This window comes from Alosa alosa, chromosome 10, assembly GCF_017589495.1.
Source record: "Alosa alosa isolate M-15738 ecotype Scorff River chromosome 10, AALO_Geno_1.1, whole genome shotgun sequence".
Taxonomy (NCBI): Eukaryota; Metazoa; Chordata; class Actinopteri; order Clupeiformes; family Clupeidae; genus Alosa; species Alosa alosa.
Genome location: NC_063198.1, coordinates 12,815,330 through 12,887,418, shown reverse-complemented (window position 1 = coordinate 12,887,418; position 72,089 = coordinate 12,815,330). Strand labels below are relative to the sequence as shown.

The window sequence follows — 72,089 nt, the reverse complement described above, 5'->3', positions numbered from 1 at the left end:
AATTATTTTTGGAATCTGATACGTTTCTCTTCGTCATACAGTCTGGAACAATGAAATAAGAATCTGTCTCCGTAATGGGCGGATGCTTATTTTGAGGTTTAAAATCATTGGGGTTCCCTTAACCAATCAGCAACGTTTGGTAATGACATTTGCTGTGCGTCGGAGTTCAGGCTCTTACGCTTACCACTTCCGCTTCCAGTTCAGGCTCTCAGTAGTAAACAGACCGCTGGCTAGTTTGTAGGCTACCTGACCGCCAGGGCAGTCTCTTCGTAGTGGATATATCTCTGTTGCGCCAGCCACAGACCGAGAGTTGTATACCAAAAGCGTCACATCACCGAGATTATATCAGCTCTTGTCACACGCCAGTTTTCCTCTTATCTCTTCTCGCCGCTTATCAGGCGATTGTTGTTCTCATAACCCGGTCACCGTCGAGACTTACTTCGTCCTTCAAGGGCTGTTCAGACTTCACTCTCGGATAAGTTGGATTGTACTGACGACCTACGTGTTATTTAACCTGGAGCTTGCTCGGTTAAACTAACAGTTGTTCGGCATAAAACAACGCAGCTCGGTAGGCTAGCTAGTAGCTAAAATTCCATTCCTTAAGTAGGCCTAACTTTGCTGCATTGATTTTGTAAAGGTAATTTGAGAGGGGGAGAATAACGAGCAGCAAACGTTTATTTGAAAACATGATAAGTACTGATGCATATAGTACACTTGTGCATTTAGGTTTAGTTATCACCATCTGATAAATCAAACTTTTCCCAAAGCCATTTGGAAGGAGAGTTATAGCCTACGACATCCTTGCCATTTATAAAATTGACAAGACAAGCCTCTTGTTCCTGTTTTAATTGCGTTATGCCTTCTTCCTCCGTCGCCATTGTTGCTATGCTGTTGAACTACAAGCTTCGCTGGACTACAAGCAACTCGGCAGGCAAGTTCCGCGTGGGGTCATCCCTATGTTCCCCGAGTCCTATGTTCCCTGCTCGGGGTTAGGGTTAGGATTATGGTTATGGTTAGGGTTTTAAAAAAGGGTCCTATGTTCCCCGGTCCCATACAAAGCGGGGAACATAGGTACGCTCCCTTCCGCGTCATCACTCAACTGTTCGCTGAATGGCTCGGCTACACGCGAGCCGTTCCAGACTACTGTACGTGCGAGACCTAAATCAAATTTAGGGCGGAAGTACGTAGGATGGTAACGACCAGGCTACCTTATCTGATAAGTTATCATACCTGTTCATTCGTACTCATCGCCCGACTTATCGTAACTAAATTCAAGGACACAGATAAAGTCAAGTCAAGTTTATTTATATAGCGCATTTCATACAGAGGTCATTCAATGTGCTTTACATAAACAAAACCAAACAATAATAACAAATAAAAGCATAGAAGGGCAATATAGTCAAAGAATAGTTCAAAAGGTAAAGATCATAATAAAAAGAAAACATAAAACACAAGGTAAAATCATTTAAAAATAAAGAATAATTACAGCAAAAAACAAAGGCAAAAGTAGTATGGTAGAATGATTATCAAGGCAGATTCAGAATTTGTAACTCGGCACAGTTAGCAGAAAGCATCTTTAGGAGAGCTGTAACCTTTCTGGATTCTGCTATCAAGCATTAGTAGACATACACTAGGCCTAGATACATTTCACATTAAATGTCGCTGTTCTCCCACTCAGTTTTATGTTGCCTTGTTTTTCGTTTTTGATAGGCCTATCCCAAGTTCTTCCGTGACTGACTGGCTCAAACTGACATTCACCACCTGTTCTGCACGCACGGAATTCAATTCTAGCTCATTTTTGAAGTGCAAGGTTATGAGCTAGACTGAGAGGGGCGAAATATAAATGCTGCATCATCTTGCCTAGTATCATTCATTGAAAATGCGATGGCGCAAATGTTTACTTTTCTGGATGGCAATGACAACTGGTAGCGTAGACATACAGTACTAGTGATAGCTTTGATTAAGCCTGAGTGACGTATATTTATGTGGAGAGCTACAGTAGACAGTCGCCCTACTTGACCAATGAGGCACTGAGCCAGGCAGTCGACGGCAGACGTATGGACGGTTCTGGACTTTTCCAGAAGGCACAGATTGTCAGTCCGCCCCTGGCCATAAAAGACATAATTTGTCTTCCAAAAGAGTCTTCCATTAATAGAAGATGGATAGTCCTCAGAGGTCGAGACAGAGCCAAGTCTTTCAATTGATAGGAAAAATACATATTAATTTGACATGGTCCCCAGAGGTCAGAGCTGATATAAGTACCTAACTACAGTACATAAGATTACTGACATAACTAACATTGCATTCTTTGTTGAACTGAGGCTACTAGTACAATATCCACTCTTGCTTGGTTTGTGGATGTCAGATGTACAATGACTGTGTGAGTGGTGTGTTCACCATCTGGTTGGTGTTGATGTAGCTCCTGCAGATGTAGGTTTGTGTGATAGAGCTACAGCGGTGTGTAATGCCGTTCAGTGGACACGCTGTAGCTATTGTGTGAAGAGTGCAGACTGATGCTCATCCTGTTCACCAGGTCAAGGTAGACCCAGTGGAGACAAAAACGATTGGCTTAATTCAAAGGGTTCAGTAGCCCTTCAGCTTCAAGAGAGAAGAATTGTTCCCTAAACTGTGATGTTACAACTCTGTTGATATCTCATACCTCTCAATTCTTTCATTGGCAACGCTATCAGAGTGGTGGTGCTTTATCATTGCCCTCCAAATACCAGTGTTCTCCCCACCCAGATCAGGCCTGATATTTAAAGGCTATACAAACAATTGCACCTCCTCCTGAAACTGTTTCAGGAAGCTCTGTTGTCTAGTGAACAATTTAAAAAAGTTATCAATCAGCTAAAGCCACCCACAGAGCCATGTACAGTATGACACATTTCCACCTTATGAGTTTGTGAAGCCCATCAATGTGCCATACATAATTAGGGCATGGGCTCCAGTACTGCCGGCGTGTTATTGTATGCGTTATTGTTTTGGAAATGCCTTCCCTATCAACAGCATGCAAAAGGGCTCAAACACGCCGTGTCCCATGACAAACACTTCTCCTGCTGATGGGTCTCTGGTTTTCATATCCACGAGAACTTCTCTCAGCTCCTCTTCTGAGAGATTTGGGAATGACACAGAGTACTGGGCAATTTTGCAGTACAGTGCATCTGACGTGTCATGAATGCACTATTATACAATCACTAAAATACAGATATAGTATAAATATGACCTCCGCTAGTGTATCTAGCGTAGCGGTCATGTAGGAGTTGTCTTTTTTTTTTGTTCCGTCATCAATTTTTGGTCAACAATTCCTGGGTCACTGAAACAGAAACACCAGGTTACATAAAACATGTCGCCCCATGAGAATTTTACGGAAAAGAAGTGTGACAAAAGTTGCTAGGTAATAAGGTAAACGGTATTTCTGTTGCCAATCAACAAAAAGCATGCATTTTATGTATGTGCATGTAGGCTACACAGGATTTGATGTCCGATAAACACAACTAAGAAGAAAACCGAATAGCCGTTTCATTTGAAACTCTCAGAAATTATAATCAGAAGCTCATTTTCACCAAAAACCGGGACAATTCTAGCCTGACGAGCCAGACCCACATTAAAATGTAGGGTCTGGGCACTCACGGTTCGCAGTGCTCAGTCCGAGGGGCAGGATAATCGGTTGTCTTTCAAATTCCCTCTGCACAATGGGACAGCTATGAGTCCCATCGTTTCCCACCAGAGGAGCTGGTTGGCTAGTTCAAACTTTGCCAACTTAATAAAAGCTTAACTCGTGTCGCACTGTTCGCCAACAGCAACATCCATCTTATTTGTTTTCAAGTAGCAGGGAATTCAAGCCAAACCGTTGCAACTCTGCCGTCAATCATTATGTTAAGCCCGCCTAACGACTCTACACGATTTGATTGGCCTGATAGAAGTTTAATTTTTCGAGCTCACAAGCCAACGGAGAGTTGCAATTTGCTGCCGCTAGGGTGCGTCTATATTTCTAGGCTAGGACAGTTCATGTCCCAGAAAATAAAGAGAACAATCCTGGAAAATTTTGTATGTGGCAACACTAATAATGGGTGATAACGTTCAGGAGACAAACAACGGACTATGCACGCGTGTTTTAGGCATAGTGCAGGCCCTATTCTCTGACTGAAAGTGTGCACCCTTTAATATCTTTTATGGGGGTTACACTCCTGAACCCCCTCTAAGTTTTGGGCTAAGCGCAACATGTCTGTGTTCAGTGCTTCCCCTAGAATCTTTTCCAGCAGCGGGCAGGTATCACAGTCTCATGACCTCACCACAGGTGTGCCTCAGGGATCAGTATTAGGGCCCCTACTTTTCTCTATTTACACCACTTCCTTGGGTGAGACCATTCCTTCCCATGGATTTTCTGGTAAAAATCTTCACTTTAGCCGCAGAACAACAAAGCCAAGCCCGTGCTACTGTAAATATAGCACACACATTGCCACAGCAATGAAATTGAAACTGAAATCACGCTGTGAGAATATAAAGCTTGCATCTCTTTGGTCGGCTGAATAAGTCGATACTGAAGTTCAAAACAGCACCCAATTCATTACATCCTTATTTATTAGAGGTTGTTGGACAACAATAATTTGTAGATTTTCTGTTTCTGTTTTTTTTTTTTTTTTTTTGTAGGGATTATATGGGCTGAAGTGCCAGTAGAGAAAGTGTAGCCTACAAAATAACTATACTTACATTACCCAGATAGCAAACATACACTGGGACGGAACTGGGCCACACCTACCACAACGTCCGGCACGGATCTGCATAATGGACCTGATCCGGCGTCCAAACGCACATCGGTCCAAAATTGGTCTGGATCCATTTGACGGATCTGGTACCAATAAGGGCTAAGACTGGCCCAGTTCCGTATGGTAGTCTGTGTTACTGACGTGTTCTAGATCTGTTTATCATATGCAATACGGGTCCGCTTATTGTGTGTGGTACGGACCCGTTTATCAGACATCAGCCGGCTTTATTTGACATGTGAAATGTGATTGGTAATTAGGGCTAATTATCCTGAAAAATCTGTTTGCTACACATTTGCTAACAGGTTCGTTATAGGTTCACCCAGGCTAAAGTTCGTAATGTTTTCCCAACAGCTCAACTGATAAACATAAGCTAGGCTACAAACACAAGGGGGGTAAAAAAACTTTACACATAAGTGTCTTATTATTTTTTTTATTCAACAACCTGGCAGTAGAAGTGCAATCCCAGACAAAGTTTAAGTCGTGTTAATTCCACTGTTCCCATCGATATTCAGGCTGTCTTCCTCAGTCATCTCCATGGTCAATCTGAAACAACAAAAAATAAACATGAGCCATTTATTCCTTTTTGAAAATAGGTTAAGTTACAATTACACTCGTTTTTTTATCATCAGTGATCCTGTTGGCGTTAGCTGTTACCAAAATAGGCTAGTTATTGGGATGGCTGTTTTGCTCAAGCTAAGCTAGTAGCCTAGCCTATATTGCTGGAAAATAATAGTATAACCTTACAGTAAAGTTATCAATCGCTCGTTTGCTTATTGTTGTCTCTGAATAAACCAACAGAGATAAAAAGCAGAAAAGCAGAGCCTACCTTGAAAAGTTGGGCTGTCCTAGTCCAGGCTGGCAAATCATGTCAAAAGATTGACAGTGAGCAAACCAAAGATCCTTGATTAACGTTACTGCTTGGACTTCTGCATGCGTGGCAAGAATATGGGGTTGTCTCATAGCACTGTTTGATCTGACACAAACAACAATTGACTACTTTTACCACTGCTAGGTAATAATACAAATAATGAAACGAGCATATGATCAATATTGAGCCAACTATATCTTCTTTTCCAGCCTTACTGTAGAAATGAAGTGGCCATGGGAACATAGTGCACCCCCATGGTTTCTAAATTTGTGCCATTCCAAAATACCTTTTTTTTTCTTTAGCAGCCAGTTGACAATGAAGTAGGGAAAGGTCAATTTAGCAGAATCAGCACCTTAATTAATATCATTACCACCTGGGTCTGCTGTGAACAAATGGTCCTTCGGCTCATATCCGTATCACAGGTTTGGGCCAAATCGGTGTTTTGTATTTTAAACGCATCTCCTGACTTCCAGTTGAGTTGCGGAAATTGGACCTGGGACAAATCTGTAAACCGTTGATAAAACAGCATTGCCAGCAGAGCTGAAACCTGTATCAGGAGCAGACCTGGCCCACAGTCAGATACCGTATGTCCGCTACAGGCGGATCTAATGGCTTTTATGCGGATCCGGCCCAAAGGAAATTGCTATCTGGGCAGTCATCTCCATGGTCAATCTGAAACAACAAAAAATAAACATTAGCCATTTATTCCTTTTCGAAAATAGGTTAGGTCACAATTACACTCGTACAATCATCAGTGATCCTGTTAGCGTTAGCTGTTACCAAAATAGGCTAGTTATTGCGATGGCTGTTTTGCTCAAGCTAAGCTAGTAGCCTATCCTATATTGCTGGAAAATAATAGTATAAACTTACAGTAAAGTTATCAATCGCTCGGCTGCTTGTTGTTGTCTCTGAATAAACCAACAGAGATAAAAAGCAGATAGCCTACCTTGAAAAGTTGGGCTGTGTCCTAGTCCAACCCCAGGCTGGCAAATCATGTCAAAAGATTGATAGTGAGCAAACCAAAGATCCTTGATTAACGTTACTTCTTGGACATCTGCATGCGTGGCAAGAATATGGGGTTGTCTCATAGCACTGTTTGATCTGACACAAACAACAATTGACTACTTTTACCACTGCTAGGTAATGATAAAAATAATGAAACGAGCATATGATCAATATTGAGCCAACTATATTCTTTTCCAGCCTTACTGTAGAAATTAAGTGGCCATGGGAACAGAGTGCACCCCCATAGTTTCTAAATTTGTGCCATTCCAAAATACCTTTTATTTTCTTTAGCAGCCAGTTGACAATGAAGTAGGGACAGGTCAATTTAGCAGAATCAGCACCTTAATTAATATCATTACCACCTGGGTCTGCTGTGATAAAATGGTCCTTTGGCTCATATCCGTAATCCAGGTTTGGGCCAAATCAGTGTTTTGTATTTTAAACGCATTTCGTGACTTCCAGTTGAGTTGCAGAAATCGGACCTGGGACAAATCTGTAAACCGGTGATAAAACAGCATTACTAGCAGAGCTGAAACCTCTATCAGGAGCAGATCTGGCCCACAGTCAGATACCATATGTCCGCTACAGGCGGATCTAAAGGCTTTTATGCGGATCCGGCCCAAAGGAAATTGCTATCTGGGTACTGTCTTACACTATACACAGTCAGAAACATTTAGCCAATCTTTGAGGAATTGGTTCTTCATCAGTATCTGATTCCTTCTCCAATTCTGGCTCAATCATGCAGGACTCTGTGTATTTCCATGAGGCTATTGCTACAGTAGGCTAAACTGGCTTTGGAGCATAATTGTAAGCTAAAAGTTTAAGTAAGTAGGCCTAGTCATGGGCAAGATAATTAATTATTTATGTGAATGTCCAGAAAACCATGAGTTGGTGTTAAATCTGCCAAAACGGACCGTTTTATTCTCCAGCCTAATTATAGGGTTGTAACTGGGCTTCTGCAATAACATCTGAAAATGTTTTGGACAGACCAAAGTTGCATACCTTCTGTGTTAACATGACAGAAGAAGGTAAAATGCTCCGTTCAACCATTCTATGACTCACTTTTCTGCTTTTTTTGCACTTCTGGTTAGACGCAAACTGCATTTGATGTACTTGTACTCTGCACAATGACAATAAAGTTGAATCTAATCTAATCTAAAGATGAATGAATGTAAACATTATGATAAGTGAAATACTCAGTTGGAGGGCATTCAGGTATGAATAGAGACAGTCAATTTTGTCAAATTAAATTCAAATCTTGACAACCGCAAATATTCATGAACGATACCTTAATGACCCCTCTTGAGCTGTCGTTCCAACCACCATTTTTTGTAATTGATTGAACTACACTTTCTGGAAACACCAAATACATGAATGATTGTTCTAACCACCAAGATTGCATCAAAACTTAGCCAACAATCCTTTATGATTCTGATTCACTACTCTTTCACTTCCCAAAGACCTCTTTTTAGCAGGATTTTGCCTTTCGCTAATCTAAGCCGTAATACATAAACGCAGTGACCAAATGCCACTAATTCTAGTACTGTTAAGCCAGTGAATATGATCACACCACAGGATTATTCTTACCATGTTTGGCTTGCCGTGCAACTCCACATAAGTGCAGCTCACTGATGAACAAAAGAAAAATGTTAATGAAAGAAATTGCACTGAAATTGTGTGTGTGACTTTCGTTAAGGAAGAGAGAGTGGACGCACACACACACACACACACACACACACACAAACACACAGAGAGAGAGATAAAAGCAAACAGCTTGAACTATTCCTTCTGAGGATGCATTTGGCAATGTCTCCCAGGAACAATTACATGATGTTCGTTTAACGTCCATTTGTCTTTGTGGACAAAGAGTTATCCTAAGAAGCCAGACTAAATAATGTTCTGTACTGTAGGTCAATTCAACGTTCACATAAAAACTAACTGTAACCGGAGAGTTGCCGGTTTGAACCCCGACCAGTAGGAACAGCTGAAGTGCCCTTGAGCAAGGCACCTAACCCCTCACTGCTCCCCGCTCACTGCGCCGGGACTAGTGTGTGCTTCACCTCACTGTGTGTTCACTGTGTGCTGAGTGTGTTTCACTAATTCACGGATTGGGATAAATGCAGAGACCAAATTTCCCTCACAGGATCAAAAGAGTTACTTAACATTTTCAATTTTAGGTTCCTTTCTTTCTCTCCTACACTGACCCTTTTGTTGTGCGTGTTGTTTGTTGAGGGTGTTAACAATAGAAAAGAAGATGAGAAAAGTGACAGTTTCAAAGACCACCACTAATGTGTTGAATGACAATTCTTTTGCCCTTTTTATTTGTTTAAAAGACGTGTTTTTATCCTGTCAATTTTAGTTAAAACTAGCTTTTGCTAGTCTTTTTGTGCTTTGTGAGCTCATTGAGAGTACAATGTAACATGTTTACAGAACTTGTTAAATAAACATTGTCAGTGCTGTCACTTTTCTCATCTTCTTTTCTATTGTTAACACCCTCCCAGCCTCTACTTTAGAACAGGGACCATATTTTGAATGATCAATGTATGCACTAGCAATGTATTAAGGGTAAAGAATGTCTGTATTGACCAGGAGTTATAGTCTAGACTGTTCCCATCATATAATTCTTAATAATAATAATGCCTGACTTTAGAATATGGAACCAATTCATGACTAATAAGTACATGCAGAGGTATTACTGATGATAATGTGCTTGCTGCCAAGGAACCAGTTTCCACTTTAGAATGGGAGCCAATCTCCCAGTTATTAAGTGCTATTTCACACAGCAACCTGGGCAGTGAAATGCAGCAATGAGGTTGAGCCATACACTTGCTTATTCTACAACTGTTCTCCTACTATTTGGGATTTATTCAGACAGTATACAAGTAGGTTATGCATATTCTATTTTGGTACTTACTACGAATTAGTATGTAGAGATCAAGGCTTACAAGGTCATTATTAAGATTATATCAATAATAAAGGCCTAATTCGTCATGAACAAGAAATTTGTGAATACACACCTAACAAATGGTTAATGTTGCCTAACACATGCCTTACAAGTCACTAATACAGGTATTAATTAGGTATGTATTGGTGGCTAACATGTGAACCTTAAAATAAAGTGTTACCTTTCTTTTTAGTTGGTCAATTAGGTGGTACATTTAATCTGATCATTTTATGATCAATTATGACTCATATTTGACGAGTTACAATACGTCAGCATATGCAATTTTAACTATTTGAAATATACTTTGAAGTTGTATTTCAGGATAAACTCCTTTATGTTTTCTGATTCAGTGAACAAAACAGTAGATGGCACAGTGAAGTTGCTGTCTGATGCAAGTACATGCATTTCTTTCTGTAAAATGCATTGGATCACAAATGGATACATGGTGTTCAAAAGGGATTTGCTTGGGCTTTCCTCATGTGGCAAAACTTTATTTTAAGATGTGTTAATAAACCATTAACAAGTTATTACAACATGGTTAAATATTTCAACGAGTATATAACATGATTGCCCTCAAATACTTTGACACTTAAAACATATTGTTAATGTTTAATAAACAATTTACAAGTTATAACAAAATAATTCATTTGATATTTACTATTCAATATAACATGTTTGTAGATTACTTACAAATAGTTTATAAGACATTTAAAATAATGTGAATGCTTTATAAAGCACTTTGATGATTTGATGATAAACTTGCAAAATGTTATTTTGGAACTGTTATTGTTATTAAGTGTCTAATAAATTATTGTAATATATCTACTAATGTTATGTAATGCTAATACATTTAACTAACCATTTAGTGATACTTTGTAAATGGTTTATTAAAGCCGTATTATAAAGTGCTACCCCCATGCTAATCATTCTACGCTTTGGACTGAGTAGTATCCAGAGTAGTATTTTTTGCATTAAAGGATAATCTGACTGTAATGCCATGTAAAATAATTGTACACAGAATTGTAACATGCCTCAATGAAAAATACTCTTGTCACTGGGAGACCGCAAAAAAACATCCCTCTTACCCTTCCTCCTCTTCTTCTTCTTCTTCTTCTTCTTCTTCTTCTTCTTCTTCTTCTTCTTCTTCTCCTAATACTACTACTGTAATACCACTCGGCTACCACTGGGTAAAATGTGAGCCTGAGGCAATTTGACATTGCGACCATTGGAATGCTGAGCTATCCATGCCTAATGTTTGATTAAAGGAACAGACTGCCCAAATTTAGACCTATTGTTTACACTACCCAGAAGGCAAGCAATGTTTCATCACCTCCTTCTGAAGTAGGTTATTCCTGGCTCTACGTCAGGGGCAAGGCCGAGGCTCTGCATTACTTAACTAAGAAAAGAGGCTAAGGTAATATGCCCTGTGGTGCAGTGTTAACATTAACATTAATCATTTGTGACAACTTAATGTCAACGCTAAACAAGCGATGCATGTCGTCCAATCAAAACTGACATCATCTTTATTGAATGCCTTTTTGTGACATCCCACCTTTGTTACATGATTCAGTAGATGGATGGCTCTGTTACTAAAGCTAAGCAAGACTTTACTTTAGGAGGGCTTAGTCCATAGGCTCCTGTGATCCTAGTAAATATGATTTCATATTATACAGCCACTAGGGGGCAACAAACACTTGAGTGACAGACTTAAGGACGTTCTGAAACTGTTTTGGAGAATGGACAGAAATCTCAAAGGAGAACAATTTCCTTGACATTATCAGTCATGCAAACACATGGTAATTCAAGAGCAGGTCCGACTCAGCAAGATTCCAAATGTTTTTTATTTATTTATTTATGCTACATTGCAGCATATACAATCAAGTTAAAGAGTTATTTGCCCATCAGGCATTCACCGAGTTAATATATTTTGTCCACATAATTCAACTTTTAATGGACACCAACTGGATTGAATGCATAGTGGACTGAATTTTGGATTGGGTTGGCTTTTTCAGGCAGTGGCATCTGGCATCTTTTGAAAACACCAAACTGATGACTCAGCAACAGCTGGCAAGAGTCTGTCAGTCCCAGAAAAAAAAAAAAAAAAAAAAAACAGAAGTTGAGAGAAGACTCTTTGAAAAGTGCTCATGAATAAGCTACTCCTCAGCATATGAATGTGGGCCTGCTTGGTCTGTGTAGCAATCACGATAAAAAAAATGTGGAGCAATATCGATAAAAAATCCTCACGTCAAAATACTCCCTGCCTCAGATGTGGACACTCTCAAGGACATCTGCTGACGGCACATGTCAGGGACTGGAGGAGAAAGAAAGGGGGATGATAAGAAGAAAAAGTAGAGAGGTATTGGAAGAGGAAGAGGCGATGCCCTCTCAAGGACATCAACGCTGTGTGGCCCTCGCGCTCAAAGCGGAGCTCTGCTGGCCTTATCCATCATTAGCCTTGTCTCTGACATGAGACGCAGAGTGAGGTGAGGATAGCTTAGGGGGTAGACCTCGCTCGAGCTAATTAGCCCAGAGCTTCATTAAAGACGGGGAGCTGACGTGAACTAACCCGCCCTAGTGGCAGCTCATGGGGCGTGGGGACAAGGATGAGGAACAGAAGGGGTGGGTGGGGTGGGCTGGAGTGGGTGGATGATGGAGGTGTGGGTGGTTACAGGGGACTTATCTGTGTCTGCGTCTCGGAAGTATTGAGCAGCACACTGCCCTTCATCCATCAGCTCAGGGAAGGGACAGAGGTGTGAGATAGAGAAAGATAGATAGAGAGGGGGGAGAGAGAGAGAGAGAGGGAGGACAAGAATGACGTGACAGGACAGGCGGAGAGTGACTGAGGACAAAGTGTATGGGAGGAGGAGGGGAGGACGAGAGCGAGAGGCATGGACCGAATGACATGGATAGAGGTGATGGATGAAGAAAGACACGGAGAGATACAGAGACGGACAGAGGTGGAGAGAGGTGAGGGACAGCAAGAGAAAGGCAGAGATAAGGGGACGGTGAGAAATACCCATAAAAACGGCCACATCACTGCTTTGACTGATGTGCTCGAAGGAATCTTTCTATGGGTCACATTCCTCGTTCTCATCCTTTAAATCATCATGTGTATGCTGTTAGAATGTCCATCTCTTTCTCTCTCTCTCTCACCCTCTCTGAGGGAGGAGAGTCATGATAAGGGTGACATTAGTCTGGCAGACGGATGTGCATGAGCTGCTTCAGAGGACACTTGAGTGATGGACCAGAGAGCATGCCTCTGAGAGAGAGAGAGAGAGAGAGAGAGACAGAGAGAGAGAGAGACAGCCTTGGATAGCCACTGTAAGAGAGAGGCTCATAGATTACCATGGTGTAGGGGGATTTATGATTGCTCTTCCTTCAACGTGTGGAGGTTCTGTGTCTCCTGCCTGCCTGCAACTCCATGATGTGCATGGCAAATACTGCTGTTGTAATAAAAATTGATCAGAATCAATATTCTCTGTCGGAGTGTCTTGTCTATACAAAGGGTGAAAGATAAATAGATGTGTGTGGCATTGATTCAAATCCAACTACATCAACTAGCTTTGTCTGTGACTAAAATGTCAAAGATCAATTTGCAGCTTGCGCGAGTGCTAAATATATAGGGAAATAATGGTGAACTATAGATGACATAGCATCTGAAGGTCTGTTTTTAAGTTTGTCAGCTAGAGATAGATTAAATGGACACATGATGAAAGGTTTCAAGGTTATCAGCTGATCAGAAGTCAAGGGGATGTGTGAATGGGGGAGTTCACATTGTATGCAGAATGTGCTGCACTCGCCGCTAGGTTGCTCTTGGTTGAGGTAATGTCCTGAAGATTTTCGATGTGGTTGCTGCCGGGCTCGGCGCAAACAAACAATGATTAACAGTGTGCTGTGGTCAAAGCTGTGGTCAACACATGCAAGAGCGGCTAAGTGGCAAAATGCTGCTGCTTAGCAAAGCGCAGCGGCAGGCCAGTTCTTGCGTGCGCAAGCCATTGACAACAATGAGTTTCATAGCGCAGCGCTGCCGCTTGCGTGTACACTGTGAACCCCCCCTAAAGAGTCTCACTGACATAATATCACCGTATGTGTGTGTGTCTCTCTGAGCATTTGTGTGTGTGTAGCATGTGCGTGTTTGTCTGTGAGCGTTTGTGTGTGTGTGTGTCTGTGTGTGAGCATGTGTGTTTGTGTGCGTGTGTGTGGTGTGTGTGTGTGTGTGTGTGTGCGTGTGTAGCATGTGAGAGTATATGTGTGTGAAAGTCACCCTGGACTGGTTTCATCCCCACCTGCTGGGCTAATGCTGGCTGGTTCAGTTTGTGGAGGTTTGCCGTGCCAGAGACTGCTCAGATGTCACCGTATTCATCTCTCTGTCTCAGCGAGTGGGCCACTGTCACCCTCAAACAGCCTGACAGAACGCACCCACACACTCTGACTAGCTGTGAACAGACTGGGGGGTGGTGTGTGTGTGTGTGTGTGTGTGTGTGTGTGTGTGTGTGTGTGTGTGTGTGTGTGTGTGTGTGCGTGTGTGTGCATGTGTGTGGGCATGTGTGTGTTTGTGTGTGTGTTTGTGTGTGTGTGTGCCTGTGTATTTGTGTGTGTGTGTGCGTGCATGTGTTTATGCATGTGTGTGGAGGGGTTCATGGCTCCAAAATAACTCTGCCACACACTGGACGAGGCGAGGAGGATGTCTTTGACCTGCGATGAAAGACTCCTCACATCCTCAGTGAAAAGGAATGATTGACTATTAGTCTGTCTTCAGGCACAAGTCTCCCTGTATGATAAAAGGAGGATTCAAGGGGACATAAAAGGAAGACAGACAGATAGACAGAGAGAGAGAGAGACAGAGAGAGGTGGGGAGAGAGACAGCACGGAATACTAAATTGGTTCTGCTCACGTCACACCTCTCGTCTCCGGGGTTTATCTCCGTGGCAACTAGCCCCCCCAACCTCACCCCTAACAGCTTGCACTTGCCATAGTCGGGAGCAATTTGCCAGCTTCAAAGTTAATGTGTCTTTCAGGGAAGGGGGCATGATTGTATTCAGTCAGGGCAAAAACCCTTATTTGGCCTTTCATGTGTGGAAAGAACAAACGGATGCCTATGAATGGATGGGAGCACTTTGATGGCCTCAGTCAATAAAAAAGAGAGTGCCAGGGGGGCTGAGGGTGACCTGCTGCCCAGCTAGTGGTCAGCTCTGATGTAACAGGCAAGACTCCCTGTTTTACACAGACTGGACTGGACTTGTTTCACCCTGCTGATGTTTTTAAGGGATTAAATGCGAGGCAAAGAATGGCTTCTGAGGTGTGAGAAATTGTCTCGCAGGAGATACCTGACAGACAGACTGTGTCTTTTCTGGGCTCATAGGCACATACTCTTTTCTTTCCCTGTGCTCTAAATAAAAAGAATGGAATGAAAGAGTGAATAAATAGAGAAATGGAGTGATAATAAGAGAGTGAAAACGAGAGGAAGAGAGAGAAAGACAGAAACAGAATAAACGGGAGGTTAAGAGAGAGATAGAGAGAGAGAGAGAGAGAGGAGGAGGAGGAGGTGGTTTCCAGACTTGTGTGTGTTATTTTCAGTCTCTTGCCCCCAGCTCCCACCTGACCTGCCCTCTGCTCGCTTCACTGGTAGCGCACAGCTAATGATGTCATCCTCTCATGTCAGCTGTGCCACACTGCGTACTAAACCATTAATGCCAGCGTGTGTGCCTGAGCATACTCATGTGAATGTGTCATATATATATATATATATATATATATATATATATATATATATATATATATATTAGTGCTGTTAAAACGCAAGTATTGTGGGCGTTAACGTAAACCCTATTTTAACGCCCGTCAATTTTTTTTATCGCCAAGATTAACGTTGCTGTTGCAACAACTAGTAACGTTAGAACAACTACAACACCACACTGGATCTAGCTAGACCGTGCTGCATGTACACGCCCCCTTTTAGGGGAAAGGGAGCTGTTTGGATAATGGAAACCTATGCATCAAAGTGAGGAGCGAAAATGGTTTATACTTACTAAATCTGGAAACAAACGTGAATAAAAGGCACAAAATAAGGTTGGTGTAAGAGTTATCTGTGTGTTTATGGGATTAATGTGACCATTATGTTCCTATTTTTTGCTCTTTCCAGTTTATAGCCTACTAACAGGAGTGTCACGAATCACACAGTCAAACGGCCTGTGGCTGACTATAAGTTCGGCAAGCTTAACTTTACATGTCATAACATCAACTAAACATAAGTCACACATTCATTCTATCACTTGTAATATGAACGTAGCCTTTTTCCTACAACTAGGTGAGATAATTGGCTATGCCTGTTATACTGAAGTTCCACAGTTAGCTAGCTAGCAAGCTAACCGTTTTACATGGGATATGGTAGCTACGTGCTGAATAAACACCAACGCAGTTCTGAACTTCCGGTCAGCTGAATGGTGTTTTAAATTGCTGTGGACACCGATGCACTCGATCTGCTTTCAACATTCATTTACTGTACATAAGATTCCATTCTTTTCAATACAACTCTGCACAACAGCATAGCACTTTGCCGCCGTGTAAATCACGATTCAGTTATATTTGGTCGACGCCGCTCCATAAAATCCATTGTTCATCTAGTGTTTGTGTGTTAAAAACTTCGGCGCTGATGTGTGTGGCAAGTGACAGTGCACCATAGACTGTAAGCCTATAAAATGGCAGTGCACTCATGTCGAAAAGTTCCTTATTTTCAACTGAACTCAAAGATAATGAATATAGTATTTTATGTTTGTTATGCCCTTTATTAGCTATATTTCTGAAGAAAATATTGTGTTGCCTCAGGTTTGCTGCACATTTTTGAAATTTGATTTGTAATAATCAAATAGACCTACGTCTTAAAGTTAAGTTAATGAAGTAACTTGCTTTGCTTTCATTTGAATCCTAATCAAGATACACAATAATTGCTTTATATTGTTAATATGGACTCCTGGAAAGTTCAGCAATGCAAAATAATAGAATTTTAATAATGCGATAAAATATGTGATTAATCGTGATTAACTATAGGAATTCAGCGATTAATCGTGATTAAAAATTTTAATCGTTTGACAGCACTAATATATATATATATATATATATATATATATATGTTTGTGTGTGGGTGTCTGTGTACTGAGTCTGATGTCAGAAAGTCCATTATCCATTATCGCCTCTTAGTGTGAGTCTGTCTTTATGGGGCCCATTAGAATAGATGGATAAACAGGGCTTGTGTGCCAGCGCCTTGCACAGCTGGGGGCCTTTGCTGTGGGTGAGCACGACTTGTTTATGTCTCTGCTCGGCTCGGCTCTGCTCCTGCTCTGGGGGTCCGTGGAGAATGCTGTGTGCACAGCACACACAAATGAGAGCCACCGACTTGAGTAAACAGACAGCAGACAATAAAATTGATGGATGGAATTGGAAATGAACAAGGGAGTGCTGTTTTTGTGTGTGTTTGTGGTACTTCAGGTACAAATTGCACACATAAAGCAGCAGTTTGTGCCAAGGAGGTTGGCGTTTGATCACCACTAAATGAACCAATCGAAATCCAAGGAAGAAATCATTCTGGTTTGTTTTGATCTACATGTTTGTTTATTGTTTATTTGCTGTCGTGTCTTGTCTTGTTTGTGTCTGGACTTTAGTCTCATGCACTTCCTGGTCATTTGTAGAATTCCCTCTAGCAGAGACCCTCTTAGGGACACCAGAGACCGACGGCTCTGTAGGCCCCCAGAGCAGATGGTCCGTTAGAAGCCGGTCTCCGCAGGTCACACTGGGTCCCGTCTGTGAGCTGCTGACTGCTGCCATCAGCTGCTCTCACATGGCCCTGCCTGCAGTCTGCTGTCAATATGTGTGTTGTTCTCTCTCTCCTCTCTCTCCCTCTCTCTGTAACTTCCTCTTTTTCTCTCCTCTAATTCCTTCCTCTGCCTCTATCATCCTCTCCCTCTCTCCTCTTTCTTCCATTCCCTCTCTTTATTTCTATACCTCTATCGCTACCCTTTTTTCACACACACACACACACACACACACACACATAGCCTTAAGGCCCCATGAGACCCCTCTAAGAGCCAGGGCAGAATGGCCTCCTCGAAAGCTCCATGTGACATCTCCCACTGTGTTGCTCTGGTTAGGGAGATGAAAACAACTTCCTTCATGGTTTCTAGAGACAAGGATGTCTGCCTGGAAAAGGCAAATATTCTTTGGGCTGCAATAAGAGCATCATAGGGTATGCCAGTGGTGTTAAATTGAATCTGAATTAAGTCAAATATATATTAGATATAATATAAGGCCTTTTTAGGAAGCTAAAGACAGTTCAATAAAGTGAAATAAATGTTACCCTATGTGTGTGTGTGTGTGTGTATGTTTGTGTGGCTATGTGTCTTGTGTTTACATAAATGTTTGTGGATAAGTGCAATCATGCATATGCATTGAAAGCAATAAAAAATAATCAAACATTGAAAAATCAGAGGAGAGATAATTACCATACAGAAAGGAACCTCTAGCATCTAGCTGTAAACTGACGCAGCAGCGCAGTGAGAAACCCCCCAGAACTAAACGGATTGCACCAGAGACAAATTCGATTAGCCAAGCGAAGCAGCAATGTGTGAGAATGAGTGAGTGTGTGTGTGTGCCCTCATTGTGTAGCACCATGCCTGAATATGGCACAGGCAGCGAGAGGTGGGTGGGTACTGCTCACATGGTCGAAGAGATGGACACATCAACCACCATCATAAACGGCAGCTGCAGCAGGAGTTACTGCCTACCGGGCACTCAATGATGTTCACTAGCTCTTTGAGAGAGAGAGAGAGAGAGAGATGTTACAAAATGAGCGAGGAGGGGAAGGGTTTATTTTTAGGCGTGAGGCAGCAGTGTGGGCGCTGGCTTGGGTGCTGGTGCTGGGCACATCATCCCTCATCTGCAGTATCGGCATCAATGAAACTAGCTGGCCATATTAATATTCACCACCCTCACAGGGTGAAAACGCAGCTCTACCTACAGAGGAAAATGGGATTTTTTATTATTTTTTTTGCAAGTCTTCCAGCAGAGCTTTTCCAATAGGAACTCCAAGTAGATGTGCAGCTTGTGATTGTTCCTGAATCATGAGTGACAGGCCTGCAGAAATAATACAACTTTATAACTCATTTGTAAATGTGTTGCAAGGCATAGAAAGTCCTCACTTTAGATAAGCTCACAAAATATCATAACTACTTGTAACTCCTGAGTTAATCATGAATTATAGAATGGGAAAATGATTTAATTTGGTTGTTTTATTAGGTGTTAAGTATAAATCATGTACTTACAAACATATTTTTGGATAGGCTTATTTACTATGAACAAACCATTTATAACTGTGTGAACAAATGCTTTACTGATGATAAATTATGTATGAACAATAAAATGATGAACAAACCATTAACTAATAAATAACAAAGGCTTAATAAATGATGAATTGTGTGTACTATTTTTTCTGTAATTCCCCTGCCGTTAACACTTTATATTAAGACACACATATTCACTGTTAATTAGCTGCTTACTAACATGTATATTAGTAGCATACTTGCCCTTGTGTTAGTCATTATAAGTCACTAATTAATATCTTATTCTGCAAGACCTTATTCTACCCATACTAGACCCTTAATTAAGAAGTTTCCCTATGTAAGATTACCCCTTATTCATAGTTATTAAATACGTTGTTGTATATGAATTATGACTTAAATATGCATGGCTCAGTATGGGGCTTGTATGGTGGTAGTACCACAAACAGTTATTCACCCCTAGTAATACTTATCAAAGATGCTCTTTACAAATGGAACTAGACACAAAACCACAAGTGCTAATAGTGTACAAATAACTCATAATGAAGTGTTTGTAATGCAGAATATGTTCCCTATTCTAAAGTTGGGTCTAAAATCGTTTTTTGTATTTGTGCTAACATGGCTGTCTGCTTCTTGTGTGCGCTGTAATACACTTAAAAGGTGTGAATAGGAGGCAGCTGTAGTTTAGGGAACACATGGGGGTTAATAACACATGGGGGTTAATAAGTGCCAAATTAATTGTCAATTAAATGTGAACAAAGACCCAACTTTAATATAGGGAACATATTCTGCATTACAAAGACAATTATGAGTTATTTGTACACTATTAGCACTTGTGGTTTTGTGTCTAGTTCCATATAAATAGACCATCTTTGATAAGTATTATTAGGGGTGAATAACTGTTCTTGTGGTACTACCAATTTACAAGCCCCATGCTGACTTACTTAATAATTATGAATAAGGGGTAATTAAGAGCTTACATAGGGGACATTCTTAATTAAGGGTCTAGTAAGGGTAGAATAAGGTCTTGCAGAATAAGGTATTAATTAATGACTTATAATGACTAACAAATGGCTAGTATGCTATACATGTCAGTAAGCAGCTAATTAATGGTGAATATGCGTGTCTTAATATAAAGTGTTACCTCATTATTTATTAAGTATAAATCATGTACTTACAAACAAATTTTTGGATAGACTTATTTACTATGAACAAACCATGTATAACTGTGTGAACAAATGCTTTACTGATGATAAATTATGTATAATCAATAAATTACTAATGATGAACAAACCATTAACTAATAAGTAGCAAAAGCTTAATAAATAATGAATTGTGTGTAATTGTGTTTGGTAATGTGTTACCAAAATGTCTTTCACCATTGACTACTGTTCATCATTTTTTCCGAAGATAGGTCCCATGGTGGCAAACGAAAGGGGCGGGATCTCTCTATTGTCATTGTCACCTCAGACTGGTCAAATTCTAGTAATGATACTCCCACAATGTTCTTTCCTTCCATTGTTTTTTTTGTCCAAGTTAAGTTAAGCAAAACCATGCAACACAACCCACTGCAATTCATAGCAATAAAATAAATATCAATAACTATAATGTATAGTAACCATATACTGTAGCCAGTGTCCTATGAAGACACCTCTTAAATGGACAGTTGTGGTCATTACTGCTATTCTAATCCTCCCACACTCCATGTTGGCTTCCTGTATGAACAGATGCAGGTGGTCACTGAATCAGGCTATGTCTGTCAGCAGTGACCGAGTGGCTCCACATCTGGGCCTAATTTTTGAGCCGGGCCCTGGGTGTCAGCGCCGGGGTCTGTCAGGGGAGCCGGCAACCGTTGACACCACCTGTCTGTGCAGCTGACATCACCTGCCACCATCAGTCGTCCCTGCACCCCAATGCTGTTGTCTCAGGCCTGACACTCGCTCTGAAGCTCTGCCCACCGGTAACAGGAGACAAGACAGAACAGAGCTGACGACGGGTTTGCTGGCTTATTGGGGACAAGTGAGGTACATGTGTGTGGGTCTGTGGATGTGTGTGTGTGTGTGTGTCTGTGCTGCATGTCAGCATGTGTAAAGGAAACTGTGTGTTTGTATCTTAGTGAGTGTATTTATGGCAATGGTGTGTGTGTGTGTGCATGTGTTTTATATGTGTATTTATTTTTTGTATGTATGTTTATGCCTCCATTACACTCTTAGTTTGCCCTCTGTGTGTCCATGCATTTATTGTTGTGTGTGTGTGCGTGCTGTGTGTGTGTGTGTGTGGGTGTGCATGTTCGTCATCCTTAACACACTTTTTCCACTTTGCTGTCATCAGAGATAGTGGCCGCTTCAAATGGGCTTCAAATGAAAGCCGTTTCCATCCCAGGTGTTTTTTGGTTGTCCAGCCAAATGAGAGGCCAGTCAGCGTCCATCAACCTCCGGCGGAAAAAGCCATCAGAGCCAGATTGTTACGACAAGGGCAAACACTGGTTATTACTCTGTTTATATTGCAAGTCTGAGACCAGAATTGCAACAGTTTGATAGAAACAGCCAGCTATTTGGATGAGATACAGCCCTTAGGATATACCTCACAGGAAGGTTACCCTGGCCTCCAATGCTAAAGTCAAGCAGCTGAAAAAAAAGGTCTTGCCACAACTTGTTGGATATATTATCGGCATGATCACGCTTTGGAGACATTGCTGTCACTGGAGAGTGGCTGAATGTGAAGACACCCTTGAGGTGTGCTCTTTATCTCAGACATCTGCCATTACCCGGTGGTGAAAAAAGCAAAGTCTAAAGGCCACTTTCACAGGTGTGTGAGGGTGATGCTTGGCACTGACATGCCCCTATAAACACCTCTACTAATAGAACAGCTGGGAAAGAGTGTGAGGGGTGGGCGAGCTCCTGTGTGTGTGTGTGTGTGTGTGTGTGTGTGTGTGTGTGTGTGTCTGTGTGTGTGTGTGTCTGTGTGTGTGTGTGTGCGTGCATGCGTATGTTGTGTGTGTGTCTGTGTGTGTGTGTGCGTGTGTGTGTGTGTGCGTGTGTGTGTGTGTGTGTCTGTGTGTGTGTGTGTCTGTGTGTGTGTGTGTGTGTGCGTGTGTGTGTGTGTGCGTGTGTGTGTGTGTGTGCGTGTGTGTGTGTGTGTGTCTGTGTGTGTGTGTGTCTGTGTGTGTGTGTGTGTGTGTGTGTGCGTGTGTGTGTGTGTGTCTGTGTGTGTGTGTGTGTCTGTGTGTGTGTGTGCGTGTGTGTGTGTGTGTCTGTGTGTGTGTGTGTCTGTGTGTGTGTGTGTGTCTGTGTGTGTGTGTGTGCGTGTGTGTGTGTGTGTGTGCGTGTGTGTGTGTGTGTCTGTGTGTGTGTGTGTCTGTGTGTGTGTGTGTGTGTGTCTGTGTGTGTGTGTGTGCGTGTGTGTGTGTGTGTCTGTGTGTGTGTGTGTCTGTGTGTGTGTGTGTCTGTGTGTGTGTGTGTGTCTGTGTGTGTGTGTGCGTGTGTGTGTGTGGCCTGTGGCCAGAGGTGTTCGCTACACATAGTGAATAATTACAGTCTGCAGGGTGGAGAACTAAATGTGATCGTCCGCCTCTGTCCTGGTCATCAATAACATTTATTACCACCCACACACACACACACATACACACACACACAAGGTTTGTTTGGGGAGGGCTGGTGGTGATGGCATGGAGGTATTTGTCCTTACTTGGCCTCTGGGAGGCTGACGGCTCTAGTTCACTGGTGAGACGAGCCTGAGAGCCGCTAGATTGTTATCACTCATCTTGATCCATAAGTGCTAGCGCCCTTATTCAGCACTTTGGGCCCATCAAGTTGAGACCGATGGCTGGGATAACTTGCGCAGCGATTTGGTTGTCAGGCAACAACTGATGGTGTAAAGTGAGGGGAATTATAGCGGCCCCACCAGCCGCACCACTCCAATGAATCTGTGTTCAGTGCTGCGGCAAGCATAAATGAATAAACCCTCGAGATGAAAAGCCTGACACCGTTCGACTGAGGACTTCATTAAGCAGTGATGCAGTCGGAATGAGGGGTTGAATCAATTTCTCCCGCATCCTTTTTGTAGTGCTTTATGATAGAGGGACACCTGTGTGTCTTAATCTTGTAAAGAGCTTAGGTGGCGTTCGGTCCTGACTGGCCTTACACAGTAGTTCAGGGGGCTAAGCTGTGTTTGAGAGACAGAAAGTGCACGGTTGTCTCTGAAGGCTGCTGGCCGCCTGTCAAGTCTCCAGTGGGGCTGCCAAGCCAGGCGGAGCGGAGCCCAGCGCCCCCACCTCACTGCAGCCTTGGCCAGGGAGCGGATGACTGATGAAAGCCTGCATTTTACATGGCTGCCCATATACTGTAGATGGAGGCTTGCTTGAAACACACACACACACATTTGTGAGCATGCAAGTACACACAGGCACACGTGCGCGCACTTACACACACACACACACACACACGTGAGCACATGAGTGCACGCATCTACACACAGACTGCACAAACCTAGACATGCTTTTTACATCACACACAAATTCACACACCAATGCACACACGCGCATATACACACCCTCTCTTTCACATTTCACACTCACAAACATATTATAAAGCACATAGTTCTCTGAACATACATTATTCACCACTTTAGTTGAGGAGCCACAGACATGATGAACTCATGAGCAGTTAACCTTAAATTCATGTAATCATGATGATCATGCTTAAGAAATCATACATCATTATGTTGTACCCACCCTACCTAAAGCTTTAGTTGATGTGTTGTTCATGCATGAGTTCATGAATGAGAGACTATGAACTCATGTCAATTCCTGATGATTCATAAGATATAAACAAATTAAGTAATGCATAAATCATGAATTAATACAATTAATTATAATTCATTATAATTCATGTACCCTTACCGTAAAGTGTTAACCATACGGTATCAGAGCTATGTTCATTAGCTATGTTTATATGAAGAACTAATAGTTCATTAGTTCTTCAGTTCATGGCATGTTCAAAAGACACCATGTAGAATCATAACGTAAAGCCACTTCCACCTCAAGCTACCACACAACAGTGATTGACTTTCTTAGTCAGACTTAGTGTCAGACAGTGTTGTCAAGTCAAGTCCGTTTTATTTAGTATAGCACATTTAACATGGACAGAGTGCAACCCAAAGCGCTCCACATACAAGACATTGACAAAAAAAAAAAAAGACAAAAAAGCCAGATGGAGTGGCGTAGTCGCCAGCGTACCTGTGACACCGAGGCATGACAAAAACATTTAAAAAATAACAAACACAAAAGATGCGTAGTCGCCAGCATTCCCGTGACATTAACACATACAAAAGAGACAACACAGCAAATTGAAAATAAATAAATAAAATAAAATAATAATAATCATGTTAAAATTAGTCCAATTTCCAACCGGCTGAAAATGTCCAATGGCAATGATGACCTGCGTGAAACTGCACACAGCCAATGCAAGATCAACTCAGAGAATTTACTGGCAGTCTGGAGAGAAGAGCACCGGAAGAACAACAGTCTGAAGTCATGATGGGCGACCTTCCTGCTGATCAGCAGCTCAGTTGTGTTGAGGAAGGTGAACGGGAAGGTCAGGTGTGTTTCGGAGAGGGATGACCACTCACGGTTCCACAGGGCCCGAACAGCAGGTGCTGGCGTGGCGTCCAGCCGGCCAACAGTCCGTCCAATTGTCAGTGCGGAGGAGGTGGAGTCGGCAATGATGCAGAGAGAGTGTCAAACATGTGTGCATGGATCCACTCGTCTCCCCACACCAGCGCCGCATGCTGTACGCGCCAACCAGATGGCCCATTCCCTCGCCCACTCATCATCTTTGGGCACACACACACACAGACGCATACACACACACACACACACATATATGCACATACAAACAAGTGCACACATATGCTGATGGACTTATATATGCCCAGATGCACAGAAGCACACATTCCAGGTGCACAAATACACACACACACACACACACTAAAAGTAAATTCACACATATACACACCTACACACATAGCCTACACACATACACATACTCAACAGTATTTTAAAATTAGAGTATGTTAAAATGAGAGATTATTCAAAGGTCACTCAGAGATTATAATGTGGTATCACGGAGTACCTCTCGATCTATGTGGAATGGAGATAAGATGGAGTTTATGTGTTTCAAAGCATATTTGTGTACAGTACATCAACAACACTCTTTTGCCCCATGCTATTAGGATGGGTGGTCGTGATTGGTAGCAAGAGGGGACAGAACATTGCTGCGTGGTGGACCGCTCAAGCAAGGCTCTCAGAGAGTCCAAAAGGCTTAAGCCTGCTGTGATCCAACCCTCATCCGTCAGGCACAGATGAGTCACGCACACACACACGCGTGCACACACACACACACACACACACAGACACACACACACTTAACTCAATCTCTCTCAAATGCGATGCGTTTGACCAACGCGTCCAATAACCCACTCGCTAGACTCATAGCAATAAGTTCAGTCTAGTTCTTCCATAAAGACTCAGAGAGAAAATGATTTTCAAGATTTAATTCACAAAGATGGAATGGCATGGAAGTCTAGTCTAAGTTAAATAATTAAAAGTCTTTGGTGTAGGCCCCCACATCGGTCCAGGTCTTGGAACATCTATACACCACAGATCCTGCTTGATAATAACTGGCAGGGACGGAGCCTACCTCCTGGACAGATAGGCGGGGATTAAACTGGTGGTGCTGGGGAGTAAGAAGGGGACATCAAGATGACGAGTCACTATTATGGTGGAGGAGGCTTGTAATTGGTCAGGAGTAATGATGAGTGACATGACATTGGAGCCTTCCTGGAAGAACTTCATCAGGATCAGAGCTATAAGCTGCCATTTCTGTTTACAGTTAGCACTTTGTGTCCTGTGATTCTGGTGCTAGCAAGTCCAGCTAGTCTCTCGCTAGCAAGAGTGGCTAGAAGCTTAAGGCTGGACATGGTGGCCTAGCGTGTTGTTTGGATCTGTGTGCATGTTAGTGTGTGAGTGTGTGTGTATTTTGTTGTCTGATAAACTGCCACTGAGCCCCGCTGTGTGTGTGTGTGTGTGTGTGTGTGTGTGTGTGTGTGAATAGGATATGAGAGCAAGGACGTGAGGGCATGGCTGGGTGGCCCAGAGCAGGATGTAATCTGGAAAGCTGTGAGAGTCCGATGCTCTTTGAAGACGAGTCGGGTGCCACCAGTGCTGGTCTGGTAACACCTGCTCCTCGCCGATAAAATGCCCCTGTCAGATTCACCCCTTTTAACCACTGATACACACACACATACACACAATGCATACCCACCCCCACCCCACACACACACACACACGAACATACTCTTCTCTCCTCTCTCTCACACTCACACATACTGTACACACACACAAACACATGCAAACACACACACACTTTTTGTCTTCCTATCTTTCACACACACACACACAAACACACTTTGCTACCCCCATCTCAGCACTCTCTTCACTTGGCAAGGCATTGAGGTTCCCCTTCGCTGCTCCCAGGGAGGCTTAAGACGGGACAGCTGCTGGACCGTCTTGAATGTCCGCCGCGATCCGAGACCCATTCCGAGGGACTTGACATTTGCAGTCTTTCCATCTTTTCCCTGGACCACCCGTTTCTCTCTCACTCCAATCCCCCTCTATAATAAATACCCCCCACCCCCACCCACCATTGCCCCCCCCAGCCCCTCCAACCCCCCAGACCTTGGCCTACCACAGTGAATGGCCTCAGTGGGGCCTCCAGCCTCCCGCCAAGTCAAACACCACGCTGCTCCTGACATTCATCAGTTATTGATGCGCCAGGCTTTAATTGCATCTGGGGAGTGTTTAGCCCTTCCTGCCACACGCCGGGCTGGCCTGACATCCACAGCCCATATTTATCTGTCAAGCTGTGCACTAAATGGCACACAGATGAACCTTCCCTCTCTTGACACACGCCACCTCCACGGGGATGGGCTTTTAAGGACTTTTCAACAATCATACTGAGCTGGTTCCTGTTTCCCCCACTTATTTCCTCCTTATCTCTCTTGGCCTCTCTCTCTCTCACACACACACACACACACACACTGGTGAGGAAATAAAGTTAAAGCTTTAATGATAAATGACATACTCAATGTACCGTTCTATGATCAACGTAAATAATTACAGTCAGTCAACAAATTCTACTTATGCAGCTATTTACACATTTCTGCATAAAAAAACATGTTTTTATTGAACAGAAGCACTGATTCTGTCCAATAAGTGTTTCTGAGCAATAGTTTGTACATAGTAACAGTTGTGCTGCCACACAATGAACATCTAAGCAAGGCCATATAACAGCAACAACATCCAAAAGTTTTAGATTGTTATGTAATTTGCCACATTGCTAAACTTGTTTATCACAACATAGCCTCCAAACTATTGACTGCTAGCTCACTCCTCTTGTCAAACACAAATGCTTATTATGGCAGACCTCAGTGTGAAATGATGGAATCAAAACAACATGCAGCTACGGTGGCTTTTCTCTGACGTTCCAAAACAACACGCAGCTCCACTGGGTTTTCTCTGACGTTCCCTTGACACTGCTGGATCAGCTTAGTGCTCACAGGAATCAACTCAAAGAGATGGGGTGCCTGTCCTAATACTGAGTGACACATAAAACATCACTCTGTGTGACACACACACACACACACACACACACATACTTTTGTCTTGACAATTTCTCCTGACAGGCAGTAGCACAGATGATCAGATTGCCAAGAGTGAGATGTACTGTAGTGTTTCTCTACCTCCCCTGGAAAATACAAACTTCTCGCAAGAGCACAATTGGAATTGGAACTCTGGCAATGAGTAATGATGCACGTTACTTTTGCCCCTTGTATCACGGGGAGCCAATCACATCGGTGTATCTGATATAGGCGGGCCAGAGGCGAGCTAAACAGATGACAGTCAGTCATAGTGTTATCCAATTGCGTCGAAGTCCGGAATCAGTCAGTAAACATTGGTTGTATTGTGTTATCCAATTGCGTGCAGTGATATTTTCAAATGCAGCTCAGCTGAGATGGCGCCTGAAATAAGCCATGTTTGGCCTTGAATTTTCCAAAGTCCAAAGATTGCTCCAGCCACCAGACGAGAAGTTTCAGCCCCAGCGCACATGCTTACGCCCCTGACTGTTATTTTGCCGAGCTAATTTATTGGGACAGGTGTAGCCCACTATAAAAAAAGCCAGATCAATGTGGACAAGGTCAACACTCAGTGCCGCCTCATTTCTCGCCCAGAATCCCCTTGTTCAGCCTCCCTCACACACAGGTCACTCTTCACCTGGGCAGCCACGAGCCTCTAACTCTGAGGGATCGATGACAGCCAATTGCAAAAATGGCCTCGCAAAGATTTAATCACTGTGCAGTCACACAAAAGGTTTTACCTGAGCAACAATAGAGGTGTTTAATAAGTGGGACTGAGCCACTTACTTTAACAGTTAGAGTTAGAACAGGTTCATGGCATTTATTCAAATGATGCAGTTCTCATTGTAGCTTTAGATGCGTGATTCCTTGTAAATCATTTAAAAAAAAAACTCTAAAATGTATTCTGGCTATTTCTGAACTAGCTTCAAACAGGCATAGCTGAATCCTAATGAAGGTACACAAACGTCCTTCCTTCGTACAGCATACAGTACTGATGCCCGTGTGGATTGCCTTAAAAATGGCATTTCAGTGATTAACAGAAGGAGAAAGTAAGAACTATCTTGCAGTCCTGTGTGCCCACTAAGGTTTCCTTTCTGCTGCTGTTTGTTTCCACCCTGAACTAATTACAGCTGTTTTTTTTTCATACAGCAACTGGCCTCGTTCCAGAACTCATTTCAGGCTTCTCTAGGTCTATATCCCCCTCCGCCACGTCTGGAGAGACTGGAATGGGAGAATGTATATGTGTGTGTGTGTGTCTGTGTGTGTGTGTGTGTGTGTGGGGTATCTCATATTTACGGACTCCTCGTTAGCCTGTCGCTAGCCTGTCAGCATCACTCTCTTTCCCTATGGAAGGGTGGGTGGGCCAGTTACAGTGGAGAGTCCTCCTTCAGATTCTGTGTCCACTACCCTGGCAGCGTTAAATGTGCTCCCTGGCCACCTGCAAGAGTCATTACAGGACAGACCGTATTTGCTCTGAATGCAAAATAAGGAAAGGAAAGAGGTCCGTAGGGGCTTGTTATTGACACAAGCTGTTGGAGTCTGGGCTTTGGCTGAGGTATGGTGGGTACTAGGGGTGTGAATCTCTCATGTAAAAGACGATACGATTCGCATCTAGATACATGGGCATGATTCGATACAAGAAAAGATGTTTATAAAAACGATTCAGTCGATGCGATTCGATGTGTGATTCGATGCAATTCGATGCAGTTCAAGAATGGAAAGCATTCTGAAAGATTTTTTATAATTTGCTCAAGGTGCACATTCATTTTATATTATCAATTATCATGGTCATGGTTGTCAATTAGGCAACAAAATGTGTGAATATGATTATCTAAACTGAGGTTTGTTTCATATACTGTATTGAAATGAAAAAAGAATAGTCTACATTTCAGTCAAACACAGCAGCCAAATACAACATAAAAATACATTTTTATAGACTTTACAGATTTTATAGAGTTATATCTGATTGTTTTCATGGAGCTGTAGCCTTGTTGAGGTAAAGACAATACCGAAATAAAATAAAACAGTGCCCAAGACACTCTTGGCCTTTTCTCATATAGGCCTAGCCTACCCTACAAGAATAAAATATGCCTATAAATCAATGAACTCTCAGGGCTTATTTTGTTCCAACAGTAGACCTAATGCAGAAACCTAAAATGCCACAAGTCTGAGTGAATATGAACAAAATCATTGGCTAATAATTTATGCATCGTTTTAGCAGCAAGGGCCAAATTATTATTTAACATTAAGGAAATCCCTTCATCAAAGGTAAGGCTACTCTATAGAGTGGTGAAGTCCCGCCCCTTCCGTTTGCCTCCATGGGACCTATCTTTCAAAAAAATTTGAACGGCAGTCTATGGCGAAAAATAAATTATTTTCTGGTCCCGGTTGACTTGTGCCTTGAATTACCCATATGATGTTTGTCAATTTTAAAGACAATTTTTCATGTAAAGACATTTGCAGTTTGTTTCGTAACTATTGAATTACAACATTGTGAAAGATCACCCCCATCTTGCCTGCTCATAATTCTGAGAAATTCTTGAATTGTGTGCATGTGTGCGTGTACATGTTTATGTTTATGTGTGTGTGGGTGTGGGTGCGTGCATGTGCATGTGCTTGTGCTTGTGTGTTTGCCTGTTTATGTGCCTGTGTGTGTGCATGTGCATGCATGCGTATATATGTCTACAGTGTGAGTATGTGTCATACGTAGGATAACTGTGAATGTATGTGTGTGCGTGTGTATCTGTTTATGCACATGTGTGCATATGGAATTGGTTTACGTGACCCCTGGAAGCAAACATACGCAAAAAATTGGTCATCCTAGGCCCTACGGTTCTCAAGATATTCACAGAAAACTGTGTCTGCCCTACCCTCCTTTCGGGGGGTCCAGTCCAGTGGGGGGGGCTACAGATCAAAACGAAAACCGATGGTTCCATGCTATCCATGTGGGGTAACATGCCACCGTGTACCCCGGTCTTTCAGTGTCCCGGGAATCCTTGTTGGTGTACGGTCACTAAATGTACACATAAATTATTTTATTGTAACGAAAGTCGGCGAAACTTGGCATGCATTCGGAGGGTTTCATAATGATCCTACACTTTCAATTTCATGCAGTTTTGACCATGTCAGCCAGAGATATTGTGATGAAAACACCTAATGTTTTGCTTTTTTAATTTTTAACTAGGTGGTTTTTATACATTAAATAAGTGGTAATGGGATAGGTTGACATGCCCCTTAAGACCAACATACAAAAAAGGTGGACCTCCTAGGCCCTGGCACGGTTCTCGAGATATTCACAGAAAACTGTCTCCGACCACCTACAGGCCAGTTGGTGTATAGTAACATAATTTATTGTGTGGCCCCCATGAACGGAATTCCACGAAACTTGGCGTGCATTCAGAGGGTGTCATAATGATCCTACACTTCCAATTTCGTGCAGTTTTGATTATGTTAGGTCACAGATACCTGCGATTACTACACCTCATTTTTACTTTTTTGTGTTTAACTAGGTGGCGCTATACATGAAATCAGTGGTTATGGAATGGGTTGACATGGCCCTTTGAGATCAACATACAAAAAAAATGGTCCTCCTAAACCCTACGGTTCTCGAGATATTCACAGAAAACTGACTCTGCCCTACCCTCCTTTCGGGGGTCCAGTCCAGCGGAGGGGCTACAGATCAAAACGAAAAAAGGAGGTTCCATGCTATCCATGTGGGGTTCCATGCCCATCAAGTTTCGTGTACCCCGGTCTTACAGTGTCCCGGGAATCCTTGACGGAAATTTGGACATGCTTTAGTCTTTAGACCATTATTAGACCATTATTATACCTGCGCGGCAGTCATAATAATGGTCTAAAGACTAAAGTATTCATTTTTCATTCTATATTGATCTACTTTTGCACACAGCTTCGCAAGACCTGGTGCTAGGACTCAGTTGTGTTTCTAAAATCATAGCAAATGACCTAGAGGGCTGAAATGTTGTCAGTTCAGAGATGCTTGTTATCTGGCAGAAAGAAAAAACAATATTCTAGGCTCTGTAACTCTGTGCCAGTGCTTCCTAAGAAACTTCAGGATCTTAGCTTTCTACAGATGTCCAGCATTTGATGGTAAGCCAAAAGAACACACTGCCCCCTGAAGTAGGCAGTGCAATGTTGGGGACTGGCACTCTAGTCTCTAGTAACATTTGTGTGGTCCAGGTAACTGTATAAAAAATGGTTGTCATTCACAAGACTACTTTTACTTTTATACTATAAGTAGGCCTAAATATCCAAGCCTGTTTTGTTACTTTTACTTGAGTAAAGAAGTTAAATCAGTACTTCTACTTTTACCAGAGTATTTTTTAACACAATTATTTGTACTTCTATTTGAGTACGGGAAGTGAGTACTTTTGCCATCTCTGTTTAGAACTAGGCCTACTGCCGACATCGAGCAATATGCTGTTTCCCCTTGTAGTGGCGTTCAACCTTAATACAGCCCTAGGGAGCACGTAGCTGGAAAGGTGCTTAAGTCAGTGGCAGAATGCATGCGAGAGTTGTATACATAAGAAACGCCCAGATGTTGGAGCAGCTCCTCCCAAAGCGCATAACTGGCTTCATGGCGTGTAAATGACAAATAAGTGAAGGGGAGAATTTGTGCAGGCTGAAAAGCGCTTAGTTACAGTACATGTCCTTTTTTACGTACGCACCCTTACGCACGTGGGAGAATTCACCCCGTTGTGAGTATTTGTGGATGAGTCGACATCCTCAAAAACCGTGGCACTTTATTGGCCTCTTACAGATTCAAGCTTTGTTTAACATGTGCAATCAACCATGTTTAATATGGGTTAATGAGTCCTTGTGTGGATTAGACGATAGCTGTACGCAGCACGATAGGGTTGGCCTATGAAACTGTGATTCAGACTACAGCCAAGTGGAAAATCCCCTTAAAGCAGCGTTTCTCAAACTGTGGGTCGCGACCCTCTACTGGGTGGGGCGCGAACTTTTTTTTTTTTATCTGTAGCCTAGGCCCAGGTAGCACCCGATGCGCAATGGACACACTGTGTTATTCATAGGGAAGAGCTTGTGCCAAGGCAGCTTAGTTAGTCCCGACCTGAATGAGATTTTGAACGAGGTTGTGAGAGTGGTGAATTTCATCAAGACCCAGCCCTTAAAAGCGTGTCCGCACTTTGCGAGGAGATGGGAGCTGACCAAAAGGGTGTACTGTTTCACAGCGAGGCAAGGTGGCTTTCCCAAGGTAAAGTGCTGTCGCGCGTGTTTGAGCTCCGAGTCGCCTCTTCTTGGAGGAAGAGTGCATGTTTGAATCTGCAAGCACGTTCACTAATGAACATTTCTTGACGAAGCTGGCCTATCTTAGCGATATATTTGGAAAGCTCAATGAGTTAAATCTCCAGTTACAAGACAAAGACAAGCACCTACCTCACCTAGCAGATAAGATTGCATTCACCAAAAAACTTGATGTATGTACAAGAATATAATATAATATATTGTACAATGCTGTAAAATATTGGCCTATGCTTCCTTATATGTTGCTGGAAAACAGAAATGTGTGTTTAATTTACAATGGCACATTATGTATTTATTTATTATTATATCTGCAGCACCAGCTGATTTTAACTCTGCTGAAGAGGATATATTTAGAACTTGTCATTATTTCAATAAATTTGACAATTTTAAGCTTGACCTACCACTTTTTTTAGAGCAATGAGGGACAGGTGGGGCTCGAAAATGCCCCCTTGATCAAAGTGGGGAATGAAAGAAAAAGTTTGAGAACCACTGCCTTAAAGTGTGGGTGTAAATGAGCATGTGGAAGAGATCATTCAAAATGGTCTCCTTGAAACATCCTGTCATATGATAAATATGTGCTGTAAATGTATTCTTATAGTCTTTCCTGTGTTCATCTTACATTTTTGAACGCTGAGAATGTCCTTGACGGAGCAGATTGAGCGTACAGTGGATGATGAAAACTGGAAATGCCATACATTTTATGAGGATTATTTATTGTGGTAGGCCAATTTCAACCTGAACAGTTTCATATGACCTCAAGTCCATTCTGACGAGACCACGTCTGGCCTTGAGGGGAAATGTGCCTGACATTCAACATTTCTGTCTGGCGTGTTGTGTTTCCTGCACCTCGTGAGCTGTTTATCACTCTTATCTATTAGCTTCATGTTTGTGCTGACCACCATCAACAGCTATAGAGCAAATGTGGCCAATTAAGAGTTCATTCCCCTTCAAACACCCTTTGGTTAAAATCCAACAACAATGTCTGTCCAGTGAGTGAGCAGAGCCAAATGTGCATCCTTCTAAACATTTTGTTGTCTTAATTTAATAAAGTTGACATGTTTTGACTTTGTTCTGATGAAAGCCCAGCCTGAAGTTCATTAACTGCCACTAAGCATGTCAAATTGTGTTGATATCGTGTTTGTTGCCTTGAGTTTGTTGCCTCCCATGTTACCCCAACATATATACAGTACATACAGACAACTGTATAACCTATATGACATATACCATACAACATAAAATATATACACACATACATTTGAGTATTATGTGGAGTTATGCATTTTTCCTGCTTATTTTGGGAGCACAATCCCTTCAGCAGCATCGCTCAGACAAAAACACCTTGACATCCAGAGGCAATGAAATAAAACAGAAACTAGTCCGACTAAACTGCCTCTTAAACTCCAGCCAGTAAAGCGCGCTATACGACATGCTTGGCTTGGCAGTGACCGAGAATGTTTGTAGGACAGAGCAATATTTCTTATCAGCTAATGTGATAGATGCTCCTCAGCGCAGGCTCCTGTTTAAATCAGCGGTGGCCGTTATTGGCTCCATCAGGAGCTCAGATAGGCATGGGATTAGCGCCTTGGCGCTTTTTGTGACGAGGGAGCCCTCACAATCCATTACACCAAAATGAGCCTCACACGGTAAATACATTTCTACGAGAATTATGCAGATAGGAAAGGAAATGGCAGCATAAGCCACTGGTCTGGCGGTAATAAGCCATTTCATGAATAAGCAATGTGCTTGGCTTCGGGTTTAAGGATCATTAGAAGTCCCCTTCACAGCACAGAGACATGGGATGGGAATCCTGAATGATACAGAGAAGGATCACGGGACATCGGGCTCATTAGGTTACGGAAAGTCACAGGTGAAGTCGATACTGTCTAATTTACACACACACAAACACACACACACACGTTTCGCTGACCGCAGGGGTCTGTGGACGCTAGGCGTTCTTTGCAGATGGCACATGTTGGATGACTGAGTGGTAATCACAGTAGTGACAGTAATCAGAGTAAAGGAGGCTTTCAAATGCATCTGGGAAGGGTTAGTGTTAGATGAGCTGAATCTATAATACTCGCAGCTCTTGTTTCATTTAAATGTGACAAATTGTTTGTCATTTTAGTGGAATCTGATTAATGCCTCTTTACCAGGAAAGATGATGATCTCATGAAGCCGTCTGCAAATGGAAATTGATGACATTTCCGACAACCTACCAGTGGAAGATAAAATCATTAAATGTTTGAGCACGTCCCTTACCCAGAAAATTAATCTGCATGTGGATGGTGTTATACTGTTTTGGAATGCATGGAAGGGTTTGATTGAATAACAAGATAATTTCACAAGGTCATAATCTGGAACACCTGTTCCCTGACTGCAAAGGCCAAAACGAAGAGATACTTTGTGTGTCTGCAGTGTTACATTGGTGTCCACAGGAGTGTTTGTGTGTGTGTATTTATACTGTGTGGGTTGGAAATGTTTTATGGAAAGTTTACAGGTCAGCGTAGCGATAAGGTTCATAAGCATCCTGTGCTTGGTGTTCTCACAGGCATCTGTTGCAGTGGCAGAGGAGGCAAGAGATAAATAATGTATAGCACTTGCAGTAATGATGGCAAAAAACAATGGCTTACATACAGTATCTTTGATGAGTCTAGTTGAAAAAATGGACATACGCCACACACTCATACACACAACTTAAAAAGATACAAAAAATGATGCATGTTACGATGCAGTAATGCACACATTATGCATTTTCAGTGTGCAATATTTATGATCTGTTGCACATTACTTACCACAGTGTTTCCCTATCTCACTGCCCCTCAAGGTTGTCTCTGTACAATTCAATCACCTCTTCCATACTCCACTTCCTTCTCTCCTTGTGTGTGCTAGCTACCATCGCTCTAATTCCATTTCCCTGGCCCTGAATCCCCTGTGAGACCCTTAATTGAGAATGAGAATTAATGTCTGTGTCAGAAATTCCCTCCTGTGGAGTATGTGTTGCATTCGTCTATCCTACCGTAAGAGACTAAGTGACTGATCAGGATGTTGAGTTGCTACTTAGTTGAATTAAAAGCCTTTCTATGCTTCCTGTATTCGGTGTAATTGACTATGACTCTAGGGCACTTCTTTGTAATTTCATAACAAAAAGAATATCTGATTTGTTAAGGCATCGTGGATATTTTACAATTGAGGCAACCGTTGCAGGTTGCAGAATCGGCGTTTTCTTTGACAGTGATGCCTAAAGGAGCCTTCTGACATGGCCATGTTGTGTAATGCTGTCCCAGTTTTGACAAGATACTCAATGATGATGTAACACTAAGGCTGTCAATCAAGACATTGTGCTTTACTGCCACAGCAGGGATAATGGATAACCAGAGGGGGGATTTGACCTCTGTATCGAGTTAAGAGAGTTAAATTGATAGATCATTTTGTAGTTTGTATTTCTAGTATTTTTTTAATGAATATTTTTCAAGCAAATGAATATTTCATCATTTGGGGGGCTATATTATGCACATTGCTGTGCTTATCTCCACATGGCATAATTAAGCCTTATCAGTCTCTTTGAATAAAACTTTTTATTTTTGGGTCTGCTTGTATTATACACTGCAGCCTATTCCTTCACACAGACACTGAAACCCACTGATAAAACGCCGAGAGCGCAGTGATTGTGAGAAAAATCCAGGGGGACGTCACGTGACAACTGCATGGTTCACACATTCTGGTGGTAATACTGTAATAGAGAGGGATTTCGCAACAGCTCTACCATACACACACACACACACAGAGAGAGAGAGTGAGAGAGAGAGAGAGAGAGGGAGACTCACAAACACGGAACGCTAATGGAGGTAAGCAGCCCTGTGCATGTCTGTCTGCACCAATGTCCGGACGCTAATTTGTATTCAGACAATTTCTTTGTGGACACTGCGATGTGTTTGCCATAGCAACAGAGTGGTGGAGTCCTGCTGTGAAGAGTTTTTTTTCCCCCTGTCTTTTTTATCAGGCTCACTTGCTGCCAGGGCATCGAGCCGCAGATCTACGAGGCAGCCAGAGAGCGAGGGAGAGAGAGAGAAAGAGAGGGAGAGGCAGAGAGAACAAGGGAGGAAAGATGAGAAAGGGAGAACAAAAGCAGCTCTCCGCGCGCTTCAGTGCTTGTCGTCGGGAATCGCTCCTCGTTTAGGATCCCCTCTGTCGCGTGACATCAGCCGACGAGAAGCCCAGAGGAGCTGGAGAGGGGGGGGGGTCGGGGGGGGTAGGGATCATGTTTGCAGCCATCAGACATCTGGAATTCCCGGTCCGACGCGACAGACAAATGGAGGGATGCTGGAATTCCGCTCTTCCCGCGCTGTGCCGGAGCCTCCTCGCCGCTGAGCCCTTTGTGTCTGAGACGCAGGCTGCCTCCGCTGCTCCCTCTGCCTCCATCAGGTGCTCTCCAGCCACCGCGGGTTAACCCCGAGACTCAACCAGCCTCCAACCCCCCCACCCCCACCCCTCCACAACCTAACCCCATCCTCTCTCTCTCTCTCTCTCTCTCTCTCTCTCTCTCTCTTTCTCTCTCTCATGTGTCTGTGTTCTCGTGCTCTGCCATTCTCCCCCTGCTTGGCTAGTTTCTATTTACCTCCACTAGATAATCTCCCCTCCCCTCCCTCTCTCTTTTCTCTTACACACACACACTCACACACTCTCTATCGCTCTCCCACTCTCTCTATCTCTCTCTGTCACTCCCTCCCACCTCTCCTCTCTCTCTCCTCCCCTCGCTCCTTCAAAGCCAGCCGCGTGCCGTTCCGCGCCAGTCTGCCTGCTCCATGATACCTGGGAGGCGAGCAGCAGCAGCAGCAGCAGCAACAGCGGTCAGCGTCTCGCTCCGGCCACTCCGCTCGCCCGCCTCCCGCCTCCCCAGCCCCCTCTGCTTCCTCCGTCTCCCTCCGTCGGTCAGTGGGATGCTCTGGGCACGCAGGCACTGACACTGCCCTCAGCTCCTCGCACTCTCCTCCCCCCCTTCCCCTCCTCCTTCTCCTCCTCCTCCTCCCCTTCTTTCTCCTGCACTTCTACCCTCTGACCTCTCATCCCTCTCTCCATCACCCCTTTTTTCTCCTCCCCCTTTCTCTCTTTCTCCCTCTCCCCTACCCTCTCACTCTCTCTCCACTCGTTTCCCCCCCTCTTGACCATGTTGCCATGTGTCCGCTGGCTCCAGCCCTTCCTTGCCCTGCTGGCCTCTGCACTCTTCACACTGGGGGAAAACTGCCCGACGAGCTGCCTGTGCCCGGACCCGCACACGGTGGACTGCAGCGGCCAGGGCCTGACCCGCCTGCCGGACTCCATCCCTCTGGACGTGCGCCGGCTGCTGCTCTCCGACAACTGGATCCCGCGCATCCCTGCCGACTTCCTGGTGCTCTACAGCGACCTGGTCTACCTGGACCTCCGCAACAACTCGCTCTCGTACATCGAGCCGGGGACCCTCAGCACGTCTTCGCGCCTCGTCTTCCTGGACCTGGGCAGCAACAACCTCACGGAAATTCCTAAGGGCACGTTTGGCGAGTCACGCAGCCTCATCAAGCTTCGTCTGGGCAACAACCCGCACCTGAGTGCAGTCAATGAGGACGCCTTCCTGGGCCTCACCTCGCTGCGCGAACTGGAGCTGGAGCGCAATGCCCTCTCCGGCCTGCAGGTGGGGGCACTGAGCCAGCTGCCCTCTTTGAGGGTGGTCAGGCTAGAGGGCAACCCATGGGTCTGCAACTGCAACTTCGCTAACCTGTTTGCTTGGCTCATGGAGAACCGGCACAAGCTCCCCAATGGTGAGTCAACCGCACCCCCCTAACCAAACAGACAAGCAAAGTCAGTATCACCACAACATTTACTCTTACTGCCTCTCAATTTGTCTACCTCCAAAAGCCTATCAAATGAACATGAGCTTTGTCCAGCTGTAGCAGATCATCGCATGTCCTCCGGCACTGTTCTCGGGTTTATTTTTGTTTGGCTCACACAGAGGAACTCCTTCCTCTGGTCTAATTTGGGCTTATCCTTTACCCACCCCTACACATGAAGCACTGGGGGAGGGCATGTGCTGTATTAAAGGGCAAATAAGCTGTGGATTCAGAGAGGGCTCCTTTGTGTGTGGAGATCGGGGGTGGATGGGGGGGGGGGGGGCCATATTCGCCCACATAACAGGACGAAACCCCCAGCCTCGTCACAGCTCACGTTTAGTATTCCACTCAGGAATGTGCGTCATGATTTCGCACTCATGCAACACGCATGCCAAGCACCTGCCATCTTCCCCTAAGGGGAAGTGTGTGTGTGTGTTTATTTGTGTGTTTGTGTTTATTTGTGTGTTTGTGAACCCTCTATCTCTCAATCCCTCTATGTATCTCTCTATTTGTGCACACGCTATCTTAAATGTGTGTTTGTGTATGTGTATATGTATATGTGTGTGTGTTGTGTTAATGAGCTAAATGTGTGTTTGTGTGTGTGTGTGTGTGTGTGTGTGTGAGAGAGAGAGAGAGAGAGAGAGAGAGAGAGAGTATAAGTGTGTGTGAATGCCATGTGTATTTCTATTTTTTTTCCAGGTGTGACTATATATAGCTCAGTCACATCATTGCTGCTTCAGTGGCTAGAGTAATCAGTGAAACCCCCAAAGAAAGCCCCCTGCCGCCCACCCATGCCCAATGCCCTCAAGCTGGATCCAGGCAGCCCTGGCATTGTGTAGCCTTGCGTTTCCGCTTGGCTTGGCTCTGCTCAACCCGACTGGGGAATGGCACTGACGTGTTGGCATGGCTCAGGCGATCGTCTCAGGAACACTCTCACACACACACACACACACACATACACACAGATACACACACACTACAAATGGTGAGAGAGAAAGAAAGAAACACACAAAAAAAAAGAGGATCACATAGTGCTCCCGAAGGAGAGGAGTCACAATGGGCTCAAATCTGCTTACAAGGAGATCATTCGCTTCGCAGAAGAGCTGCATCCTCTTTTTTTCTGAGAAATGTGCACTGTGCATCCAAAATGCAGTACAGCTCCTCAGATTGCCTTTATTCTCTTAGTCGAGGCTCCCTGTTGAATATATACAAATTGTCTATTATCTTCTCTCATGAGCAGTCAACCATGAATAGGTACTCTTAACCTTCCTTGGTTGTCTGCCCTTGAAATATCAGGGACCTTTACATCTAATTATCGTCTCCAGTATGCAAGCTGTCAAGTCAGTGTTTGAAATGATATGCCTCTTTATGAGAGGAGAAAGTCCACTCTATAAACTGCTTGGAAGATTATAGCTTTTTGGAGGCCAGACATCTGTCTGGGTCTCTTGTTTGGTACCAGAAAAAGGCAAATCCTTGGCACAAGAGGAAATATATAGCAAATGAAAGTCATAACAAACATAAGTTATAAGTACCGTAAATAAATAAATAAGTAAATAACTCAGGGAGAGCAGCTGTCACTGTGTCGGTGCCAAGAATTCAGACTCACACAGGAAGAGAGAGTAATATCAAGAGCCTTGTCTACCACAAACTTACGTTGTGATGGTGGACTGTTTGGAGAGATTACACAAGCTCTGTCCATTTATAAATGCCATGTCCCCGCAGAGATCACGAGAAATGGATTACTAGAGTAACCTCAATTCTAAAACCCGAGCAACCTTGGGAAATCTGTGAGCGTCCCAAGGCCCTCCTCTCCATTTGCTGGCTATGGAAATAAAGATCTCCATCCATGTTTATTTTTGCAGTGGAAGGCATGAATGCTGCGATGGTTGTCGTTCTAAGCCTTTTTTTTCAGTCATTAGTTGACTGTCAGCCGAATAAATTTATGTGAGGATATTGCTGGATAATACTCTCGTCCCACAGCTGCTGATGTTGAGCAGAAACCTGCAGAAACTTCACATTTGTGCCGCCCACAACCTGTCCACCACTTGTCTCTGCTGCCCGCGTAACATATGGCAATGCCATCTTACTGCATCCGCAACTCAAGCACTTTCTTGTCACGGAAGCTGGTGTTGGTGGGGCAGACGGGGGGTATAAGCAGGAAGCGGGCAGGCTGGCACGGGTTGTCAAGCCCCATCCGGGGCGAGCGCGGCACGGAGTGGAGCGCACATTCATCACACAGCCCCTCGATGCCGCGGGGCGCCGGCCATAGTGAATTGACTCAGCGGAGGGAGGCCAAGCTCACGCCAGCAGCAGCAGCAGCGGAGGCAGCAGTGAGGACTCTCTCTCTCTCTCTCTCTCTCTCTCTCTCTCTTGCCAGCCTGGATGGCGTGCCCGGCAATAAGGGGGTGCTCGTAAATTGAGGCGTGGCTGGGGCGCGAAAGGGGCCAGGCCGTCCTGGCCCATCTCACATGTGCCACTTATTTCAAAATCAGCGGGTGCTTAGGAGCCCAGGGCCCCTTCAGCGTGACTCCTCGGGAACGTTGGAACGTCGGGAACGAGGAATTCATCCTCCTATGAATAAACCATTTCTGACCTTTCTGCCTCACGCCTTAAGCTAAGGAGTAAAATAGGTCTTACTGACATGTGGCCTTGCATCCATTACCACAAGCCTGCAATATGCATATGTACTTATGCATATCCTGTCCTGTGTGATACAAGGGGCATGGGGTACGGCCTCAGAACATTACCAAAATATCATATGCGGTTTGCAATATTTAATATGTCAGTTTCCTGGAGCGTTCCCATGCTAAAAAATGATGTAGTGGATAGAATAAAAGATATGGATCCCCTTTCCTGACTTGAATGCAAAGTGTTCAATGCTTCACTCATGAGCTTTATATACAACCCATTGAGTCAACAAGTAGGCTGTCTGTCTTGACTGCTTCCATTAAAACGTCTAGTCAGACATATGTGTTCCGATTTACATTTTATAGCTGTGCAGTTGGGGGGGAATTTCACTGTTAGTCCTAAATGAGATTCTATCATGCAGGCAAATGCCCTCAATTCCCTATGCATGAGTGTGGCAGAGCTGTAACCAGTGAATTGAGAAAAACAACATAACTCTTTTTACTTCCCTATTCCCCCAAGCGAGCTTAGCGAGGTGCACATTGATCATCACAGCGCCAATTCAAAGACCCTATAAACGGGATGCTTCTGTTGTGAGGCTAAGATTACTCAGGAGTAGCAGTAAAGAAATGTTGTTGGGTGTTTGTGGACAGTGTGTAGAATGAAGGAGGATGAACGAAGTGCCTCAGCTTCACCGCTTGCTTCCAGAAGGTATTACAAAATGGATGTAGAGTTGTGTTGACCCATAGTACAAGGCATTACTGTTGTAGTAAACAAACTAAGTCAGTTAACAACATTGTGTAAAATAACCACAAATGTTTAATTGCTTGAAAATAATTAAACTATTTCAGGGCTGAATTAATTAGCTAATGAAAAAAATAAACTATTTTGGCAGGGTGCAAATTACTTTCATCACTATAGTGCTGAAAGAGGGAGAGGCGAGCCTTCATTTTAGAACATAGGACTTTTAACGCACAACTCTTTAGAAAAGCGCCCTCTTAATCAGGAAAATCAACTCTCTGTTCCTCTTCATGGTCTTTCACTCTATCCTGGAGGATCTATGACCAACCAGTGAGGGAGGGGGGGGAGGGGGAGTCTCATCTCAGTGAGCATGGGCGATTACTTACAACAAGAAACGACCACATCTATCTCCGAAAGCCTCCCGAGACGGTGAATTACTCTCAGGGATATTCTCCATAGGATTAGTCTTATGATGGATGTACCCGGTCGGTCACCCGCAGAAATTTAGGCATATGAAGACCTTTGGGCTGCTTTGATTAAATGCTGAAATGGAGAGATGGAAGAACAATAGCTATACAGATGAGTATTGGTAAAGATTAGATCTAGTATATGTGCTTGAGTTTATAGCCATACAGAAGACAAAGAAATACCTTATAGAAATGTGAACTATTAATAAAGCATTGTCTTTCTCCATGTCCTTATCAATATCTATAATTTATTAGTGGGCTTTCCACTGCACTCAAGGCACCATGCTTTCAGTGCAGCCTTCTGACAGACAAGGAGACTTAGTGCATTTATATGCTGTAGCTGTATATTTACATCCTGAATAGATGTACTGTATGTGCGTGTAGGTTGTGTGAGTGGATGCACATATGTAACTATGAGTTTGTGTGCACGCGTGTGTGTGGATGTGCATGTGGGTGTGTGTCTGAGAGTGTGCGTGTGTATGAATGTGTGTGTGTGTATGTGTGGGTCAGTATGAATGCAACTGTGTACTGTTGTGCAGTAGAACAGCGGTTTCATGACCACCACGCACGCAAGCAGTGACAGATGGGCACTCATTTGGAGAATGAGGGTCGCCTGATAATCTCCTGCCTGTGCATCAGGGGGTTTCATGAAAATAAATGAGACTATTACGGTCAACCCTTTATGCCTCTCTGAAGATAACTGCTGCATAATGAGTCAATTCTGCACCCAGCTAATGGATCTGATTCCAATGTACACATATAGCTCTGCTGGCCAGCCTATCAAATTCGCTTTGTGTAATTATGCTCTACGGTTCAGAAGCCTGCTAATGTTCATGTGAACCCAGGGTAGAGACATTCGGGTGGGTCAGTGCTCCAACCCTTCCCGCCTGTGTTGTGCTTGGGTTACGGTTGAGGGCTTGGCCTTGGTGGAGGCTTTGCTTTCTATTAGTGTGGCAGCAGCCTAGACACACACTCTACACACATACACACACACACACACACACACACACACACACACACTCTCTATATATATACATGTGTAAGCATGCAGGCACACACTCATCCTCTGCATATTTCTGACATGTAGATTTGTCAAACAGGAAATCCAAGGATTTGAATATAGCCTGTGCAAATGAAACAGGCTTTGGGTCTTGCAATCTCTTCTGGCTGGCTCGCCAAATGTCATGTCAGAATTTAAGTCCGCATATCAAGTCCACGATGTAATAAAAATATACTTTTGTGCTGAAGTCAAAAACGTATCATGCAAAAAATGGTTTATTGTCCAGTAAAACAATGACAACAAAGCAGAGTGGACCACGGGGTTGTACTCCCGGACAAATGTTTTATACCCTTTCTAAGATGCTTAGACAGCACTTTTAACATTTTACAGTGAATATGAGAGATCTGATGATGAGTGCATGAACAGAGACCAAAACATAAGATGTGGACACAGTTCAAAATGTTGGCTCAGATTATTGTTGTTAGGCAGGTAGGATAATGTACTGACATTCATCTCTTTTAGGGATCTCTGCCAGTGCCCACTGACTGCTATGAATGTTTCAAGGGGGGAATGACTGTAAACATGATCCACCGCTGTCATTGCTGCACCTGGGTTAAGGATGGACAACATGCATCTATAATTCACAGCCCCTGTGTGTGCTGTTTTGGTCAAGTTCAGTTGCTTGGGTAACTGAAGCTCTAAAAAACAGTCAGAGTCGAAAGGATAGGAGGCGTGCCTCACTCCCCCTTCCTCAAGAAGCGTGCCGAGGCCTGGGGTGGCCGCTCTGCCCTCGCTGCCGGTCATCCGTGCGGAGAGCGACCGACTGAGAGAAGGAGAGTTCATGTGACACTAAAACGCTCCCAGCGCAACGCCTCTCATGGACTCTCCAGTTACTTTCCAGCGATCAGTTAACAGCACTAAGTCACTCACCGCCATAACAGATACACAGCAAACAGCAAAGTCCAGGCAGGACTAGTCTAAACCTCATCACAGGGACCCTAATTGTGTTGTGCAGAGGAAGCAGATGCAGCTCATCCTCAGTACAGATTTAAACCACTTTCTACAGGGCCCTGAAATAATCTGCCTCTAACAAATCTACTGAATGGGTGTTTATTTAATTTCCATATCAACCCTAATATTGTTGTGTGGATTCTCAAGCAGAGCCGGGCGTCGTTTTGTAGAGATCTCTCCAAATCTGCACACTCTCTTGAAGCGGATAGATGTTTGACCTGATGTTGCCGCACAGTAGTTTGTTATGGATTTATTATTGCAACCATTGAGTGCTAATTCATCCGTAAAATTACATGGTGCTGAGAAAAACAAAACAAGAAGCATCACATACCCTTGCCAGTGGGAAAATTCATTATAAAATAACAAAAAAAAGAAACGACTCCCTCTCTTCCTTAAGGCAGAATTTAAAGTAAGTAATCATACCACACAAAGCAGGGTTAATGCGTATAGAAAAAGGTCTTAAATGGCATTTTGTGTGTAGGTGTGTTTGTGTGAATGTGTGTTTGTATGTGTGTATGCCAGATAGAGAGAAAAGGCAATATTATATTTGTTTAGTGACAGCATTCTGCCCGTCAGTCTGTTTTCTTTTGTGAAATTCCATTTGGGACTGCATGTGTGTGTATGTATGTTGGTGTGTGCATGACTGCATTTTTTGGTTATAAAATGCGGGTGGCATGTCTTTACGTCACTCTCTCCTCTCTCTCTCTCACTCTCTTCTCTCACTCTCTCCTCTCTCTCTCTCACACTCTCTCTCTCTCTCTTACTCTCTCCTCTCTCTCTTTCTGCGGAGAGCAGAGTATCATCATGTGACTGTGAGATCACTGATTCGTACCCATGGCATGTGGAAACCCCCTCCTGGTTTGAGTGACTCATCCTCCAGCTCTTGCTGTCACACACACACATTCATCACTCCGTGGGCTAACAGACCCCCCGACCTCCATCTGCGAACATGCTTCCATCTCCGCTCACACTGAATGGTGCTTCTCGTACTACGTCTGCGTGCCGTCACAGAATGTTTACACGGCGTACATACAGCAACCATGTCTGTCATTCGAGAAGTACTTTAAGATTATTTGTCATGTTAGAAAGGATGAAAAAAACAATATGTATGCATTCAAACAGTATGCATTTTTGAAGCCTTGGTGTGTTAAAGGTGTATGTTTTATTGTCTGAGGAATGATATGAGGTCAGTGAATGCTTTTTAGCCCTTCTATAATCAATATGTGTCATCACGGGACACACAATCTGTTTCCATGGGATTTAGCCACATGACGATTAACGGACTGACTCAACATGTCAGAACTGCACACCAGTTCTGTACTCTACTGTCTGTCTTCTATCAGAAAAGTTATTCAATATCAGAGACGGTCTGTCTTTTTTTTTTTACAGGGCAGTCATGATTACCAAGACCAAAATGATTTACATAGCCTTAGTCATGTTAATGTGCATTTTAAACCACCTGTTCTAACACAACTGTTGTCCATGCTGACTGGTTCAATACTTTAATCAATCTCAATTGCAGATGGCAGCCTGCTAATAGAAACTAGTGAGAAGTGGGAGGCCATGAGAAGTTGGCAATGGCCGCCTGAGATTGCCTGCTAGATCAATCAATCACACCAGTACTCAGGGGCAGGGAGGGAACATACCCCCGGCAGGCTCGTCCATTCTCCCTGGCTGACACTCTCCCTGATTGTTATCCCCATAGGAGCCGTGCTGATATGCGCTGTTATGCTGGCCTCTGTGCTTAACTGCTCCCCGGCTGGCCATAGCGGCCTGTCTCCTCCCATAAGTCTCCCCCCGTCTCCCCATCCTGACTGAGCGAGGAGGAGTGGGCGGGTGGGTGGGTGGCTTTTCAGCCTTAATGGAGATGGAGATTGGAATGTGAAGTCAGTTGAATTAAGAACGGCCCGACTCGAGACACAATGAGATTGGAACTGAGAGTCACAATGGACTGAGTTGAGGGGAAGTGTTTCCTGATGGAGTTTAGGTGGAGAGGACTTGACCTTGTGCTGAGCACTGGTGAAGCAAGTCATTAAAGTCACTTAGAGGTATACCATCTCATTATCCCACAGAGGGGTTATAGAGAGGTACTATTTTATGAAAGATTTTAAAATGCTCTTGACCTTTTTGCTCAGTTTCAACAACATGTATAACTCCTGTAATTGTAATAACTGTATTAATTAATACAATATAATAAATAATGTAATGAGAACTGCACCCTTTAAATTATGCAAACATCTGTATCTGGGTCATTAGCACACCTTCAGGAAACACACAAATGTTTCACAGGGAAGTAGGGCACTCAAAGAGCACATATTCATATGCAGCCATGGCATTTATCTTGGAGGCTGTGTGTTTATTTTCCATCCATTGTCTCTCACTGTCACTGAGCAATGAAGCTGTTCTCTGCCAGTGAAGTCAGAGGTAAATCCTCACATTTCCTGAGAGGTTGATGACGATGAGAGGAGATGATGAAGGGTTTCCCGCATGGGGCCGACAGGGGGGGATTGGATGTCAGTCAGGGCTGCCACTGACACATGTTAGACAGCCAAATGTCAGCTACTGCGCTACCTGAGCCCCTCAGATCGCTCGCCGGCATCGAGACACCGGAGCAGACACCTCCGATACTGCTTGTGTGTCTCTGTCGGCTTTGGATAGGGAAGCGGTTCTTTCCATCGCTTCTCTCAGATGTCCGTGTTTGCTTGTTTATTTAAACCGCTCTCTTGGTCACAAACTGGTTTTGCTAGACACTGCATACTGTGTGGTGTGAAAACAAGACTTAACAACTCATAACCCACGTGAAACATAAGTGTTTTTTTTTTTTTTTTTAAAAAAGCATAGTAATCTGGAGTGGTTCAGTAAAAACAAGAGAAAAGGTGTTAGAAAAAGCATCATAGGACAGACCTGGAAAGGGTGTTACATAACCAGGGGGATGAGGGTGATTTGTGAGATGGGATGGATGTAGCCACTGTAGATCTATGGCAGGATGCACAGCCGTGCTAATCCAAAGTACACACGCACACATGTGCACGCATACACACAGATACACACTCACTCCCCGTGTCTCCTTTACTTTTCTCTCCTGCTCTCTGTCTCTATCTCTCTCTCTCTCGCTTTCTCTCTCTCTCACACACACACAAACACACATGCAAACACACAGGCACATGCTCCCACCCTGCCTCCTTCTTTCACTCTCTCTATCTCAAACACACACACACACACACATACACACACACATGTGGCTGTTCCATCTAGAGGAGTATAAGTAGTGGTGGGAGGATGGGTAGGGCCAGTTGGATATTGTAAATGCAAAACCCACACGGGGGACTCACTGGCTCGCTCCGGCAGTCTAAAACATGGGCTAATATGTACAGTAGTTTTGATTCAGCAGTACACATACTGTAGCAGAGATCAAAAAGTTTCATCAAATGAGTTGGCAGGTTCAGCACTGCAGTCAGATAATATACATTACATTACATTACATTACATTTGGCTGACGCTTTTTAGCCAAAGCGACTAACAACATAGTAAACAGTTTAAGTTTTAGAGCAGTTCTCAACAATTTTAGGACAATTTAAAAACATTAGAGTACAGTAAGAATAAGTGCATCAGTGAGTGCTGTTTTTAACAGTTACTTGTCAGTTTGAGACGACTGGTGAGTGCTAGGATCAGTAAGACTTGTTGTAAGTGTTGCTATGAGAGGAGATGTTCTCTAAAGAGCTGGGTCTTCAGGAGTTTTCTGAAAATGGAGAAGGATGTCTCTGCCCTTGTAGGAGCTGGCAGTGTGTTCCACCAACGAGGAACAACAGATGAGAAAAGTTTGGATTGGCTTGAGCGTACCGGTGGTAGAGCTAGACGTCGTTCGTCTGAGGAGCGCAGCGGTCTGGAGGTAGCATATGTCTGTATGAGGGCATTCAAGTAGGTGGGAGCAGAACCGGAGACTATTTTGTAGGCAAGCGTTAGAGCCTTGAATTTGATGCGGGCCGCCATAGGTAGCCAGTGTAGCTGGATGAGCAGCAGGGTAACATGTGCCCTTTTTGGGTTGGTTGTAGACCAGGCGCGCCGCCGCATTCTGGATCATCTGAAGTGGTTTCACTTCACATAGTTCCATGTTTACTGCTGGTGAAATAGAACATAGAAATGCACTGTGGAGCAATTGGCACATTGATACAGAGTACAGAGACTCTTAATCTACATGGTGTGTTGGTGTTGAGCCAATGCCTATAAAACTGGTTACTGTCTATACAGGTCTATGTGTAAACATCATAGATTTTTCTATTTAACTCTGAGGACAAGGCACGCGTCATCATTTCAAACATGAGAAAACATTACAAAAATCTCCTCTCCCATGGCTTTGTCTGAATGGTTAGTTAGTGCGTTTGGCAGATTGCGCTGCTCCTGTTACATCCCGATAGAGGTGTTAAAGCGACTCTCGGCTCATCTGTGTGATGATAATGAGAATAACATCAGCTGTTGCTGCTGTCGCTGATGTTTGATCTCGCATTGGTTCCGGCACGGCCTTGTTGGGGGACTAATGATGACCATGACTTAAACTCAGGGAACAGGCTGAACAGCGACCTCAGATAACCCTTTTTTATCTGATCTTTTAATGCATGCAATTAAAACAAAGCATTACATAAATCAACAGGTGGATTTGCATAAGTGCATATCAGCAGACATTTGTGTACACAAAACGCTTCATATAGTATATTATACTTTCTAGGTTTGGCTCTGGAGTGATAGCTCATCCACGACTGGATTTATGTAAGGCTGTGGATGGTTCCCTAGGGACCTTGTTGAAGTGTAGTTGGTGACCTTGGGCCATGTTATTATAACCTACAAGCGTTATTCTTACCGAAGCTAATTGCCCTTTCTTGCCCTTTCAATCAAGAGCGCCTGCTTATCCCACCTCTGACATTGGAAAGGTAACCACAGTAGAAAGTATGAAAATATAACCTGCTTGAAAGAACAAGTACAGTACATAACATCAACAATAAATCACTGAGAAGTCTCTTAAACAGGCCACAGTTCTCAAAGGTCAGATCTATGACTCATGATGTGGGATATTGATTTATTCCATCCCCCAGCAATTTGGGTCGGTCCTTTGCCTTGCCCCTGAACAGATGGAGAAGTTAATGACTCAAACCTAAGCATATGCTAAGCAAGCTAGCTCCGAGATAGGCACGAGACTGTGTTTATCAAGGGAACAGGGCACAGGGATGGTGCAGTGGAGGAACAAAGGCCTTCTCCCCCCTCAGACAGAGGCTACGAATGGAGTCAACAGGGTCCGCGATTTTCCACAGAGACTGCGCCATGTGCATTTAAATAGCAAGCCATTAATCTTGTTTGCTCAGAACCAACAAGTTTGCTGCCGTCTGGCACAGCATGAGAAGGAGATGTGTGATCGTTGCCGCAATGGCCGCAGAAATTGTGAATACACTTCCACACACTGAAACTAATTCTATTTGTTTTTAGCTCTCAATCATTGATCAGCAACACTCCTATGATGAATCCATTGCAAACATGTTCTGCATTAGATATGGCTCACGCGTCCAAAGCACATAGGACTGGCACAGCTCTTCGGTATTCTGTATTCTGTAACAGTCCCTGCTCCTACATGTTCCTATTTACACAGGCCTCTCAACAGGTCCTCTGTGCAGCAACTCAACCGTGTTCAACCCTTCTCTGTCTGTAGCACAAATTTAGCTCTCCTCCATCTCAGCTGAGGTCCTATGACTTTCTGTTAGCATCCGCCCACCTCCCATGAGCCTCCTCTCCAAAGCCCACCTGTGAGTTAACATATTGGGATTTACATCAGCGAGTCACGACCTCATGTTTCTGTATGTGTATGTGGAAGAGCCATATTAAATGCGTGTGAATTTGTGAGGCAGTAATTGGCTCTGTCTCTGACAACTTCACTGAGGAAGCATGCCTTGGTCTGTTGAGATAGTGAGGCCAGGATTATCCAATGGGTGAAGATTCTGTTTGACATTTCTGTCAAGATTTTATGTTATAGATATGCTATTTACTTAATCACATGTGTAAGAAGAATGTTTTCCTCAGACTTAAAAATGACTTTTTAAGAGCTCAGCAGTGAGTGATGTTATTGAAACTCCCTGTGAGTTATGTCACATCTGGAGCCTGCAGCTGTGTCTGACCTGGCCATGTGACACTCTCTGCTTCACCCCTAAAACATCCCATCTGCTCTCCCTCCCTCTCTCTGCTTTCCCTTTCTATCCCCATATCCTCCTCCTACCACATCAACTGAGCCTCCACCTCCCTGTTCAGTGCTATAAGAGCCCTCTCGTCACCTTTCCCACCCCACTCTGTCAGATTCTCCATCACACTCCTCTATAAGGCTACAAGAGTACATGTGACCTTTTTCCACCCTCTGTCTTTCATCCTCTCTTCCCCTCTTTCCACTCTCCCTCCCTCTGCCACTCTCTCTCTCCATGTTTCTCTCCTCTGCTCTCTCTCTTCCTTCCTCCCTCCCTCCCTTGCCTCGAGTGGCCTCTGCGACTCCCACAAACAGGCATGTAAAAGGCGAGCCGAGCAAAGCACTCCAGCGCAGAGGCCTGGCCCTGGCTGTCACTCACAGGCTAGAGAGCATGGCTGTCTGAGCCCCCTCGGGCTGGGAGGTGAGGCTCTGGCACTGCCTGCCTGCGCACTGTCACAGGGATTTGGTGTCGCGTGCTCAGCCGTTTGTGTGATGGATGTCACCGTGTACACAAAAAGGCAAGCTACTGCCATGCTACACGGAACAACCTCCCAGGACGAATAACTGGATCCTTTTACAGGGAATCCACCCTTATCTTTTGCTCTGTCCTTATTTTAACATGACTTATTTTTTTATTCGTAGACATCAAAGACTGAAATTTAAAGAGGATAACCCCTCTGATTTTTTTTTAGTTTGTAGCAGAGGGAAAAATCCACTCTTACATAAGAGGCTATTTCAATGAGGGAGCCTTTCACGTTTGGTTACGCTCTTACACTGAAACGTTGTGACAGAGAGCACCACGGATGTGAGCTGCACTTACTATGGTGTTACAGTAACAAGCAGAAATCCCACTCTCCATGTGCATACCCTGACGGTGTGTCTGAATATAACTACATCCCCCACGCAAGGGCTCACGGTCCGCATAGCGGAGAGCAGCAGCAGTGTGGCTCTGTGTTTCTGTCCATGCCAACAACCACCAATAGCACTGAGAGTGAGACATTGGTTAGCATTCAGTGTTTCTTTGTTTTTTTTTTCTTCCTCTCCTCTATCCATCCCCCTTTCTCTGTGTTCTTCTCTCAGACCCACTGAAAGCAGCCATTGCGTTCACATAACACTGAATAACATTGCCTAAGCACAGATGTGGTGGGTGATTGTTTTCTCGCATGATAACAATGTTTTCCAACAGACTGAAACAGCTCGTATGTATAATATCATAGGCCTATCTACAGCTTGTTTGCTTCGATATGACTCATTGCATACACTTTTTTGGAGAGAAAATGCTTTGTGTTTATGATGCTTTATGATGCAAATGTGGGCATTTGTAAATTGTACTGCTGTAGGCAACTGGCAATGGTACATCTCTTTAAAAAGGGATCCAGAAATCTCTGCAGCATAAGTGCTTTAGTGCTATGTTGTCTCTCGGCAGCTTATGGAGGTGTCTACACCGCCAAATTACTAGCGCCTGTAATCTTGCCAGATCTGTCGCAGGGTTAACCTCGTGTCTTGGATGATGCCATCAGCGTGTAAAATATTTACTGGCTGTTCGCTAATTGCTGTGCGGTGGCAGCAATCTGACTCTCCGGCAACAGCTGCCTCACAAAGGTGGAGGAGAGAGAAAGAGACCTACAGGATATTCAGCCTTCCGGAAAGATTCAAATTTGGCGAAATACAAAAATCAAGACAAAAATTGTGCTGGAAAATGTTTGGAGGGGACAGAAGCTGTGAAGCACACACAGTAAAAGTCTGTTTGTTTTGTTGTTTGTTTTGTTGTTCTCCACCCCCTCAGGTTGTAAAATAGCTGTCCTTGAAAGTCCCCCACCCCTTCCGGCGTAGAGTGATTCACATCCTGTTGAGATGGGGCTAGGTGTGATCTAATTGTGGGGTGGGGGCAATAATAGTGTGTGTGTGAGTGTGAGTGTGTGTGTGTGTGTGTGTGTGTGTGTGAGTGTGTGTGTGTGTGTGTGTGTGTGTGAGTGTGTGTGTGTGTGTGTGTGTGTGTGTGTGTGTGTGTGTGTGTGTGTGTGTGTGTGTGTGTGTGTGTGTGTGTGTTGATCTACCGCATGTCAGTTCTGCCGGAGGGGCTAAAAGGATTTCCCCACTGATTTATCACATGTGTGTCCTGTAACAAGTCTAGTCAAGGTGCTCCCCGATGGACACCGGGACTGTAAATAGATGCCGCGTCTATTTCCGGAAGCCCCTCTCATTAGGAGGTTCTCACGTCCTTCCCTCATCATGTAAACAATTTGGAAATTAATCCAGTGTTCCCACAGCACTACCGGCTGCACAGAGTGAACATGACCTTGGTAGTGGGACATTTCATGTGTTCAAATATTGTTGTCACTTGTACACTGACTTATAGCATAATATGGAGAATGGCATCTCTGTCACTGTCACTGCATGCCTAGAATGCCTGGTATTGCACTCAGAAAATGTGTTGTGCCTGCCTAGCAGGACTCTTCAAGTCAGTTTTCAGCGCACTTTGAAAGCGACACCAAGGGATAGACACAAGTTCTTACCTTGTGCTGCTAAGTTTATTATATGCTGCCCCACCCTATCGGGTTCTGTCTAAGCCTCCATCCACTGTGGAGTTTTTCTTTGCCTTCCTCTTGGGAACTCTGTGTCCTAATTTACTTTGGCAGCTAGGGCCATGCACCGTGTTTAAAACTGAACTAAGCGAATTGATTAAATGACATAGTCAATCAAAGCCACTATCAATTTACCAATGCATTCATAAGCCTTTTATGAACTTAAGCCAACTGTCGTTATATGAAGGATATACTTTAGATGTAGAGTCCAGGTCTCTGTCTGAATATATGACAGCATTTATACAGTATGTGATATCAGCTGCTAGCACAGTGATCAGATGAATGCTCATAATGTGAATTGAACATTATAAGAGATTGAATGCTCTGGACAGAGGTGCCTACTCTAAACATTTTCATCTGTATAGTAATGTGAGAGCACTTATATGACATTGCCTCTTGTCTCTTGTAGGGGTAGACGGCTTGGACTGTTCACTGCCCATGGATGGCCGGCGTGTGCCCCTCAACCAGCTCTCCCAGGACAGTTTCCGCGAGTGCCAGGTGACGCTCACCCTCACCGACCTCCTCATCATCATCTTCTCGGGAATCTCCGTGTCGGTGGTGGCCATCATGGCCAGCTTCTTCCTGGCCTCCACCGTCCACTGCTTCCAGCGCTGGAGCAAGGGCAATAAGACCGAGGAAGAGGAGAGCGAAGAGTGAGGATTGGACAGAGCTGGAGCAAACGGCATGTCCCCAGGCCGTGCCCACGTTTTTTTCGGACTTACCTTCCCTGCTCGTGTCGGACGAGAGCAAAAACGGGAAAAAAAAGGGAAGGGACTTCGAGGTGACTCGAGGTGAAGTCGATGTAGCTGATCGCGTGACTTTTGCAAACGTCAGCAAGCGAGCAAGAAGCCCGGAACTTACGAGATGAACTGTGCTCATCCAGTTATGTCAGAGAAGCCATTTGTCTTTCACATTGCCCTGCAGGGGTGAGTGGCACTTACTAGGAGACAAAGATGGTCTCCCAATCTTTTTAAGGAGCCACAATAGGGTGAAAGAGCTTTGTGTCGTTTGGCAAAAAAAGAACCTTGTCGAGCTTCAAACCAGGCCTTAGCACGCACACTGCCAGGGGTTTACTGGTTCTATTTTATGGGCTATTTCATATGTCCGTGTTTAACGGCCCTCGCCATTGAATATGTCTTGTGATGTGAGTTCCTCCGAGGCCAGTCTTGTAATATGGGCACATGGCTTCTTGTCTGTAGTCAATATTATGCTGTGCTTTAATTGGCGTGAGTGTCCACAGTGGTATGACAGGTAAGCATAGGAACCAAGTAGCTAAACGCTCTTAAATATCCACAATAGTAAACATCATAGTGAATTTTTTTTTTTTTTTTTAAAGTTGGAAGCTACAGGTGTCACACATCAATTGGTAGCTGTTCCTCTACCTTTACAAATTTTCTCCTAAATCAATTTCTCTTAACCATTGTGTCAGGTTTCATAAATTGTACTTAGACTAATTAAAAATGAACATAGATTATCTCCAACAGTTAATAGAATTGCTGTGTGCTGCACTTTAAATGGTGTCCATTTTACTTATGGTATACTCTGCTGGCCCTCAGTCCACTAAGTGGATTGAAATTGCTCAGATCTGCCAAAGACTAGGAGTAGACATGACTAGCCAATAGGGAATTCTGAGATGTCTTCAGTATTTTAAGGGTTTTCAAGGAAAACTATGGTATAAACTGTGCATTTAATTGGTGTAGGTATACTCACATAGCCTATGTATCTTCTGTCAAGACAAAATATGTAAACAAATTATATAAATATATATTACTACATAAAATCATATAAGTATATCAGGCAACATTAATTGAATACTAGAAAAGCCAAACCTGTATGTTAGGCACTGATTGAAAAAATGATTCCGAAAGTATTAGGGCGTCGGCACAGCTTTATCTGTGTAGTTACAAGTTATAGTCTGCGTCTATGCTAAGTCAACATCGTTATTATCCTGGTCCTGCCATAAACGTTGAGAAATTTCAAAACGTTTTCATAAATTACTGTTGTCTTGATTGGTGTGACTCATGACAGATTGTCCATACAGCAGCGGCAAAAGCAATAGTAAAAGTCAAATCATCCTGGCCCAGGTCAGACCACTGAAAGGCATTGTCGATCTCTCCACCACATCATTTGTGGGGATTGAAATGGTTTGTGCAATCATGCTGCAGTTGTATCACAAAAACGCCTGATGAGTTTGTCACGTTGAACTCTGTCTGTTTGTCGTCCTTCATACTCGGAGTCAGTACGGTACTCAGTATATATTTTTTTTATAACAGTGACGTCAGTAATTATTAGACACAATGACACTTTTGGACAGTTGAATGGATGTTGTTTCATGTGAATGAGAGGAGGGTGAAAGCACTGAGCAGCTGCTATCATGTGGAATGTATGTCTAGAGGGATGGCTTCTTCTCCAGAGCTATACTTAATCCCACTGACAGACCTGGACTCTCTTCGTCACACTCTAATGGGTAGCCGAACAGCACGTATTTTTTTTTTGCCTCATGCATTTCAGAGTTGTCATTTGGAAGGTGTTTTAGGACACAACTGTATTTGTAAAGGCAGACAACAATGGCAGTACATATTGTAGCTGAGCATGAATAATTCAGAGACTTTAAGAAATGAAGCATACGCCATGTCAAGCTTCAAAACGTTAACAGCTGAGGGAAAATGCCTCCCACTATGGAAGGAACAGTGATGCATTCACTTATTTGAAAAAAGAACATTTGGTGTTTTTTTTTTTTTTGCATGTTGTATTTTCCCCACAAGACAAACTTTTAGAAGGACCCTCAAAATCCAGATTTGTTTGAGATGCATCACTTAATCATTTCAAATTATTTATATTTTGTAGAACTTCACTTTTGAGTTTTACTATATTTTACTATAGGGTTATGCTGTACAGTGTACAGTCTCCTACACTCTTGAGGTACATGCTAAAACAAACCTAATGCACAGAGACAGAAACTGCATGTCTGCAGAAAAAGCAGTGCTCGAAGTACACAACAGAGCTCAACAGCCATATTCTTGCATGGTTTTCTTAAGGGACTCTCCGCACCCTGTCTCTGCATCTTATACTGTACGGCGTTCACTCCTGCATTATACTCCCCAATGTCTATGTTTAGATCCAAATACAGAGCTATAACAAAAATATATATATATAAAAAATATATAACAAGGTCACAGAGATAGGGCAGCAACCGCCTTCAGGACAAACAAAACTAAACCAGATGGACCCACAGGAAGCCATGGACATCAGCTGTGTGAGAGACAAAAACTAATACAGACTAATTGGATGGATTGGATAGTCTCTGATAATCACTTAATCGTACTCCACATATTCATTTTAATTGGGCTCATTTCAGCAGTCTTTTCCCCTGTATTTGACTAATAGGTTTTCATCAGGCTTAAAGCATTAGAGCTGCTTTTAGCTGCAGACACTGAACACAAAATAGCCTGTTTTTTTTGGATGGTGTCCACGGAGCTGCAATGCATCAGTATCATTCACTCTGTCGAGACTGTTGAAATATGAGCTTACTACTCAACTGTTTTGTTACCAGTGTCTGAATTAAATGTGGATGAGACGTGGTTTCATGGAAGAAGTCCGCTCATGTGTATCCTAGTTAATGAAGTGGTGATGCTTATCATCACCTCTACGGTGCATTGGCATCTGTATACGGTGACAACTCTGTATATGACTTAATGTGTGTAACATGGTCTTTCGACTTGTGTCTCAGTCTTAACAAATGTAAACCATGTATATGAGTAGACCATATTCAACTACTGTGTAGTTGCAGTGAAATTAAAGTATCTGTATTTTTTAGATGTTGTTCTGTGTCTTTCTGCATGATATTCCAAGTCAGATTTCACATACTAAGTCACATATTTGTCAGACATTGTCTTAAAATTATGTATAAAGTATAAAGTGAAATTATAACATTTTCCATTAGTCACCTTCTGGCTCCTCCTTCTGATTTGGACCATTCCTGAATTTAGCCTGGGGTCCAGGTAACTGAGTGCTTTCTGTGTTGCTATGCTACCACAGCACTTATGTGAAGCATGGGACATTTTGAGACATTTTGTGAAGCATGGGAATGCTGTTCAGATGTGATCGTCTGTCTGTTGACATTCTATTGAATGTGACATCATGAGTTGTGCCCTGGACAGTTCTGCTCACAGTTTAACAGTGTTACAACAGTAATTGCAATGCAGTAGAATTCTTAGGAGAGAGCTAAAATATGTACATGTTATTTTTGCGCAGTTACAGTAATGAGGGTCGGGAATGTCTCCTAGATGCAAACAGACCCAGAGTCTGGTGGCCATTTCCATATCAAAGGAGAAGTGATTAGTGAAATCTTTTAAATGGCTTCTTTCATCTGCACCGTAAATGAGCTTCTACAGTAATTAAGCCAGGATTCTTGCAGGGTATCCTTTACATAGGAGTCCAATGGTGAGGTCCATAGAGGGACAGGAAGGGTTATAACTGTATATGATTCCAATTAAAGACACCTCGACCAGGTGGTCTCATCCAAAGCAACCACTGCTCAGCCTTGGTTATGGTTATGTGGCAAGTGGTAGGTTAGCTCTCTATTGTGTGATGTTGACTACGCCATTTGAGGCCCTGCCCCTCAGAATATTCAATCAATAGGACTATAATTTGTTACCTAAAGCCCAACCAGGCAACACAGGTTCGTGGTCATAGAAAACAAGAGGCTTGGTTCCAAAAATAAACTCTTTGTCTTTATTTACATTCATTAAAAACGTACAGGGAGTTGGTTCTCTCCAGACAGTCAGAACCCCTGCCACTAAGGCACTGACCCAAATGGCCTACAAGGCCTGGACACACATGTACAGTAGTCACACATGTACAGATACACACACACACCAGACTGTGTTGCAAAAGACTGATGGCTGATGGAGGACAGGAAGAGCCAGGAACAGGACTGGAGCTTACCCAGGGTTGGAGAGTCTAAAGACACACCACACGAGAACATGGCAACACCAAATACTCACTGTGATACAATGTGATTCACCACAGCAGGAAAAAGTGAAGGGACGCCACCACCAAGATAGCCCGCCACCCAATTGGCCTGTAGCTCCTGTCCAGCAAGAGAGGGAGAGATCACTGAATGAGCCACTAATTGTAATGTACACAATACATAATACACATATGCACTCACACTAGGGAAACAACTTACTCTATCTTATACAGCAAGGCTAATGCTCTTTTCACACGTTGGCATGTCACAGGCTACTAGCTAGCCATGCGTACTCCTCGGATTATTGTCCATTCACAATTTGAAACACACATTCAGTTCAAAACCGGGCGCTCAAGGCCACGTTGTCAGACGGAATAAAGCTGGACGAGAGTGTCCGGTGTACAGTTCTTCTCCCGTATGCACGTTAACGCGTATACAAAAACAACAAACATGTAAGATCGACCAACACAACTTGAGTGCAGACAAAACAGCAGCAATCGGAACTTGGACCAAAGTAGCCTTGATATTGCCGCTCCTTGTGTTACCGCCAAGCTCTGCGATCAGATGAGGTCGGTTATGAGGCCCATGTTCTGCGACCGACAGCAGTCCAGGAATGTCACTGGATGCATGCACAGCTCGTAGGAGGCCAATACCCAGTAAACAAAATAAAGTCCTGGCGACGTCCCCTAAAGGTCCCCTGGCGAACGTCACCTCCTCGACATTGTATAGGGTTCCCTTTCGTCCAGCTGGCCTCTGTTCGAGGAGGTCTAAAAGGCGTCCGCGAGACTTTGAGAGGGCGTCCTGTAATGGTCACTGGCGACGTTATCGCGGCAACGTTTATATTTCGCGATGGTAAAAAAAAAAAAAAAAAAAAAACATGAAGCGCAATTTGGTATGGTATTACATCCTGTAAGTCTCAGCGTTGCTAGGAGAGAGGCAGACGGAACATGAACACACATTAATGACTTGATCTACAATAAACAACAAGTTTCTAAATGAACTTGATTCTAAACAATCAAGTTCAATCACCTCATATTTTCACTAATGATGAAATCCGTCCATTTATGCATTGCACTAATGATGAGTAGACAAAGGACATTTATACGGGCTAGCATGCTTTGCTTTCACATCAACGGTTCTTAATAAACTAATACGTTTTAATGGGCATATCCCGTAGCATATTGTTCAAAACATCATCAGAGTAGGCCTAGGCTAGCCTAAGATAAATTGTTCAAACCATATTATTTCAAAATATTAAAAACTAATAATTGCCAAAAATACTAAAAATACGCAATGCATGCTGGGAAGCAAAACTCAACATGAAATAAAGTACATGACACATAACTAGAATGCATTGACGTTATATCCACTCGTTTTCTTGGACCTGTGATCAAACAGGGACAGCCACAAGGAATCCTGCGGTGAAGGCAGGAGTTAGGTGGATGAATAACGTTATGCCGCTATGACATCGGCTTTCAAATTAAAAGTTAAAATTTATAAAGCCACTTCTCTACACTGATTGGCTTGCCTCCGAATGCCAAGAGCCACTTGCAATGGCACTACCGGGCTAGACAAGGGGTGTGGACCTTCTCCTGTTACATTCATGAAGTTTTTGTTAATCGGAAAATACAACACACCTGCTGGTCAGTACAAGCTATGCATCTCAATGCTCAAAGGCAATCATGGTTATATAATGTCTGACATTAATGTTGTTTTTTATTGGTTAAATGTATATGATAAGTAAAATACATATCTAAACAAACTGTAGATCTGGGTTCAGTCTGAAGAGGGGCCACGGGGATATTCTAGTTTATAACATCTCGCACATTGACATGAAAATGCATGATCTGATAGGTGATAATTAACTATGAGGTCAATTTCCGCTCTTACCCACAAGCAGAGATGACTCTTCTCGACCTGGAACACTGCGCTGTTGACAGATGGCAAGCAGCTCTTGACTTGTGTGTGCGTGTGTCTGTGTGTGTGTGTGTGTGTGTGTCTGTGTGTGTGTGTGTGTGTGTGTGTGTGTGTGTGTGTGTACGTGTGAGTGTGTCTGTGTGTGTGTGTGTTGCTGTGTGGTGTTTGTTATCTAGCAAAATGGTCTTATCTGTCTGTGGGTGTGCCAGCACCAATCTATATTTGGAAGGAAGATGAGAACGCAAATGCATGACTTCATCAACTCACTCTTTCTCAATCTCTCTCTCTCTCTCTCTCTCTCGTTCTCCCCCTACCATGAGCAAGTCAGTATAATAAAGAATATGTTTGCCTTCCTGCTCCTTAGAGATCTGAGCTATAAATATTTCTACCAGCTATCCATGCACACTTAACATACATAACATCACATGTTACTCTATATTTCATCACAACCTTCATTTAAACTGAAAAAAAAATGCATATATTACATCCTAAAAAAATCTTTAATCTTTCTTTTCCTAAAAAAGTTAAAAAATATATTTTTTCCCCTAAAAAAAACATTCTAGTTTTAAAACTCCAAACCAAATTTCAGTCGAGAGACTTAATTACCAGCCAGTCCGTCTGTGAGTGGCCTGTGGGTATTTAACCTCTGGTGGATGTGATTCAGACAGACACGAGACCAGTGAGCAGAAGATTTGGGACTTTTCCCGGCACGCGCGAGCGCCAGGCTAATCATGGGCTGGACGGTGAGGTGAGCCAGCGTGGCCAGGTAGGAGGGCAGGCGTGTCCTCTGGAAGCACATAAACACATGGTGGGGGTGGGACGTGGTGGCACAGTTAAAATGGCAGGACCTTTACCTGCTCTGGGTCTCTCCTGCCTTTCATTTTATAATATTCTTTTTTCTTTGTTTTGGCTCATTACCTCACCAAGAAGTTTGTCTTTCTACATCTCTCTTAGTAATACTCTCACTCATCTCTCTATAGGAGCATTTTTTATATTTGTCTGATTATTTATAGCTGCATATTTTTGTTTTAAAGAGAAAGGGACAGAGACTTGGATAAGTCTTACACAACCTTCACAGCAGTCATTACCTTTGAGGGTATCTAGTTACAAATAGCGGGCTGACTTGGTATCCATGTAACAGTAACTAAGCTGTCGTTCGCTGGCTGTCAAGATTACCAGAGCGCTTTATTGCATTAACCTTTTGAATTTCCAATGTGTTGTACACATACTGTAACTCTCCGTAAACATTTAATACCTCATCCCCTGTTCTGGTGTCTTTTTTGTCCCTCTGTTGGCTGCTCCTTCTGTCCTACCTTCCTTGCCTCTGGTCCTCCCCCTCTCCACCAGTGAAGGTATGACGGAGTGTAGTCCCTGCTTTCTTGGTACGATCTCAAGCCTGCCATCCATCTTGCTCTCCCCAGAGAGTGCTCTGCTCCCCACTCCCTTCTTCCTTTGCTTTCTCATCTCCTCACTTCCAAAAATGACCACCTCCATATCCGCAGTGTTCCCAGCACCAGTCTGGACAATGCCATCAATCTCCTCTTATTTTGATACTACTTTTGTGTCTCCTTTTGTCCTTTTTTCATAGTTCTCCTTTCCTCATGTCTAGGCCTAAGTGTCTATTTCTTCTTCTTTCTCGGCAGTCTAAATGGTAATTCAGAAGACCCATTTAACCCATGAAAATACTGTTTTAGGATGAAAAGTCATGTTCTATGATACTATCTACTATACTACTACACTGTTATTTTTGTTGAGTTCTGATGATTCACACGATACCTATTGTGTCAACATACCATTGCAACTTTACAGTTGTTCTTCAGTATGTCCATCTGCCTCCTTATTTTTTTTTTTTTTTTTTAATTGTTTTTCACGCTCTTCCTCACTCTCTGCCCTTTCGTCTTCAAGTCCAGTCCAGTTCTGTGGCTGCTGGGCCATGTGTTTAGCCTGTCCTGACCTATTCCTCTGGATGCACTCTGCTGCAGTTTATAATGCAGAAACCTCTCTCAAACTCTCTCTTACACTCGCAAACATACAGTACAGCATCCTACAGCAGCCTCCTACATTAGCGTGTCAGGAGAGAGTGAACTGAAATAACTGACCTCTTTTATTACTGTAACATAAGCACAAAATAGTGAGAACAGAAGTGCACAACTGAATCAACAATTTCTGATATTTTGTGCAGTTATGGCTAAAATATGTGATATATTCACAAATTAAGCATTACAAGCATTTGTTTGTTTGTGTTTAACAAAGACATACATAATATGTTATGTCATGGGGTATATGAGAACATTGCAGGTCATACCCATTAAATTCATCAATCAATTTTACTTTTCCACTGTACCAGTATGTGAGAAATCTAAGCAGTTTTCAAAGTGTTCATGTTAGATCAACAGACCTGTTGGTTTGCATGCTACGGGGAGAAAAGACACCGTGTCAACTGAACCAGAATAAGCATTTTCGCTTATCTTGTGTGGATTGGACAAACATGGGCTAGTGCACTTTGTATGCAGAGGCTACAACTGACACTCTCGACCCTCCCCACCCGTTCCCCCAGCCCCCTACCCCATCATTGTCCTTCCCCCATACATCCTGTCACAGAGGAGATTTAGGATGCTGCGCGGTTAGGCGGGATGTACATTAAAAGTCCATTGAGAAGAAGAACGTGCAAAGGGCACAGGAATCAGAGTGGAAGCTGAACAGGATTGAGGATGAGCTGCAAATGACACCCAGGATTCTCCCACCATCCAATTACTTTAGCGCACATGGTTGTCATGGCGACACAACTGGAGGCAGGCTGTCGGGATGCTGAGGCGTGAGGAAGGGCGTTAGCTTTAGCGCTGACGCTAGCGACGCTGATTGCTATGACTGGTGTGTCCTTGTTTTTTTTCCCCACCACCAACACTCAGCTCAACACTAACCGGAGTGGGCAGTCCTGGGTAGCGGGCGCTCCATCAGACCATGGCCTCTCAGCTGGGCCTGCTGACTGGCATCAGTGCCCCAGTCAAGGACTCTGTGGGCGAGCAGGAGAAGGGGAGAGGAGGAGGAGATGGGGGGGGGAGGGGGGGAGTAAAGGCAAGACCAGTGTGAGATCTTCTGTCCTTCCATTTTTGTCATCTTACATTACCAGTCGTCCACGTAATGGAATTAGAGAGCAGTCCCCTTAGATTAAGCCGTCATCAACACTTGACCTCCATTCCTTTAACACACACACACACACACACACACAATCACTTAAGGACACGTGTACAGGTTTGCACACTAACACACATTCATGCTTGCTTGCACATAGAGACATGATGGCAAATAAGCAGGTATTTGGATTTGATGTTTTTACAGTAAGGTCAGCAATATGTAGGTTTATGTACATACATACGTACACACACACACACACACACACATTCATTTGTACATGAAAGTATCAGTGGCATTCTATTCATCCCTCATCTCTCTCTCTTTCATACTATACTAAGATATGTTTCATGTGCAGAAATAACCAAAGACACCAAAGACATAGATTAATTCTGATCTCCTCTGTCGCTTTCCCTCACAGCTGTATTTTGTAATAAGCACCTTGATCCCCAGCACCCCATCCCTTCAAAATGTCACTACTACTGTTACAACCACCAGCCAACATAAACAAACAAACAACTCACATTCCCCAATCCAAACACAGACTCAACTGAAACCCTGAACATCTCTGCTAGAGCTTGCCAGTTGGATGGGACACAACCAGGCGGGGACACGAGAAGTGGAACAATCCGGTTATCTTTGGCCCGGATCAAACCATCCTCTCGGCCCAGTTGGAAGGCGATGGGGTTGAAAGGTTGTTAGTTGGTGGTGGTGGTGGTGGAGGGAATTTCATCCGATCCACAACCTGAAAACCCAGACAGGAAGCTGTAAAGGATGGGCAGGAAGTAAGGTGACACCTGCTGAGTGCTGTGTAGTTGATGGCCCTTTCAGCCCAAGGTGGCCCCAGAGGTGAGGCGAGGGCTCTCTGTGTGTGTGTGTGTGTGTGTGTTTGTGTGTGTGTGTGAGAGAGAGAAAGAGAGAGAGAGAGAGAGAGAAAGAGAGAGAGAGTCTCTCTGGTTACAGTAACATTAGAACTTCTTTCTACTCTGCTGCTGTGCACCAAGACAAACCTGTTTGGGCCGACAGAAAATGGTCTGATTTCAGCCTATGCTGTTAGCTAACAGAGAACAAAGTGACCTAGTGGCATCAGCAGCGTGAGAGTAGGTCATCACTGAGTCAAGGTGCTTACAGTTTCCTCAGATGCCTCTTTCATCCAATTCAAACCTATGGCAAATCTATCAGAAAAAAATCATACCCCATAAATTAAAAGAAAACCTATATACCTTGCACTTATCTATCTTCCCTTGACTATGCCTCCGTGATGCTCCCATGTTATGACATAAAACACAGTGAGTTTATCACAAGGCTTACATAACCTCTGGTTCCTCCCCATATGTCTTGGCTCTCCGGATGTGTAGCATAAAAACGAATGTCTATGAATAGCTCCAACATGAACAATCTCTTTTAAAGTTAGTCATCGTGATGATCTTATCAAATACAGACAAAGGAACCAATGTATGATTTCACACTGAGATCATTTTTTCCCCCACATCAAACAGAGAGACATCAAAGCGTCGCACCTCAGTGTGTGCATACTGCATACAGAATATGTTATGCTCCAGACTAATGAGCTGCAGGTTCTCCACATGCTGTCACTGGTGGGCCACACTTTCTTTCTATTAACATGGTGTTATCATTATGTTTTCATACAGTATACGACTGTTCATTGTAGTGGGGTTCAAAAAAGCATTGCTACACAGAAGAATTCATATTTGTCCAGACTGATGACTGATGGGTTAGCCTTAGAAGCCAGCCTGAATTTAACCTCACCCACAAAAGTTGAGGTCCGGAAATTCAGTCTGGACTTTGAGAAGCCTCTATGCCTGTATGAGAACTGTGTGCACCGAGAGAGAGAGAGAGAGAGAGAGAGAGAGAGAGAAAGAAAGAGATAAGGCAGGGAGTCGTGTGGGAGATGTGTGTGTGACAGAGACAGAGGAGGATGGCCTCAAGGGGAGAGCTGGATTTAGAGTGACAGACAGGTGAGGCCCTGGGTGGCTGGGCACCCTGTTCACACACATGCATTCTCTCTCTCTCTTTCTTTCTATCTCTCAGGCACACACACACACACACACACACACACACACACACACACACACGCACACACACACACACACACACACACATATACACACACACTGAGCATTTTGAACCCATTTCCCTCTGTGTTTCCTCCTCCATCCATTACACACACACTGAGAGCTATGAACATTGCCCCGTCCTGCATAGCGGGATCCACTGTCATTTCCTGTGCAGGTCCAGTGGTGCGTCCAGCCCCTGGATCAGCGCAAGTCAGCTTGCACAGGGGCTCCCCTTCTCTGGGTCAACCACAGGGTTGGGATGGAGTCTGTCTGGATGGAGCAGTCAGCCAGGGGAGGCGTAACTGTGGGCCGCCATGCATGGAAGAGGCCTGTCAGGCTACTCGCCCCTGCATCTGACCAAGCTTACGCAGGGACAGAGGAACAGTGAGTTGCCCCCCCCATGCTCCTGTAAGTTGTTTGAGTAGAACTACTGATCTTCATTATCTCCCTGCTTGTTTACATCTTATCATGTATGGTATTCTTTTTAATGTTGTCATCAGTTAACTTCATTCAACTGCGCTTGTATGTAGGCGCTGCCATTCAGTTGTGGACGTTCGGAAATTGCGTTTATGGGCGGAGAAAGGCAGAGAAAGGCGCAGTTTACACTAAGGAATTAACGATTGATAAATATGACTGAAATTTTGGTCTGACAGCGTTTGCAATCTGCGGTATGTCCATGACGCTGATAACGCTACGTTTGCAAATGTACCTACATCTGGCCCTCTGTGTTATGCAAGGAGAGATGGTCTGTCCCTTTTGTGCGTTGACAATGGTAATGGTAATCCATACACTCTGTGTTGCCCCTATCTGGACACAGAGATGTGTTAAAAAACAACGCAAGTTGTGTTATTTTCTACGGAGCCCTGGAGGTGACATGAAAAAAAAACGAAGGTTAAAAAAAAAAAAACTGAGAAAAGGTATGTACTTGGGACAAACACTGACTAGGTTTGTGAGATCTTGAGTTTGTTTTGCGAGATCTGGAGTTTCTTTTGTGAGATCTTGACTTTCTTTTGTGAGATATTGAGTTTGTTTTGCGAGATCTTGACTTTCTTTTGCGAGATCTCGAGTTTCTTTTGCGAGATATTGACTTTCTTTTGCGAGATCCATCAATGCAAAAAAATATGGAGTTTTGTTTCCTTTTCTTTAACTTGTTTAGCTGTATTCTCCAGTGCAGTGAACAAGCCGCTGCATGCTGCAGTGAGTCAAGACCAGAAGTTAACGTTACCACACACGCACAGTGATATAGTCTTTTGATTTTAGACAGGGCCGGTCTGTTATTCTGGGCCGGGGAGCAACACGACCGCAACAGCCATATGGCCTAGGTAGGCTATACGCACGCAGCACAGGTGAGCACAGGCTACCAGGAGAAACATCAACCAATTCAGATCAATTAGTTAAAATAATATAGATCAACCATACAATTGCAAGCGCCGTGCCACAGCGGGCTACTGTCTTAATGTCATCATTGTCCTACCGTAGCCTATCCTTGAACTCGTCTGTTGCCCGAACGTGAAGCCAAGAACCATAGGCCTACTTTCTTTGCGTTCTCTCCCTCCTTTTTTGTATTTTCTATCCTCTGTTTAAGTTCTTTTTTTCTGGCTACCAAATTTATTTGCAGACATTTTTCCACTAGTTTAGCCTACCAAGCATATGCGTAGCCACGGCCGGGCCTGTCTACTTGTCAGTCTTGCCCGTCCAATTAGAGGGCTTTCCTTCGTTTACGTTCACCATCTAAAAAAGACGCGCAAGTCAACACTGCGCTGAGAGCTCATTAATCAGTCAAATTGCGTACAGCCAACATGTGACATTTTTACACATCAGAATGGCATAACAAATGTTTTGAGTTAAGGATATAGCTTATTGAATAACTTTCCTGATAGTGAAGACAAGCCATTTTGGGATCGTTTGACATTTGCAACTAGGCTATTCCGACCGCAGAGTGAAGGGCGTCCATTTCACTCAACGTAGGCAAAGCCTATGGATGCGCATCACTAATTCGCATGAGTTGGAATGAAACACACTATATGATAAGGCTTTGAAGTTGTCCAATATGGTCAATCTATTGTCTCAATTGTGTTTCATGTCACGCACCGAAGCTTCATTCATGCATTGTTTTGCTCCAGTTGAAAATGTTTCTGCGTAATTTGTCAGTTGTGATCAAATGCCTTCAATAAATTCCACTTTTATTTCATATATATAACATGCCTATGATTAATGTTTGTATGGCCACCCATTTTAACATTTCTGGCTACGCTACTGCTACCGAGAACAGAATCTCTTAATCTCACGTCTTGACACTTGCAGTCAGATGGGCTAACGTAGCCTACTCCCCACGGGGGAGGGGTAACTTTTGATACATTTTTAAAAATAAATCGTTATCAGCCAATAGGGAAACTGCCAGAAACAAGAAGCAACAACGCTTTAAGCTTGTAAGTGAGACACATCAAGTGAGACCCCCCTATGCATAGATGATGGATTTGCGAGATCTCGCAAAATAAACTCAATATCTCGGAAAAAAACTTGAGATCTCGCAAAAGAAAGTCAATATCTCGCAAAATAAAGTCAAGATCTCGCAAAAGAAACTCGAGATCTCGTAAAAGAAACTCGAGATCTTGCAAAAACAAACTCAAGCTCTCGCAAACCTAGTCAGTGTTTGTCCCAAGTACATACCTTTCTCAGTATTTTTTTACCTTCATTTTTTTTTTTCATGTCACCTCCCGGGCTCCGTAATTTTCAACACATTTTGTGTAACAAATAAAAAAGGAAACAAAACAAACTTGTGTTGTCCTTATCTGGACACAGAGATGTATTAAAACAATGCAAGTTGTGTTGTTTTCAACATATTCATTTTAAGAGTGTACTGAAATCATCACATGTATCTACATTTTTGTGATGTTTTTCAGTTGAGGTCATAAGAGCTCAGTGGTATGATACATATGATCCACAATGTATAGCATATGCAAATGTATATGAAAGAAGTTTCTGTATTGATGTAACACAGCATTATACCTTGCAAACATGTGTTATGCATATTTTAGGTGAGAAGTGACTGCATAGTGACATTTCAATACTCTTGAAAGATCTTGGATTTGATTTTTGGGAACACTTTAATAGTCTGTCTACAGAGACTGTACAGATGATTTGTTGAAAATGTAAATGAGAAATCCGGTGAGTTTTCATATAGTTTTCACATACAGTAGGTCATGGAGTACTGTTGGTAAGAAAAACCCCGAAAACAATTGGTTTTACCCAGCTCAAGTTGCTACAGCCAGCAGCTACAGTGCTATGCTCTGGGGGCATGTACATGGGAGCTCACAAACATGCCCCCAGAGTGTAGCGCTGTAACTGCCTGGCTGCGTTAGCTGCTGGCTATAGCAACTCTAACTAGGTAAAACTGATTGTTTACATTTTTTTTCCGTACCGCCAGTACTCGGTGACCTCGAGAAACCGAGATGTATGTGAAATTTTTGTATTTACTTTGTATTTTGTATGTATTTACTACGTCAATGGCTCAAGCTGTTGTTCCATCATGCAGTCAAACAGTCCATTATTTTACCTGACAAAAAACAAAAGTCCATCATGCCTAAATGACTACCGCCTGGTGGCTCTGACATCAACGGTGATGAAGCGTTTTGAGAAGATTGTGAAGAACTTAATTTGCCCACCCCTACCAAGTTCCTTCAACCCCCTCCAATTTGCCAACAGGTTCAGAGATGATGCCATCTCCAACCTTCTGCATACCACCCTGACTCACATGGAGGGAGGAAAGGGGAATTATGTGTGAATGCTGATCATTGATTATAGTTCAGCATTCAACACCAGTCCCCCTCACTCTGGTCACAAAGTGATTGAACACCTCACCGTGTAACTGAATACTCAGCTTTCTCACCAACCGATCACCGGTGGTGGTGGTCTGACATCTGGAACATTAACCATTACCACAGGTGGCTGCCAGGGCTGTGTTTTGAGCCACCTACTGTACAACAGAGACAGCAGCAGTCACACCTCCATCATCAAATTTGCAGATGACACAGTGGTGGTGGGCCTGATCAACAACAACAATGTACAGACCTACCGGCATCAAGTGGAGGATGCAGCACAGTGGTGCCAGTTCATTAACTTGACCCTGGATGTCAGCAAAACAAAGGAAATGGTGGTGGACTACTAGAGACAGCAGAGCAGTTACACTCCATTAAAGATCAGTGGGCAGCCTGCGGAGAGGGTTGAACGTTCTAAATACCTTGTTGTGCACATCACTGAGGACCTCACATGGACACAAGAAATCCAGACAAAGACTTCCTACGTCAGCTGTAGAAATTCAAAGTGTCAGCATCCATCTTGGCGACCTACTGCTCTTCAGCAGTGGAGAGTTTTCTAACAGGTAGCATCATCACCTGGTATGGGAACTGCGCAGGCCGTGACTGCAATGCCCTACAGGGAGTGGCACGTTCTGCCGAACGCACCAACGCACCTCTCCCTACCCTGCAGGATATATATACAAAAAGAGTACGAACAAGAGCCCAAAATATTTTAAAGGACATCTCACACCCTGACCATGGACTGTTTAAACCACTGAGGTCATGCAGACGTCTCTGTTCCCACATGGCTAAAACAGGAAAACTGTGTTTCTTTCCTCAAGCCATCCGCATCATGAACACACATAAAACTCTTTAAACTCCATTACATAGACTTGCCATACTGCACTTACACACACTGCACTTTTTACCCCCTTCTCTCTAAATCTGTGTATTAAAAACCTTCTTCCTTATTATAGTTGGTGATCCCTCTGCACAGGACAGTTGAGCAGCTAAATGCCATTTCACTACATGTTTTACAGTATCTCTATATATATATGTGACAAATAAAAATCATCGAATCCTTAACCCTTACTGACAGTTTGTTTATAATCTACGCATCTATATATAGTCTATATATGTGACTATCAATGTGTCCTATTTATTTTTCATTTCAGCTGCATGGAAGCATAATTATTATTGATTAGCATAGTACTGATGTAATATGTACACAAAATAAGAAGCTTTGTGTTAGATGGTGTGTGGTCTCCTCTGGGGACAATTTTTAAAGTGATCGATGTTGTTTCATTTGATTGTCTTTATCCAGCATGTGGTTATATTTCCAGCCGAAGAGCGGAGATAATGAGAGAGTCGCACTGTGAGAAAGAATGACAGGAGCTTGATGCCTGCGGTGAATTTCACGCTGAGTAATTTGAGTATTAATGAGGTCAGTCTACAAGCCATTCATCACCATCAGCAATGCACAGTGATAAAAGGAAGTGCTAACATCTGCACATATACACACACATACATACACATACACACACACACACACACACACACATACACACACACACACACACACACACACTATGGCAGTTTCAATGGAAGGCAAAAAAAGATTAATTAATTAGCATTGGCAAGGTGACTTTTACCTTGTCGTTTTTATGGTGAGTTGCCTACAATGACAATCTCTCAGACAGTGTTGTCATTTGTAGTCCACGCATGGTGTGCCATCGTCTGTAAATCAGATTAATTTGTCACCAAGAGGATGAAACAAACCAAGGATAATTCAAAATGTGTGTGTGTGTGTGTGTGTGTGTGTGTGTGTGTGTGTGTGTGTCAGTCATTCTTCTCTTCCCTCCTGTGTATGTGATTTAATGTTTTTCTCTGGCTGCTTTTCAGATCACCTGGTGCAAAATGGAAAAGGAAGGAATGCAAAAGAAAAGAGTTGAAAGAGAGAGAGAGAGAGAGAGAGAGAGAGAGAGAGAGAGAGAGAGAGAGAAAGAATGATTCAGGTTCCACACACTGCCAGACTCTGTTTCACACAGGCTTCTCTCTCTGTAAGCCTCTAAAAATACAGCTGCTTCCGAAATGGCCTATTTAAACTCACCAAAAGTGTCGAGCTTGCGGAAAAAGAACGAGGTAGTCAAGGATAAATGGAACAATCGGGAAAGTGGAGCCACGAAGAGGATGGAGATGAAGAACAGAAACTCACACCTCACACTGCAGGAAGGAGGACGGCAGGTCACTTCTGGGCTGTAAGTACTGTTTGCTCTCATCTCCTGCCGAGTAAATGTCAAGGTTCCTGACAAATCGCAATGATTTCGCCGAGTAGAGATGAGGCTTCACGGGTGCTGGACCTGTGGGATGGTAGAAATGAGGAAACAGACCCCCTGTCCCTTTTTTTCCTGCCCACTCAGAGCAAACACACATGGACACACACACAGAGTGTGTGGTAGCACAAGTACACACACACACACACACACACACACACACACACACACACACACACACACACACACATACACACACACACACACACACACGCACGCGCAAACGAACACGCACACACACGCCATCATATGTTATCATATGTAGTTACCCAGAGAGAAGCACTTTCATCGTGTTCTCACCTTTAAGAAAGGTCAGTTTTTCTTTCCTCTCCCTCTGTAAGTGAGTGCATATGTCTGCTTTAATTAGTGCACAGAGGTTGTGCCAGGGCCAACGTTGTGTGTGTGTGTGTCAGTCATTCTTCTCTTCCCTCCTGTGTATGTGATTTAATGTTTTTTTTCTCTGG

At 43.5% G+C, this 72,089-nt stretch overlaps 1 protein-coding gene across 1 annotated transcript; it reads left to right on the top strand.

Moving 5' to 3' along the window:
* Positions 1–36,686: 36,686 nt before the first annotated feature.
* On the top strand, positions 36,687–57,212 carry lrrc38b (leucine rich repeat containing 38b). Its single transcript, XM_048253787.1, has 3 exons — positions 36,687–36,734; positions 36,890–38,681; positions 53,806–57,212. The coding sequence occupies exons 2-3, from the start codon at positions 38,054–38,056 to the stop codon at positions 54,051–54,053; spliced, it is 876 nt and encodes a 291-aa protein (XP_048109744.1). The 5' UTR covers positions 36,687–36,734; positions 36,890–38,053; the 3' UTR covers positions 54,054–57,212.
* Positions 57,213–72,089: the final 14,877 nt, after the last annotated feature.

Bases quoted from the DNA above. Each gene is read 5' to 3' on its own strand.
- lrrc38b (XM_048253787.1), top strand. From the start codon at position 38,054: ATGTTGCCATGTGTCCGCTGGCTCCAGCCCTTCCTTGCCCTGCTGGCC. The intron at 38,682-53,805 runs GTGAGTCAACCG...TGTCTCTTGTAG, and splicing joins CCGGCACAAGCTCCCCAATG to GGGTAGACGGCTTGGACTGT.